Genomic DNA, 60,948 nt, shown 5'->3' with positions numbered 1-60,948 from the left:
TCCAATTTTGTTCTCTATTTTCCTTGTACAATAACCTTAGGCTGTCACAGTACATCTCTAAACCCCCTTAGCGTTATTTGTCGATCACTGATGTTTTCCAGATAGTTTACGTATTTTCCCCAGTCCCTGATGAACACTTGATCTTTTATATATCTAATCTTTCCCGTTAACTTGTCTAGCTCTGCATATTCTGTTAGTTTACATCTCCACTCCTCTACTGTTGGAGTTTCTTCCTGTTTCCATCTTTGAGCTATTAAGATCCTTGCTGCCGTAGCCGCATAGTATACCATTCTGCAATCCTCCTTTCTTATCTCTCGTTGTAATATTCCTAATAGGAAAGTTTCTGGTTTTTTTATAAACGTGTACTTTAATATCTTTTTCAGTTCTGTATATACCTTTTCCCAGAACTGTTTTACCTTTCCGCACTCCCACCACATATGGTAGTAGGTGCCCTCTGCGTCTTTACATCTCCAACACTTACTATTCACCTTATACATTTTTGAAAGTTTTACAGGTGTCAGATGCCACCTATAAAACATCTTCATAACATTTTCTTTTATCGCCGTACACGCTGTAAAATTCGATCCCTCTTTCCATAATCTTTCCCAGTCCTCATATTGTATACTATGGCCTACGTCTTTTGCCCAACGAATCATCACTGATTTCACCTCCTCGTCTCCCAGATTCCAGTCTAACAGCATCCTGTATGCTTTAGATATGTTTTTCACCTTGTTGTTTATTATTTCCGTCTGGAATTTTGAGTCTTTGTCTACATACCCTCTTTCTTTAATGTCTCTACTAAGCATCTGATTAATCTGTTGATGACTAAACCAATCATACACATATTCTCTGATCATCTCGTAGGGTTTGATTCTCCATTTCCCATCCACTTTAGTTACTAGTTGGTTGTATGTTGCCCAGTTACCTCCCATGTTGATAGTTTTTCTATTTATTATTTCAAGTGGTGCTAACCAGTGAGGTGTTTTCGGTTCCAGTATATTTTTGTATCTTTCCCACACTTCTATTATCGGTCCTCTAAAGATGTGATTGCTAAATCCCCTGTGTACTTTCGTTTTATTATTCCACAGGTAGGCATGCCAGCCGAAATGGTTATCGAAACCCTCCAAATCGAGTAGCTCCGTATTTTCTAAGTTGACCCAGTCTTTCAGCCAACTTAAGCATGTCGCCTCATAGTATAACATAAGGTCTGGCAGTGCAAACCCCCCCCTTTCTTTTACATCTGTGAGTAATTTGAATTGGATTCTGGGTTTTTTGCCCTGCCATAAGAACCTCGAAACTACCCTCTGCCATTCTTTTAGAGTCTTACTCCCTTTTATTATAGGTATAGACTGAAACAAAAACATCAATCTTGGTAAAACGTTCATCTTTATCATGTTTATTCTTCCCCATAATGATAGTTTTAATCGTCCCCATTTCTCTAAGTCTTTCTTTATTTCCCTCCATACTGGCTCATAATTATTTTTGTAAAGGTCCATATTTTTAGATGTAATCCAGATACCAAGGTACTTAACTTTCTTTGCCGTCCCTAACTGCCATTGCTGTTGAGTTAATTCTATTGTCTTTGGGTCCACATTCTTATGTATCATTTTTGTTTTCGTCTTGTTTAGTTTAAATCCGGCCACCTTGCCAAATGATTCTATTTCTCTCATTATCTCTCCTATTGATGTTAAAGGATCTTCCGTCATCACCACTAGATCGTCGGCGAAGGCCTTGGTTTTATATACGTTCTGACCTAATGTCACGCCTTTTATATTTCCATTTTTCCTTATAGAGTTTAGGAGGGTTTCTATCACTGTTATGAATAGTAACGGGGAGAGTGGGCATCCTTGCCTTGTACCCTTCCTTATCTTAATCTCTTCCGTTACTGTGCCATTTACAATCAGCTTAGCCTTCTGATCCGTATATATTGCTTTTACCCCGTTATAAAAATCACTGCCTACACCCATGTGCTCTAAATTTCTCAACATAAAATTCCATATTACATTATCAAACGCCTTTTCGGCGTCGATAAACATCATTGTAACTTGTTTATTAAACCTAATAGATAAGAATTCTAACATGTCCACAATATGTCTTATATTATCTCTCATCTGCCGACCTGGCAGAAATCCCGCCTGGTCCTTATGGATAACATCTGCCAGTGCATCTTTTAACCTTCTTGCCAGGATTCCTGCGTATATCTTATAATCTACATTCAACAATGAGATTGGTCTATAATTTCTGACTTGAGTTAGGTCCGAATCTTGTTTGGGTAGGAATGTGATAAACGCCTCTTTCCAGGTTTCCGGGATTTCCCCTTTCTTTAATATTATATTCATTGTTTTTTTCAGAGGTTCCACCAAGACTGATTTCATTTCCTTATAATAGCCAGCCGTGAACCCGTCAGGGCCTGGGGCTTTTCCCCTCTTCAAATTTTTGATTATCTCCTCTATTTCCTTATTTTCAATAGGTATGTTCAATCTTTGTTTTCCTTCCAGTGGGATTTTCCGTCCTCCTTTATCTTTCAAAAATCTTTCTATCTTCCTTTGTCCTATCTTTTCTTGATCATTATATAAGTTGCTGTAAAAACTTATAAACTCGCTCCTTATTCCTTTGGGGTCAGTTCTTTCTTCCCCCTCTACTGTTATTTTATTAACTATCCCTTGTTCTTTCCTTTTTTTAATTTGCCAGGCAAGCCATTTGCCTGGTTTGTTAGCATGTTCAAAGTTTCTTTGTTTGAGTCTTTTTATATTCCATTCCACCTCCCTATTTATTATTGTGGCAAACTGAGTTTGAAGGATTTTTATTCTTTCCTTTGTTTCTAAACAGTTGGGTTTCTGAACTAATTTTCGTTCGTTTATCATTATTTGTCCTAAGATTTCCTCTTTGTTTTTTTCTCTTTTCCTATTTTTAATTGCATTTTGTTGAATAAAAAATCCTCTTATGACCGCCTTGCTGGCATCCCAAACTATATTTTCTTTCGTTCCTTTGCCACAATTGTCCTTAAAGTATTCCGTCAATTTTTTCTTTGCCATTTCCACCACCTCTTGATCATCCAACAAGTAATCTTTTAATCGCCATCTGTAAGATCTTTTCTCATAACTGTCTAATTCCATCTCTAGTGGGTTATGATCTGAGATTACTTTTGGCTTTATTTCTATATGTTTAGTTCTTGGGCATAGTTCTTTTGAAATCCAGATCTGATCCAATCGAGAAAAGGATTGGTTGGGTTCTGAGTGAAAGGTAAATTGCTTTTCTAGCGGGTGTCTCAAGCGCCAAATATCTACTAGACCACAGTTTTCCACCATAGAAAAAAAAGATTTTGGCAACTTCCCTTCTTTATTTGCTCTATCTCTAAGTCTGTCCATCTCAAGTGAGACCACTGCGTTCATATCCCCCATTAATATTATTTTTTGATCGGCATATTCCATTAATTTCTCTTCTAGTTTTTTGAAGAATTCAGTTTTACTGCCATTCGGAGCATATATCCCCACTACCAATATTTTTTCCCCCTGCCAGTTAATGTTGACCGCTATCATCCTCCCCTCCTCATCTTTAAACATTGTTTTAGCTTCTATCTTATTACTGATGTACAATACCACACCCCTTTTTTTGACCCTATCCAAAGCTTCATACTCATTTCCCAACCGCTTATTAATTATCACTTTTCTATGCTTTCTGGCCACATGTGTCTCCTGGAGACAGATAACATCCAAGTTTTTCCTTTTTAAACATTGTTCAATTTTATTTCTCTTTCTTTTGTCATTCATCCCGTTAACATTCCAATTCCAGACTTTTAACCCCATAGCCCGTGTATTATCCTTCTGTTATTTTTGAAGTTTTCTTGTCTATTGTGTATTTTCTAAATCCTCTGTTTCCTCTTCTTTTTCCTCTTCCTCCTCCGACCCCCCCTCTCCCCCCTCCCCCTCCTCCAGCACTCTTAGTTCTCCTGGTGAGGCTCTCTCCTCTCTTCCTATCTCTTGGGTTTCCACTTTAAGTTCCTTGTATTTCCTAAGGAATTTCCCGGTTTCTTCAGAATTTATCAACTTATGTTTTTTACCTCTATATGTAAATGTTATCCCTTCCGGGAATTCCCACCTAAACTCAACCCTATTTTTCCTCAATGTTTGCACCAAAGGTTTATAAGCATCTCTCTTTTTAAGCAATCTTATTGGGACATCTTTAAAAATAATTATATAATTTCCGTCTATATTCAATCTTTTTTCTCTATTCCTTTGGAGGATCCTGTCCCTCATTGCTTTGTTTTCGAATGTAATCAGACAATCGCCCGGAAATTTCTTTGCTCTTGTTGCGTTAACACGCATTCTAAATGCGTTTAATATACTATTGGCCATTTCTTCAGCAGGCAAACCCATCCATTCTGCTAACTCCTTCGTCAACTTTTCTTTAATATTCTCATTCTCTATCTCTGGAATTGCTCTCAACCTCAGGTTTACCTCCCTCTGCCACAATTCGTTCATTGCTATAATGTCCTTTATCTCTTCCTGTGTCTTACATATTTCCATCACATCTGATTTGATCTTTTCCTTATCTCTTCTCACCTCTCTTATCTCTACCTTTGTCTTTTTCAAACCTTCTTCTGTGAGCTGCGTTCTCCTAGATATTTCTTTTATTTGACCCTTAATTTCATTCACAGTTTCCTCCATTTTTTTATCTAATTTCCCAATTCTATTGTCCACCGATTCTAACTTATGTTCGACATTTACTTGACTTTGTTTGATCTCTGCAAACATCTTCAGAATATCTGTCTTAAAATCTGACTCCTGTTTAGAGCCTCTCCTCTCTCCTGGTGTACCCCCATTCGTTCCCTTCTTTCCTGTATGAGACATCTTGTATTTTATGTAGTCCCTCTCCCCGCCGTCCCTTTCCGCCCCCGTTTATCCTTCTTAATCCCTCCCGCAATTTCCTTACATTCACTTTCTTTCCTTATTATAATTTATCTCACACCCCGTATTTGCTTTTTCTAAGACCGGACCTATAGCCTTTAGATCTGTAAACAGTAAATTATAAACAGACAACATTATGGCATTGTTTTGGGTGCCTCCTATTATTTTTTGTGCTCCAGAAGTTGTGTTATGTTGAAAAGTAAACACATTTTATACATGCTAGTTTACACACACACACGTCCACACACACAAACGCCTGAAATTAATGTTTATTTTGCATTTTATTGATATTCTGGAAGAATATAATAGACTTGTAAAATGCTTATAGGTCTTCTGTTCTATTGTATAACACATAAATGTTGTCTATATTATGCTGTATCTCATTTTCCAAAGAAATGACTGGAAATATGGCAAGGTTGTGGATTGGACTAAAAAATCACCTTGCAGTTGTATGCGTTCATTTTTAAAAGTTGCCTATTTATTTTTTTATTTTTTTAGTAAATGTTATTAAAATTGGGGGGGGGGTACAAATATGACTATCAGATATCTTTTTATCAAGACTAAAATGCTAATCTAAATAAAAACACAGGGCAGAAATAGGGAAAAGAAGGGAATAAATGAATGGGAAAGGGGGGGGATAAAAATAAAGAGAACTTCTGATTCTGCATCTGCCAGCTATATAGAAAATTATTCAACACACCCACTCCAAGATAACACCCAACAGCAAATCCACCTTCTATAAACCAACATTATTTTCAATTTTCAAAGCTAGATATTAAAAGTTCATTTTCTTTTTCATGCAAAAAGTCTATAAGAAGTTTCCAATCTTTAGTAAATATTAACAGTGATTATTCTGATTAAGCACATTAATTTCACTAACTCTGCTAAGTCCAGTAATTTTAATAACTATCCTCAACTGTAGGTATCTGTGCATATAAATGTATTGCTGCTATATTGAAACAAATGTATTTCTGTTATATTGAAACATATTGAAATAAAGTTTCAGTCTTTTTCTAATTTTATATCCATTAGTCCCAGTAGGAAGAGTTCTAGTTTCAAATGAAACTTGATCTCCAAAATCCTCTGTATCAACGTATGTATTTGAATCCAATACTATTTAAAAGCTTTTTTACATGTCCACCAAGCATGATAAAATGTCCCTTCATTTTTCTTGACACTTTCGGCCGGTATTTGGAACATTTTTATACATTCTAAATAACTTCTCAGAATTTAAATTTTTGACATCAGGTGTAGGGTGGAAGGACGTGGCTTGACTTGGCAAACATGACTTTACAGAACAAATTAAGATCTCTGCCGGACTTATTTAGTTCCAGAAACCAGAGGTGATTCAATGCTAGGTTATAGGAAGATTTCATCTGATAACTGGGCCTTTTGGTTTCCAAATTATTTGCTTTATCATAGGGTTGAGGAACCTGTGGACTTCTAAATATTGCAGGACTAAAGCTTCTGTCATCCCTGAGTACTTATTATGGTTGCTCAGGCTGCTGAGAGAAGGAGTCAAAGATCATTTGTAGGACCACCAATTCACCATTTCTGCTTTATCAGTAAAATAATAGCTTATCTTTCTAATATATTGAACAGATTAAATCATTCGGGTAGGATAGCCCATATCTGATTTACAGAACAACTAGATAGATAGATGATAGATAAAAAGGTCATACATTATGACAACAAAACCTATGCTTTAGTTTCTTATTATTATGTTTTATTTTTTATGTTTTTATTTCCTTTTATTGCACATTTCAGAAATATAAAGTTCTTTACAAGGAATTTTTTCTAAAAAGCTTATTAAAAACATGACAGTTATATGATAATTTAAAATGTCATTAAAACTCATAAGATTCATCCAATATTATGACTGCAGGTTCTTCCCCACCACCTTTTTAAGTGCTCCTAACACTTCCTGGTTTCTCAGTGTGTAGATTAAAGGGTTTAACATGGGTACCAGTGCTTGATTAAAGATATAAATAATTTTGTCACTAGCCTGTTTGTCTTTAGACTGAGGTTTTATGTATAGTGCTATAGCATTTCCAAAGAACACCAGCACCACAGCTAGGTGAGAACCACAAGTAGAGAAAGCTTTCAGTCTGCTTCCAGATGAATGGATTCTCAAAATGGCCACAAGGATACGTGCATATGAAAAAAGGATGAAACAGAAGGGGAAAAGGATTGTGCCGGAGCTGGTGAAGTACATTGACAGTTGTCCCACAGCCATGTTAGAACAAATTAATTTCATGATGGCTGTGAGCTCACATGCAAAATGATCCACCTCATTATGTCCACAGAAGTGGGCAGGGTTTGCAAGACAGGGAACAATAGCAAGTAAGAAGGCCATTGTCCATGATACAATAGCCAAAACAATGCAAACTTTCCAGTTCATGATAAGCATATAACGGAGTGGATTGGAGATGGCAACATACCGGTCATAAGCCATGACTGCCAACAAGAAACATTCTGTTGATCCAAGGTATATACCAGTGTACATCTGAATGTAACATTTAGCAAAAGACATGACGGGTCTGTCCACCAAACAGTTGGCAATAGATTGTGGAACTGAAGATGTACAAAGACAGATATCAATGATGGACAGATTACAAAGGAAGAAGTACATTGGATTATGGAGCCGAGGATCAGCTATGACTACAAACAGAATGAGTCCATTTCCGATTATGTTTCCCAAGTAGATGATGGTCATTAAAGCTGCCAATCCTATCTTTGTTTTGGGATGTCCAGAAAATCCAATGAGGATGAACTCAGTTATTTCAGACTCATTCATATCCTCTAAGTCCTGTATAAAGATTTGTTTTTGGTGATCAGGGGAGAAATAAAAGTTGCTTAATATTTGAGAAAGTAAAAGAATTTATATATAAACTAGACATTTACAGTATTGAAACTACAGTATCAACCTTGAAATTGATAATGCTATGATTAGATAAAAATGTGTAGGATCAAAATTATAGAAACTCCCTGGATAGACAGCTCAACAAATATGCATCACAGGTAATTTATTGAGAAAGCCTGAGATCTTTTTAGATGTTTCTCTTTTTTTCTTTCCTATGTTCCTGCGTTCTCACACCACATCTGGGGAAACATCACGAACACATTTTAAAAAGATTTCTAAGTGAATTCACTAAAAAATTGTTTAACATAAAAATAGCAGGTCAATAGAATGCAAAATAATTTTGTCTATTTCTTGTGCTATATTAGAGTGAGATTTCAGACATTTGAATATATGTCTCTCATATAATATAATTTTATTTCTTTTAAGTACTTTTTCATTCATGTCAGTGGTAGATATGTAAGTATGCACGTAACTCTTCTAATGAAGCTTTATACAACAGAGGCATAGTATTTAATGTACAAGCTAGCATATCCAAGAATAACTAAGTGGAATACATAAGGTTAATTAAAAATGATAGCTTACCTTTTAAATACAATCTTCAAATCTATTCAGTTTTGACAATAGGCTTTCTCTAAAAACATTCAGTGTATTCTGGTTATTTCCAAATATTTTCCCCATAGTTCTGGTAGGATAACACAACAACAATTTCAAGAGACTTTGGGAAAGAAAGCGGGGCTTTTTGCAGCTATGATGGAGTTCCTTGCAAATTAAAAAGTAATATTTTTAATTATCCCTTAAATTCAAAACTGTTCTGTATCTAGCACATTAATATCAATATGTTTGCAGAATCCTTTTCCTGATTCCTTTTGGCTTAGTAGCTTTATCAACTTAAAAATGAACTAATACAATTAAAATCTCAAAGCTGGCTATATGGCATTTACTTTCTGAGTTCTTTTTCATATGCTCTCTGGTCCTTCAATAGCTATCTGTGTATAGACAACACAGATTTGGTTCTTAATCAGGTGTATTTATGTTTCAATGAAAAAATATACTGAAGCATTGTCACATCTGGATAAAGATACATAACATTATATTACTTCTTGATTTCAGCTATATCCTTCTGCATTCCCATATGAAATAATCCCGACTGACTAATTTACTTGAAAGCATTCAAGGAACTCTTATAACTAGTCATATAAATATATAGTTATTATCACAAAACTATTTACAGTGGTACCTTGGTTGTTGAACTTGATCCATTCTGGGAGTATGTTTGACTCCTGGAACTGTTCGAAAACCAAGGCATGGCTTCTGATTGGCTGCAGGAGCTTCCTGCACTCAATTGGAAACTGCTGAAGCTGTGTCACACGTTCAGCTTCCGAAAAACATTTGCATACCAGAACACTCACTTCAGGGTTTGAAGTGTTCGGGAGCCAATTTGTTCGGGAGCCAAGCCCCTTCGACAACCAAGGTACCACTGTATGTTCAGCAAAGAGTGTTTAGGCCTCAACCATTTAATGAAAAGGAATCACACCAAGTTTACTAGAAAACAGTAGAGTCTTCTAAAGTGCTGGTGGCACTTTGCAATTTCCTGCCCAGAAATATTAGGCCAGTACTATCATCCTGGAGGAACTTTAGCCAAACCAATACATAAGCTTTGGAAGCTTTTGTGAGACTGACATGATGATGGGGAGCCAATATGCAGGAGGGCTAGAGTTGGGCTAGAGAAATGCAAAAGACTCTGCCTGGGGCTATAACCTGGCAAGTGAAGTTCAGGTGACTGAGACGGGATTGCACCTGCCTTGAAGTGGCCTTCTTTTGCTGTAGCAACTGAGCAATCAGACCTTACAGACTAACTTTTCAGTCTGGGCCACTGAATCTTATTATATCCCTAATAGTGGCTGGACCGCCGGTCTTATCTGCGGCCAGTGGAATGCACAGTTCCCCTGTCAAAGTGGTGAACTCCATGAGTTGCCAACAAGCCTGCAATGAAGCTGGCCCCATTAATACATAATCATCTAGATAGTGTCCACTTCCCTGAAGGCCAGACCTGTAACCCTAACCAGTAGAAATCATCTAGGCAGCAGGATTCAGTATTACATTTTGCCATTAATGTGTCCATGCTGCATTTTCTAACTAGCCTTACAGCCTGTAATGAAGGCTAACAGGGAAGTGCCAGGCCCCCGCAGGTCAATAAGAAAGAGGCCAGAGACTTGGAATGCACTTGACTTTTTATTCACAGAAAGTAACATAGTGAGTTCTCCCGGGCTTAACTCCTTCAGCTTGAGACGTTAAAGGAAACTTGAGCTCTGGCCCTGCCATTCCCCTCTAGCCTCTCACTCTGGAGCCGTCCCCAACAGACAAGAGACTGCGACGTGGGGATGAGCTCCTACTCTGGGTCTTTCTGGCTCATTGCTAGGCAACATGTAGGACTCTACTAAAGGGGTGTGTGAGAGGAGGAGAGCCAGCAGGACTGAGACTACCCTGCTATGGTATGGCAGGTGTACTCTCTGATTCCTCCCTGTTTGTGTCTGCATTCACACCAAGATGCTCAACCTCCAGCCCTGTCCTGGAAAGGCCTTCTAACCCCCCTTGATCACTCCACCCTCATGCTTCCACCACCACCCAGCTCAACCCTCCCCATTGTCCCACCACCAGGACCAGGGGTCTAAGTCTTCATCTTCCCTGGGGAGCTCCTGGATGGAAGGATCCTCAGACTCCTCATCCAGACAGTACTTGACACAGCCTGATTAAAGGATGCATACTAACTGAAGAGAACTCATGTTATATAGAGTAGTTAACCAACTCACCTCTTGGATTTATTTATTTATTTATAATAATGTTTATTATTTTATTTTCTGACTAGGTTCACACTCCTGTCTCAGTGACATCTATGCTGGCTTGCCCATGTCCACAGTATGGAATATGTCAGGGTCTCCAAGGATGTGCTCTATGTGGAGATGGCTTCTGGCACCAGGCCTGTTGGCAGACTAACTCTGTGTTACAAAGATGTCTGCATACATGACCTGAAGGCAGGGAACATCAACCCTTGTATACAACCACAGTGCCTAGAGACAGACAGGCAAGTTGTGTATCCATAGCAGTGACCAAAAGAGGAATCCCTACAGGGAGGAGCACAACGAGAAGAAGAGCTATGGTGCATCCTTTGCAGCACAACTTGATGCCTTCATCTGCCACAGCTAAGGTACTTATATACAGCAGATACATTATGTGAAGAAAAACTGCACATTTCCTTTATTTTCATTATTTGTTCCTTTCAGAAAAAAATAGACATCTCCATATTCTTAATTAACAAAACTAACAACCTATTAAAAGGGTTACATTAAAAGAGAGCACTGTATAAATATATATGTGGCCCCTTCACATCTCTTTGGCCTAAGGAAAATGCAAAGTTTAAAGCATCATTTCAGTTTAACATACAGTGGTAACTTGGGTTACATATGCTTCAGGTTACATATTCTTCAGGTTACAGACTCCGCTAACCCAGAAATAGTACCTCGGGTTAAGAACTTTGCTTCAGGATGAGAACAGAAATCGCGCGGCAGCAGCAGGAGGCCCCATTAGCTAAAGTGGTGCTTCAGGTTAAGTACAGTTTCAGATTAAGAATGGACCTCCGGAACGAATTAAGTATGTAAACAGAGGTACCACTGTACTCTCAAGTATTAAGAGAAACCCTAAAGTTCAGTCAACAATATGATTACAGTTTCTTCCGTATCAGTCTTTTAAGTGCCCCCAGCACATCTTGGTTTCTCAGTGTATAGATTAAAGGGTTTAACATGGGTATTATTGCTGCATTGAAGACAAAAATAAATTTATCACTATCCTGATTGTCCTTAGATTGAGGCTTGATGTATTGGACTATAGCATTTCCAAAGAAAACTACCACCACAGCTAGGTGAGATCCACAAGTAGAGAAAGCTTTCTTTCTGCCACCAGATGAATCTATTTTCAAAATGGTCACAATTATACATGAATAGGAAAAAAGGATCAAGCAGAAGGGGAAAAGTACTGTGAAGGTGCTGGTAAAGTACATGATCAGTTGGCTCACTGCCATGTCTGAACACATCAACTTCATGAGGGCTGTGAGCTCACAGGCAAAATGATCCACCTCATTGTGTCCACAGAAGTGGGCTGGTTTTGCAAGACAGGGAACAATAGCTAGCAAAAAGGCCATTGTCCATGATGCAATAGCCAAAACAACACAAACTCTCCAGTTCATGATAATCATATAACGCAGTGGACTGGAGATGGCAACATACCGGTCATAAGCCATGACTGCTAACAGGAAACATTCCGTTCCTCCTAGGTATATGCCAGCATACATTTGAATGTAACATGAAGCAAAAGGCATGACAGGTCTGTCCACCAAACAGTTGGCAATAGATTGTGGAACTGAAAAAGTACAAAGACCAATATCAATGATGGACAGATTGCAAAGAAAAAAATACATTGGATTGTGAAGCCGACGATCAGCTGTGACCACGAAGACAATGAGTCCATTTCCAACAACATTTCCTAAGTAGATGATGCTCATTAAAGCCGCTAATCCTGTTCTTATTTTGGGATGTCCGGAAAATGCAATGAGGACAAATTCAGTGATGTCAGTCTCATTCATGTCTCCTAGATTTTGCATGAGGAATTTGCTTTTGGTGATCAAGGGAAGAAACAGAAAATGCACAATATTTGAGAAAGTATTGGCTACATATAATATAGGCATTTATAAAAAGAATAGTAGAAACATGATATTGAAATTGATAATTTTATAACTAGAATAAAATGTTCGTAATCTGAATCATAGACACACACAAACAGGTTATATACGGTAGGTCAAATTAAATCAATTTTTAGTTTTACAGCCAATGATCGTACAGAATAAAAGGAAAACAAGTGGGGAAAATATGTACATTATTCAATGAGAACTAGGTCAAGACTTATTTCTATGCATTGCATATATTACAGGCAAAAAGCCTATATATTTTTTTTTTTTTTAAAAAAAGAAATGTTATACGAAATTCAACAAAATACAGTATTATCAAACAGGATTTGGCAACAATAAACATAGTCCATATACAATTATAGATCACTGTCAAATGAAATCAGAAATAAAATAAAACCAAATAAAATATGTTCTTCCTTGCTTACAAATGAAATAAAGTCAGACTAAACAGGTACGGAATCATCCTTTCTTTCTTTGGCCTCTAAGGATTCTAAGCTCATTAATTTGTGCGCCCCCCCCCCCGGCAATAACCCACATGTAATTTATGGTCAGTTTTGCTTTTATTTTTATTTTTTAACTTTCTAAAAGAGACTCATATTTGGGGAAAGATCTCAAACTTAAAAATAAATTAATAAATGGCAGTGTGTCGATTAAGTTGTTTAACATACAAATCACTGGTCAGTAAAATGCAATTTTGAGGCCTATCTTGTGTGATATTAGACTGGGTTTTTAGATATTTGAATGGGCAAGTTTCACAGAGATGCAAACTACAACTAAGTGGGGTTCAAGTGGGAGAGAGCTTCCCACCTGCCATGTGATGGAAAGTGTTGCAGAATGGCCACAATATTGCCTGTTAAGGGGAAAGAGCAGTAAATGTATTTCATAACCAAGTGACCCATAGCACCAGCTGAGCAGACCCATTTAATGCAAGCTTTGACATCACAAGCTGCATGATACATTCTATTGTTTTCAATTCCCTGCTGGCTTAGGCAAGGCTGGGAAAAGGGAACATAGGAAATCCATGAAACAACCAACAAACCATGGAACAAACACCAATGCAATGCAACTTTACCAGTTCATGATAATCAAATTACGTAGGTGCTGGAGATTTATTTTACTTAAAGCCCCTTTTAAATTTGTTACATTCTCACATTTCTAAGACATCTTTAACAGTAGATGAGCAATATTTTGAGGGGGTCCCCTTGCGATAGGAGTCTTTGTTTGAGTAGATCCAATCTATCTAGAATAGCCTGCTGTTCTTCTGAAGGGAGTTTTCGATAAGAGAAGATAAGATTTCTCTCTTCAGGGATATTCCAATCTCCGCTTGCAATTGAATCATTCCTCAACGTAGCTAGATGGGCACTTGAGAACGCAGATGGAACAGGGGGTACCCGGCTAGGTGTTTTTCCCTTTAATATAGGAACAGAAGGAGGAAACGAGGGTTCATTGCCGGTTAAGATGTTGGCAAAAAGAGGTTTAACACTCGTGTCCTTAAAGACTCTTGTTGTTACAATCTCCCAGGGTGCCAGCCGATCTTTCTGTCTTGCAAGAAGATGTGGGATCCTTGCAGACTGGAAGGAGAGCATAAATTTCCTTGGCCAGGGCGTGGCATTTAGGGGTACTACAGATATAAGATCTATCTGGAAAAAAGGAATATTTAACAAATCACGTAGGTACCCTTTAGCCATCCTCAGGTTATTCCACCTAAGTCTGGGGGCATCACGGGAAAAAATGGATAGACATATTTTATTAGGTTGAAAAATCAAGGATTGCTTATTCCTTTGGGGCAGTGGCGGCCAGCATCTTGAGCTCTTAAGATGAGATTTCTGATCAGGTTGTCTCTTTAAGGCACTTACAAGCTGCACAGGAGATTGATGCAAATTAGATAGCTCAGTTGAGGAAGGTAAATGGGCCAGAAGGGCCCGTGAAAGTTTATCCAATGACAAAGAAATCCCCTCCAATTCCTTGAAAATGAAGCTTAAAGTCCTGATTACCAGTTGTATTTGATCAGGTACTAATTCATGGGCAGTTTGCCCTAATGCGTCCCGTTTCAATGGCGGAGATGTAATTAGGGTGTCAGGGAGGAGGGCTTCCCTATGGCTTCCATCCCCCGCTGGATCAGCTGGCTTTTCCAACTCTCCTTGATCATACAGAGGCCAAAAGCGGTTGCATATTTCAACCGCAGAAACAATTACTTGCTCTGTTTTGCTGTTATTGTTAGTAGATGGTGGGGGAGATTCAAGCTTTGACTGCTTTACTCTTGGAGGTGAGCAACCTTTCTCAGCAGATCTTGGTCGCTTGCCATGACCCATTTGTCGCTGTCTCACTAACTACAGAGGTTCAAAGTAGAGATAAACAGAGATAAAAGAGAACTTATCTTTTATGGGCGCAACTTCTCTACTCCTCCTCCTCCACTGCTCAACATAACCTTGTCTTCAAGGCGGCGTTACTAATCAGCTGCGGGCTTTCTCAGCAGAAGGTTTGAATATCCTTGTTGATATGTATATTGGCCCCAACAAGCCAGCCATGGAAGTAAAACGATTAAAACTTCTAACAGAGGTAAAATAATTAAAAGTCTAATAAAAACAGCTATGAAGACGGCTGTAAAAGGCTATAAAAGGCTATAGAAGGTTTGTAATCCGGAGGGTTCACGAAGGAGAAGTTGTTACAGCCGCCATCTTAGGGAGTTCCACCAATATTTTGTTTTGAATTGACTGGTATTCTATTTTAGTATCCCTATTTATTTTTTTGTTGATTATCATCCTTTTCAGGTGCAGGTTGTTGATTCCTTATCCTCTTCTGCAAAATTACAAGCTAAATGACACTGCAGATTGCACAAGCACACATATACAGAAAAATGACACAATATTATGTTATTTCAAAATCATTTCACTGGGTAAGACTTTGTATAAGTTAAAAACTTAAAAGTCCACTTGATTTCAGCGAGAGAGATGTAATTAGGCATATTATTATTATTATTATTATTATTATTATTATTATTATTATTATTATCATTAACTTACCTTCATCCAAAATTAATGAGATTTGCAACATAAAAACACAAAATGTATAAAATAAATATGAAAAATAATAACAATAAAACACTTCTAATGAAGTTTTATTGAACTGAGGTTCAGCGCCTAATGTAAAATGCTGCACCAAGTTATAAGTAAGTGGAATACAAGTAATAAGCTCAATTAAAAGAGAAAGTTACCTCTTCCAAATAGTGAGAATAATCTGCTCAGTTGTGACAGTATGCTTAAAAAATATTGGTGCAATGTGGTAGTTCCCCTTTCTTCAGAGTTACAGCAGGATGATGCAAAAATAATTTCAAGAGACTTGGGAAAGGTGAGAGAAAGAGCTTTTGAAGCTAAATTGGAGTTCTTTACAGATTAAAAATAAATATTTTAAATTCTTCCTTAAAGTTATTCCAAATCTAGTGCACTCACACCAATACATTTTAAGAATCCATTTTATTGATCCTTTTTGATCCACTATTAGCAAATTAAAAAGAAAGTTATACAATGAAGGTATCAAACTAGCTACAACGTATTCACTTTACAAATTCTTTTTCTTATGTAATCTGGGCATCCAATAACCATAGCTATGTAGGAAACATATCTTCCATTCTTGAACAGCTGGATCTATCTATATCTGAGTGAAAATGCATCTTGAAGCATTGTTACTTTCAGGTAAACAGGAGTAACCTTATATTAGTTCTTGATTTCTGCTTTAACCTTCTGCATTCCCACATGACCTAATCTCTACTGATTAATTTGCTCGAGAGCACTCAAGAACCACTGATAACTATTCAACATATAAATCTGAAGTAATGATCACAAGACCATCTATGTTTCAAACAGAGAGAATAGCCCTCACCCATTTAATCAAAAGGAATTCCACTGAGTTCACTAGAAAGAAATCAAGATTTGCTTTGATTTCACCTCATGAATCCAGTTAAATAAAGTATAGGTGGCAGCATCTACACTTATTTTTAGTGTGAAAATGCTTTTGTTCTAAATAGCCTGTGCAGCCCTGTGATTTTAGTAGGTGTAAGAGTTTTAAAAATTCTTTTTTTATTTGAAATTATGTTTTGTTTAACAGAACCCGTTTTTCAATATTTGGCTTTTCATTGGCATTTTAACCTATTTTTAAAGATTTTCTTGAAAACTACTTTTTCTTTTCCCTAGTAAAGGGTTTACAGATGTTTGTCAAATAAATAAATAAATAAATAAATAAATAAATAAATAAATGCAAATCATTGTGATCTATTTAAATTTCCAAACATTCAGTTTGCACTCAACTTGCTTTTTTTCTTTTTTTAAGGATCCATTTGCATGCCCAGTCGCTGTCCCCCATCCCAGCGTGCCTAATAGCTGAGTGGTAAATGAATGGACACAACTGTCTGGGATTTAAACAGCCACAACTTTATTGATTTCAGATGTAGGAAGCTTTGGCATAGGCCAGGGTTCCACAAACTTTTTCAGGAGTCCCTCAGACCCTCTCCTGAAAGGACCCCCTGCCGCCACTCACACCGCCACCACTGCCGCCTTCTCTTTGGCAGTGTTGTCGTCCTCTGCCTTGGCCAGGGGTCCGCAGGGCGCAGAGCCCAGGCCACTGGCCTGGGTGGTGGAGGCAGCCTGCCCGCCACTGCTGCTTCCTTCCGCTTGGCTCTTGGCCATACATGGCTGCCTCAGCAGGAAGGGGCATCGTCCAGAGGCTCCCGCAGCTTCAGATTGGCTGCAGGAACTTCCTGCAGCCATTCCGAAGCCGTGCCAGCGTAGTGGAAATCTGTCCCCATGTGGCGAGGCCCCTATGCCGTGCTAGTTTAGTGTGGGGACTGACCGCGTAGGCAGCAGGGTCCACAGGGTCTGAGGGCCAGATTTACAATCCCGGTGGGCTGCATCCGGCCTCCGGGCCTTAGTTTGCTGACCCCTGGCATAGGCATTGGGTGTGTATCCCTCTCAGCCCCCCCCCCCTTCTGGGGCAACTGAGGCACGACAGAGTCTATTCAGGGGTGGATTCATCGCAAAACACAGGTTTTACCCAATGCTCATTTCCCAAGGGGGAGAAATGGACACCATCAGGATGAAACAATTTGGGCATATTGGGCTTAATGTCTGGGTATTGAATTATGCGACGCTGAAGATGCTGCATTACTTGTCGCAAGGCCCTATTGATTTTTACAAGGGCATAGTTTAGGTGGCTGATCTCATTGTGCCACGCCACTGACAATGTGGGAGGAGCTACGACCAAAAGATGCAGACTGCAGTTGTTCCAGGTCAGCGATTGCTGCCAAAATCAAGTCCGTACTTTTTCAAATGACAAGGTTGTTCTCGCCCAGTTGGAGGATCGGGGCATCAGGTGGGCCGTGACTGGTGATGGCTATCTGGAGTGTAGGCATAAACACATTCCAATGCAATGTGAGAGAGAGTGAGAGCGAGCACAAAGGCTTTGGAGAGTCACTCAGGGTGCAAGTTAATGCTTTTGTGCATGCAAGTGTGAGTCAGTAACTATATATTACAGTTATGGACTGCTTCATTATCTCTAACCACTGGTTAAGACACATTTCACTTTAATCAATTACTAGTTCTTAGATTGCTGTCCCCCAACCCAAAGTGTAAATATGACTATGATAAACTCATTTCAACAAAGTTACTTTTGATAACTTATAATTTTATTATTGGCTCATTACATACGCAGATATATACCTGCACCTGGAAAGTATATATATAATAATGGGGGGGTGTTAATGCTCCTTACAGTTTGTTTCTTCCTTACATTTTGGTGTATCAAGACAGAGAAAAATTATATTTCTATCGGCTTATTCTAGCTTGAAACCTTTGGGTAAGATAGCCCAAGACCCAATATACATATAGTAAAACACTTACAGTAGATATATACAGAAAAACATGTTTAAATGAGTTTTCCTAATTTTACACTAGTGATGCTGATGATGCTGATATATTTTGGGGAAAATAATAAGTATTATTTTGAGGACAAAATTATCATGTGAAATAGGGCAAATGCAGATAGAAGAAGAGTGAATTTGTACATGTCTGCCTCATTATCATATAAAGTGAAGGCAAGGTGAGGCTGTTTAAAACCTATTGAATGGAAGTATGGAACTGAGCCTTCTCATCTCACACACATCCTATTCTTCCACCAGTAAATTGCTGATGTACTGGAAGTGAGATGTGTAGGAAGCAACAGAATTGGGTGAGGAAGGTTCAGCTCTATAAAACCAAGCACAACTCTTGACATAAAAGAAACTTCACACACACACACCCCACCTTGTTTGGTAATATGACAGACACATGAACCATAAATATGACCAACCCCATCTGGTCTATATTGGCCCTAAGGAAATACAAAAGACAGGCATTTTCATGACCTTTAGGCTGAAATCCCAAATAGTCTTTCTAAAGTGGAAACCACATTGGACACAATATATACATACAGTGCTTTTTTCTGGGTGGATGCGGGGATATGCATATCCCTAAACATTTTGTGAATCTAGGTTTGGCCTCAGTGAGGGGCAGTATTTCAATATGAGTAGGAAAATGAGAGTACCCCCTTTTTTAAAGAAAAAAGCAATATATATATATATATATATATATGCTTTCGTAGATTTTCACATATATATATGAATTCATAAATAAATAAATACAGATTCAATGCTGAGATCTCTGTTTCTTCCCAGTCAGCCTTTTAAGTGCACCTTTCACTTCTTGGTTTCGCAGTGTGTAGATTAGCGGGTTTAACAGAGGAACAACGGTTCCATAAATCACAGTTATAACTTTGTCTTTTTCTTCCATCACCTTAGACTGAGGTTTTAGATAGGTGAATATGCATGTTCCATAGTAGATGCACACCACAGTCAAGTGGGAACCACAGGTGGAGAAAGCTTTCCACCTCCCACCTGACGAATGAATCCTTAGGATGGCCACAATAATACGTAAATAGGAAAAGAGGATGAAAGAGAAGGGGAAGAGGAGAGTGAAGCTGCTTGTAAAATACATAACAAGCTGGCCCACAGTGTTATCTGAGCAAATTAATTTCATGAGGGCTGTGAGCTCACATGTTATCTGATCCACTTCATTGTGTCCACAAAAACGTGCTGGGTTAGCAAGACAAGGAACTATAGAGAGCATGAAGGCACCTACCCAGGAGATAGCTGCCAAAGCAATGCAAACTTTCCAGTTCATGATGACCATATAACGTAAGGGATTGGAGATGGCAATATATCGGTCATAAGCCATGACAGCAAGCAGGAAGCATTCTGTTGATCCAAGGTATAAGCCAGTGTACATTTGAAGGTAGCACATGTTAAAGGACATGACCGGTCTGTCCACCAAGCAGTTGGCAATAGCTTGAGGGACTGACGTTGTGGTGTAACAGACATCAAGTATGGACAAATTGCAAAGAAAAAAATACATTGGATTATGAAGCCGGGGCTCAGCTACGTATACAAAAAGAATGAGTCCATTTCCGATTATTGTCACCAAGTAGGCTAAGATAAGAAAGCTCATTAAACCCATCCTTGTCTTGGGTTTCCCTGAGAATCCAATGAGGACAAATTCAGTTATCTCAGTATTATTCAGTTCTCCTAGTTGTGGCATCAGGATGTTACCTGAAGCAAAAGAAATCAAATGCCATTTGGATTTCTATAGCCATTATAAAATCATTAAAACCTGGTCAGGTCTAATATGCTAGTAGTACTTGGGTTTCATTGAATTCAGTGTGAAAAATTAGCCATCAGTCCCATGAATTTCAACAAAACCTAAATGTGACTAACTCTATGATTCTATGATCTTAGGTTTGATTTAGTCTAATTCTACTAATCTAATGCCATCATACTGATATTATAACAGAAGCTGCAAAGTTCCCTTACACTGCATGTGTAAATTCTTAAACTGAAAATTAGTAGAAATTGCAACAAATGTGTAGCTCTAGACAACCATACAGAATGAAACAAATTTTAAATAAATGTTCCCTTAATCCTATTAAAATAATTTCCAAGAGGAAAAGAAAGATGTCATTCACCAGAAGTACCATATGAAATTTCTAAGACATTTCTACACTACTCATTTTTCTAATATAAAGAGAGTTGAGGTAGTAGGTGACTTCCTTTACAAGCACTGAGTCTACAGAGAAATAGTCATAATGAAATTCATTTGTACAAGGCTGTCTCTACTATGCTTGTAATGGTCAAAGTGTGTAATGTTCAAACATCTTACTTCAAAGATGGAACAAAGAAGAATAGGTGGTGTATTCATGTTATGCTTGTGAAAAGCTCATGTAACACCAGCTTTGACAGTGAGAGGCGCTGACTAGAAGCACTGAACTGACAATGCATGACAAAGCATGACAAAACTTATGCTCCTATGAGAAATATGAGACCTCCATTTGGAAGAAATAGTACCTTTACAAGTGGACTTTTTTATCTGACTGCAATACTATATCAACTTTTCTACAAGTAAGCATTGATTTTAATGGGACCTCTGAGTAGCAAAATATAGAATTGCATTCATTTATTTCATTATTATATCTGGATGCTTCCACACAATTATTTAGTGGATTTATTCCCTTCCGCCAACAGATTTCCAAGGTATGTAGAATGAAATGTTTGCAATTGATTGAAAGTATTTCTGGTTGCTGTTTAATTGATTCCCCCTCATTTTGAATTTAGATCATTCAACTGGATTCCCTGAAATGGTGGTCTTAAGAGAAAATGTATAAATGTGTAAGATGTAATTTGGAATACTTCATGGCACAAATATGCTAGTCCATACAAGAACAGTGAGAAACCTATTAAGCCAAGCCTCATGAAGTGACCACAAATATTTAAAAAATGTGTAACGAATAAACAAAATAGCTTACCATTTATTGTTGGGGTTTTTTTACTCACTGAAGATTGGAGGGGGAATCGTGGAAAAAATCCTTCAGAGCATTGAGCATTTCTCGCCCTCCCCCTGCAAAAAAAAACCCCCACGTTAAGGATGCTGTTCCATTTAGCATAAATCTGCAAAATGACCCAAAGGTAATTCAAGAGGATTCGGAAGGCAGAACATAGATAGTAAAGTTCTTGTCATGTTAAAAGCTAGTACTTTACATATGTCCCTAAAATTCTGAGCAGTTCTTATCTTAGCTCATCTATCAATACATTTAAAAATCCTCTTCAAATAAAGGTCTCACAATGAATGCCTGAGATTAGCTACAGCATTTATGGTTCCTGACTTCCCTTGGTCTGATGTTTCTATAGTTTTACGTGACTCCTTTTATTTATAGAATATAGATTCAGGTTTACGTGTGAGTAAATAAATACAAGTAAATCACAGTCATTTCTACAAATAGGTAAAGGTGAAGATGACTTTATTATTTCTGACTTGTATTTCTTCTTTGTAGGTTCCCACATGAACGAATCTCCATTGACTAATTTGTTTTACATTTAAAAAAGAAAACTTTAAGCATTCAACATGTAAATCCCAAGGTTTTGATCACCACCACATGCTAAGTGTCATGAACAGGCTCCTACAGGGCCTCCTACTGTCACCTCATGGGACCCCACCAGCTCATCTTAGAACTTTGGGTCTTCCCTTGATAGCAGCCATAATTGATCTAGCCTAAATGATGTAGACCTTTGAAGACCATATTCTTACCATGCTCTGCTGGTTGGAGCAACTAAGGACAGGAAGTTCGGCACAGAAGTGTCAAGACAATGTTAGGCTTTATAATCTCCAAATGAATAAATATTTATCACTTAGTTTACGTGAACTTGGAACTTCAGTTATGGTGCTAACCAATTTTTAAAATCCATTTTTTTCTGCCTGTTACTCTATTTGATACCCTCAAATTAAAAACAACCATTCAAGGCCTTACTACCTTGAAAGGCTGACTTTTTCACAATTATATAGAGCCTTTGTTGAACTTAGGTTTCAGCAGATGCCTTCAGCATATTTAGAGGCGAAATACATTGAAATAGCTCATATGGAAAGGAAATGCATTTATGGATGTAAGCAGGTTGACAATATAATGTACTGTTAATTGTTTTTATAAATTTATAAATAGTGCTCAGAGATTTTTTTAGTCTCCTATTCTTTATTGATTTTCAGGTCAATCTAACCCCCCCCCCCCCAGTGATAGTTGAACTCTTAGCCAATAAATATCTACAAACTGGTAGCCAAATTTGGACTGGAAGATAAGAAGCTTTGCTCCAGTTATGTTAGTGCATTGTAGTTCTAATTTTTTATGCTGTAAATGTTTATGCTGTAGGCTTTTACACCATAGACTTTAAAGGTTATGGTGTGATTTTAGAGAAATACCTTGCTGTTGCCCCCTGTTGTTCATTGTGAAGGCCTTTGGCTATATACAATAAATTGACTGACTGAGCATGACACTGAAGAAAAATAAGGCAGTCAACATTACATTTCCAAAAGTATGTAATAGGGATAAAGAATAGAAACCATGTCAGAACAATTTTTGTCACTCTGAGAAAGTATCCATATAACTAGGCTTACAGAAAGATTTGAATTCATATCCTACATGGTCAATCTCATTTTTCCCAAGCAATTTATCTGTCTTATCAAGACATGGGATTACAATAATTATGAAAGTCCAAGTAACAGTGACCAACATGATGCAAACCACCTCTTAATGATCTGTGTAGTACTCATGGATTGGTGACAACAATGTTTCAGTCACGAGCCATGAATGATGCAAAATCTTTTTGTGACAATTGTAATTCCCCCTCCTTCTCCCTTGAAAATCATATTTCTCCTCCTCTTTTATTTCACTTGGTGGATTCAGGCAAAATGTCTGCTCCCCACCCAAACTGATAGAACACATCAACTAAAATGAAAGGAAGCCCGTCTTAGGAGCGAACCAAAAGCAGGTAACAGCCTGTCAGTCTGCTGCTGAGATGCAAACACTATTTTCACCAAAAGTATATTTTTGAGTTTCAGTTCTTGAACTAGCAAGTGTTTATACCATTATATCCAACTTGTGAAGCACCCAAGATGGAATATGTGTTCTTATTGAAGGACCATTAATTGAGATTCCTGGGCAAATTCTATATACAAGAAGGGGCCACCAATATTGAGACTCTGCTGAGCTAGAGATCAAGCTGTTGATAGGTTTATAAGACAGGGAGAATAAAAATAACACCACAGCTAAGTTCACATTTTGTAGGTAATTATATTTTTGGATAAGATATGCCATAACATGAACGTTAACTTTACATTCCTGTTACATTTGTAGTGTATTTCCATTTCATTGCCAAAAACAGTAAAAAGAAGTGACACTATGGGACAATCAAGGAAATGTTGCTTCACATTATGAAGGAACATTGCAACTAAAACAGCTGCATAAACAAGTTTAGTATGTGATGCCTGGCTTTTTGTTACCTAAAAGTCTCTTCAGTGCTCCTAAAACTTCCTGGTTTCTGAGTGTGTAAACTAAAGGGTTAAACACAGGTGTAAGCACTGCACTGAATGCTGCAAGTACTTTTTCCATCTCATGAGTCTTCTCATTCTGAGGGAAAAGGTAGACAAATATGGCTGTGCCATAGTACATAGTCACTACCGCCAGGTGAGACCCACATGTAGAGAAAGCCTTCATTCTGCCTCCTTCTGAGTGCATTCTTACAATGGCTGCTAGAATGCGCATATAGGAGAAAAGAATAAAACTAAGGGGAATAATTAGTGACAAAGTGCTGGTGAAGTATACACTTATTTGGCTCATAGAGGTATCTGTACAAATGAGCTTAAACATAGATTTGAATTCACATCCTATATGGTCCACCTCATTGTTTCCACAAAACCTAGCTGGCTTAGCAAGACAAGGTGCTACTGTTATAAGAAAGGCTGCTATCCATGTGGAAGTGGCCAACATGATGCATACTGTCCTGTTAATGATGAGTGTGTAGCGCAGTGGATTGGAGATGGCAATGTATCTGTCATAAGCCATAACAGCCAGGAAGAAACATTCAGTTGTACCAAATAAGAGAATAGAATACATTTGTGTATAGCATGCAGCAAGAGACATTACAGGCCTATCCACTAAGCAGTTGGCTATAGATTGTGGGAGTGACGTTGTTGTGAGGCAGAGGTCAATAATGGACAAATTGCAGAGGAAAAAATACATGGGGTTGTGGAGCCGTGGGTCACATATCACTACCACAACAATAAGTCCATTCCCAAGAACTGTTATGAAGTAGGAAATTATAAAAACTGTCATTAAAACCATCCTTGACTTGGGTCGACCTGACCAGCCGATGAGGATAAATTCAGTCACAGCTGTCTCATTTTCGCCTACTTCCTGCATAAAGGCTGGCCTGGAACATAGCAAAAGAAATACAATGTGAATAATTTGAAAATAGCTATACTTAAGCAAATTTAAAATAACAGCGCTCTATGCTGTGAACTGTTGTGAACTGCCTTCCACAACAACATACTATGCCACCCTTTATCTGTAGATAAAGGGTAAGATACTATGATGTTGTTGTTGTACTTTTGGTCTCCTTTGGTGTCTGGGTTCACATAAACAGCTGATGAGGTTGTAAAATGTTTCCACGACTATATCACTTCAGAGAACATGGCTGGATATAGAAAAAACACCTTGCATTTAGAAATTGTGGTGTCAGAGAGGAGAGTTCTACCTGAACCTCAAATTTTAAATACAATAAATTTCAGACAATACTACAGTCATACCTCGGGTTACAGATGCTTCGGGTTGTGTGATTTCGGGTTGCGCACTGCACCGAACCTGGAACTGGAACAGGTTTCGGTGCTTGCGCATGCGCAGAAGCACTAAATGGTGCTTTGGGCATGCACAGAAGCACCTAATCGCTACCCGCCCGGGCACAGATGCAGCGCTGCAGGTTGCGGATGTGCTTCCCGCATGGATCACGTTCGCAACCCGAGCATCCACTATATTAAGATTGTAATCTCACATGCCTTTATTAACACACAAACACACCCCAAATATAAATATAGGTGCATTGGGCTTTTAATAGATGATTATAGTAAAGAAGCAGGTAGGATCTAAATATTTTGCTTCCCTTTGGAAGGTATGGAAGTTTGCAAAACATTTGGGTAACAGACTCTTACACAACCAAAATGGAACATATGCTAAACTTTCTAAAATGGCACCAGAGTGCAAATGTGAAATATTTCTTGCATCAAGTAAGCATGAACTGCTCATTATTTACCGTGTGTGTCATATGAACATTAGAAGAGCCTGACTGAAGCAGTTCAAAGTTTCTCATCTTTCCCCCCCAGTCAGCTCTAGGAATTCGCAATGAAGGTCCTCACAAAAACTCATCAGCAATTTGGTATGCAATCTCCTATAATACACATTGAATGCACATTTGCCAAATGTGCAAATATGCTATTTCCCCCAATGAGTCCATTTTCAGGCATACTTTCCCCCAATATAAGCATTTTTTGTAGACAGTTTTTGGTTGTACACTGAGTTTTTCATTGCAAAATTCAGATAGGTGCAAATAGAATAATAGAATAACAAGTGATGGGGACAGAAGAAAATGAATCCTCTCTTTATGCTATGCCTCTGCTCCCCACAAACATTATGAGCTAGCACATAGCTAATCAGAAGTAAATCCTATTGTTTTCATTGTAGCTTGCTTACTCACTGGTAAAAATGCATAGGATTTCAGCACTGGAAAACAGTTTCTGCGAGTTCTTCGATTAAATATTTAAGCATTTCAATAAATAGCTTTTGTTGACTCAAACAACATTTATATGCCCCCCATCTGAATGCATTGCCCCACCCACTCTGGGCAGTTTCTAATAAAACATTAAAAACAAAAAAACCCAAGAAACACTCAAAACCTCCCAGTACAGGGTAGCCTTAATATGTCTCCTAAAAGTCAAATAGATGTTTATTTCCTTGACATCTGATGGGAGGGCATTCCACAGGGAAGGCATAACTAATAAGAAGGGTGTCAAGAGGAAATCTATGTAATATTTATCTTTGTGGACCAAAGTTAGATTGCACTTATTCTAGCATGAGAACAACATCAACCAAGCATTTTCTGCAAAATGCCCATTAAAAACAAATAAACTACTGTCGGATAAATTAAGAAAATTACTTTTGCTAGTGGAACAGGGAAGAAGGCTGGGTTTTGGGGAGCAACTGACACACCCCTAGCAGCCCCCTGCTCCACCTTCTGTTATATCTCAAAAGTTTCTCAACCCTCTGTATCAGATTTTAAAATGAAAACTGGTGCTGTACTGAACAGGCTAACCATATAGGGTTTTTAATGTAGAACTGGGAGGAGGGAAAATAGATGTTTGCATAAATCATACAAGGGGAATTAATGGAAATTTATGAATTCAAACATATCTTCATTAAAAAAAATAAAGATAATCACAATGAGGTCAGTAATGAATAAGAAAATTCACTACTTGCCTTTTTAAGCCCTTTGCATAGCAGAAATCACCATCCTTTAGGCTGACAATATCCAATTGTCTTTTGAATTCTTATCTTAATTGGTATAACTCTTATCTCTAAGCTGAATTGTAGCAAGTTGATTTAAAAAAACATGAAAAATGTCCTCTAAGCCAATATAAATGTGCTTCAAATGTCGGAAGCCTTGTTTTGAAATAGTTTACTACTTAATAAAAATGCACTTTAATCAGATGTTAATTTAAATACAGAATTGTGTACTAATGGCTAAGGATACAACACATGCATTTATAAGTTGAAAAAAGTGCAAGTAAGACGCTGCAGTGTAATTCCCTTACTAACATCAATACAAATGGTTGGAGAAAAACTTTGTCTCGTATGTGATTTTTAAAAAGAAAAAAAGAAAAACTATTTGCTTTCTTATTCCCTTTAGGCATGCTCCCAAATGTCTCATTACTTCACAAAGTTATTCTTACCTAAAACTTTCAAGTCATAGTGAATATCAGTAGTGTGGTTAACTTGAAAGTAAATTGAATTTGAGAAAGCTTTGAAATTCTGTGTGATGGCCTGGGACTTGGGCTCAGACTCGGAACCAGAGGAGTCTCAATCTGCACCGGATCGTTTGTCTCAGGCATCATCTGAACCAAGTCTGGGGCCTGACCCTGAAGAGTTCCAGTCTGCACAGGTTCCCCTGCAACAAACACCAGCTGGGCTGAAATTTGGGATGACTTCCTGTTTCTGGCGGTGGAAAATGGCTGATCCCACACAATCGGACCTCAGCCGTTCTGATAATTCAGGGCTGATATGGGGGTAATTAGCCCTGGCAGCCTCCCCAGGGCAGGGGAGGACTGTCTCGACGACCCGCGGCCTGCCCCAGATTGCTGATGTGGCAGATGGCAGGGGCACTGGGTCACGGAGCTAGGGACGGCTGACACTCCTGCGACGCCATCCCATAGCCGGACGCATCTGTTTGGGAAAATATAAAGATTTGGAAAACAAACAGACACGCTCTGAATTGAAGAAGCTGGAAAAAACCTGCAGTATGTACAGTCTCTGGTGCAAAAGATCGAACTTCAAAGAGATACTCATCATGACGTTTGGAATGTGGAGGGGCTTGGTATTGTAAAAAAACACATTCTTTTATCCTTAACATCAACAATCCGTAATGCATGCCAAGCCTCATTAAGAACTTAAATTGCTCTTCAAAAAGTGAGTTCAGATGGAATTTCATATATAATTGGGATCTACTCGCAGCCACTTCTCTTCTAAGACCGGAAATGTCTGTTAAAGACAAAAACAAAGGAGGACAAAATGGCTTCTACCCACTACGTCGTTACTGAATATCTGAAATACTTCCCTGATTAAGAGAAACAGGAGCCAACGGATGGTTGGTTATAAAGACTGGAAACAATATTACATATACAACTGTTTGCAAAAAGATGTTTTTTTTTTTATTACGAGCGAGAGAGAGGGCTAAATGGATGTCTGGCAGCCCCCCTCCAGGGCCCGGAGGGGGGACTGGGAGGATTCGAAAGGCCAATTGCTAACTGTCTGATATATGGCTACACTGCAAACAGTCTGTTTAAGATAAATCAACAAGGAGGTTACAGAAGGAAATTTCTCTCTGTTTCTTTGATAACACCTGGACGGGAAAGATTAATGATCTGGGAGCTGCCAAAATAACAACTCTCAAAGAGCTGGACTGAACTTTGAAACCGGATGCAATTAAATGAAGTGGTGCAATGAAAAAACAGCTGAAGGAATACAATATACGGACAAATCTGCACTCCATAGGAAAAAAAGTATCTGTTTTCTGACATGAATGAGGATCGTAGAACCAGAGTCAAAATGTGGAAGGGAAAAATCGGACATGGAATTATGAACAACATTGAGGATGATGAGAGGCAGGACTATGCGCTTCGAAATTCAGACCGTGGGAAGTCAAAACAAAATTATTACAATTTGGAAGACAATTGGACCTTTTTTTTAGTTTTTTAGTTTTATTTTATTTGATTTGATATGTTAATTGGATGTTTTTATTGGAAAATTAATAAACGCTTTAAATAATATTTTATTTTATTTTTTAAAATGATTATACTTTTCAAGTTTATACATTTCACTAATTTTACAATCATTTCAACATTTCAAAACTTGACTTCCTTCCCCCTCTTTCTGCAGTTCCTTAAATTTATTTTAAATATCTTCTGCATATCCAAATTAATGTGCTCATTTATTCATCTTCTTTAAATATATACTCTTGTGAAACCACAGGTTATTACAATAATCCTGCCAATGTTCTTATCTGTTTACAATTTATCTTTAAATATTCAATAAACCATTTCCATTTTTTAATAAAAAGTTTGTTATCTTGATTTCTTATTCTTCCAGTAAGTTTCGCCATTTCTGCATATTCCATAAGTTTTTGTATCCATTCTTCCTTTGCTGGGACTTTTGCTTCTTTCCATTTTGGGGCAAGTAACATTCTTGCTGCAGCATGAATAAATTTCTATACAGTTTAGGTCACTATAATTCCCAAAAGAAAAGCTTCTAGTTTTTGTTACAAAAGTTATTTTAAATATCCTTTTCATTTCATTATATATAATTCCTCAGAAATGAAAATATAGATGTTTCTAAAATGATGCATGGGATAGAGAAAATGGATGTGGAAGAGTTCTCTCTCTCTCTACACTAGAACTCTTGGACATCCATTTAAATAGAATGTTGGCAAATTCAGAACAGAAAAAGGAAAGTACTTCTATATACAGCACATAGTTAAACTCTGGAACTCGCTCCCACAGGAGGCAGCCAATAGCCACCAACATGGGTAGCTTTAAAAGAGGATTAGACAAATTCACAGAGGAAATTTCAGAAGACTTCTACAAACTCTTGCTTGTTTGCACTGTTTTGCACAGGGAGTTCTCCAAACTCAGCATGAAAACTAGTTGTAGACAACCCATTAAAACTTCTACTAATTAAAACTACTGTAATAATTTCAAACAGTAATGAGGCAATAGAGAATCTGCTCAGAGGGAATAAAAAACAGTAAGTAAATAAGTATGCAAATAAAATGCTATGCCATAGTTTCTTAAATAATATCTCCCACTGAAAGCCAGATAGCTGTTTCTCCATTCATTTGCACAGATGATATGGGGAGTCTTATTCAATCAGTTTGTCTGCATTTTTCTTTCTTTTTATGAATCTGTAATTGCTGACTTCTTAAACACACTAGGCAATCCAAAAACAGTGGATTATCTTCTTCTGAGTTCAATGAGATTTAAGAAGGCAAGTATAATTTTTGCCTACTTTTCGTTGTCCTCATTGTAAGAATTATCATTCAGTCTGTTTGGTAGTAGTGCCATTGCTTATGCAGAGACATTTATTTTTCATTGTTTATTTCTTTTTCTTTTTTCTTTAATCCTAAAATACTCCTATCCCACTTTTGGAATGAAGAAAGGGAAATTTATCAGAAGGCTTGTGGCGGGGGGTGAGAACCAAAGGTTTAGCATTTGTCCACCATTTTCTTTTTAGGACAAAGTTTTGCAGATGTACACGATTTTGTTTTGGATAAAAACCCCAAGTGGGTAACCCCTGAAGTAGCTCAATGGGGAATAAACTTCATGCTCAGTGGCCAGTGGAATGCTGACTCACTATTGGAGGAGGGTAGAGAGATATGCAAAACTCAGATGGAAAAGAAATGGAATAGATGTATCCTGGGTGATGGCTTAGCTGACTGACTATTGTTGGAATTGGAGTGGTTTTCTCTCAGTTATATGTCAGGCTCTATTATCAGACTCTTCATTGAATTATTAAACTCAACATAATTAAACAGTAGTTAATGTATGGGTGTATTTTAATATGCATGCAAATAAAGCTGCTGTCTTATGAATACCTCCCCGAAACTAAGCCTCACAGAACATAGCAGCAATGATGAGTAAATATGCATAACATTGTGTTTCAAAAAGTGCAATATAACTTACTATTTGGGTTAATTGAAAATATCGTGACCATAATATGCTTTTCAATCTATTGTTGTTTCTGATTCTCTTCATTTCATCTTCCTACAGTATGATATAGAAAATATACATATATGTGTTGTTCTAGTTACAGGTAGGTAGCCGTGTTAGTCTGCCGTAGTCGAAACAAAATTAAAAAAAATCCTTCCAGTAGCACCTTAGAGACCAACTAAGTTTGCTATTGGTATGAGCTTTCGTGTGCATGTGTTGTGTTATAAGACTGATCAGTTGTCAAAATCCTGGGATATCTTTCTTGAAAGGTTTTATAGGCTCAATGAAAAGAATGAGTGTTAGACACAGTTCCAACTTTCAGCCTTGCATATCAGTAGAAGGTTAGCCTAGAATCTTCTCCCAGTTTATTGTTTTTATGTGGGGATTTGAGAGGCAACCTATCATACAATCTCATATGATGCAGTGCAGGAAATCTTCTACAGCAGCATCTGCTGCTTGTGCATGAACTATGATTCCAAAATAGACCAACCATGGTACACAATAGTTTGTTCTAATTAAATGTAATTTAAATTAAATGTATTTAAATGTGCTAATATATAATATATAACATACTGTAAACTTTCAGATCCATCTTCATGCAGCAAGCGGGAGAAAATGAGACAGAAGTGACTGAATTTATTCTCACTGGGTGGTCAGATCGACCCAAATCAAGAATGGCTTTAATGACCTTTTTGATCATTTCCTATTCAATAATAGTTATTGGAAATGGACTTATTATCTTGGTAGTCATACATGATCCAAAGCTTCATAATCCCATGTATTTCTTCCTCTGCAATTTGGCCATCCTTGACCTCTGTCTCACAACAACAGCAATCCCGCAATCAATAGCTAATTGCTTAGTGGACAGACCTGTAATGCTTCTTCCTTTGTGCTATGCACAGATGTATTCTCTTCTTCTGTTTGGTACAACAGAATGTTTCCTTCTGGCTGTCATGGCTTATGATCGTTATGTTGCCATTTCCAATCCACTGCGCTACACCATGATTATGAACAGAACAGTGTGCATCCTCCTCGCCACTGCAACATGGACTGCTTCCTTTATGATTACTGTGATTCCATCTATTACTAATCCCATTCGATTCTGTGGAAACAATGAGGTTGACCATATAGGGTGTGAAGTTAAATCTATTATTAAGCTCATTTGTGCAGAGTCCTCTTCAAGCCAGATAAGCATGTACTTCACTAGCACTTTGACACTGGTTCTCCCTCTGGGCTTCATCCTTTTTTCCTACATGCGCATTCTTGTGACCATCCTTAGGATCCACTCAGAAGGAGGTAGGACAAAGGCTTTCTCCACCTGTGGTTCCCATCTGACTGTAGTGATCATGTACTATGGCACAGCTATATTCACTTACCTCCTTCCACAAAATGCAGGGACACATGAGATAGATAAAATAATATCGCCATTCAATTCAGTGCTGACTCCCATGTTTAATCCTTTAATTTATACACTCAGAAACCAAGAAGTCTTGGGAGCATTGAAAAAACTGATAGGTAAGAAAAAACCAGACATGACACATTAAATAGATACATAGCTTTTTTATTTGGATGTTTCCCCTGTAAATCACCTAATTTTGTATGTTTTATTTTCACAAGATTTCATTTAAGGTTCAGTAAACTTCAGATTAATATTGCAGGCCCTTTAAATGAATGTTCACCATCCAGAATTCTTCAAAAATGTATTTCCCTGCAATTATGTTCGTTGTAATGTTAGCAGTGATGCAATTTATTCTCGTCTGTTTTGTAAGTATACTATCAGTTGTGATTGCAGCTTGGCATTGTTAATATATTTGCAGTGTACACCACCACTTCTACTATAGTATTTGCTCTATAGTATTTGCCCTGCATTCCCTGTTATTGTTTCTGCATATGTTCTAATAGTCACTCCCTGTATAAAGCAACACTAGGTCAATAGTATACCTTTCTGGAAGAAAAAAAACAGGTTATCGTTCAGCAACTTATTTCATTTAAAGGGCCTATAAGATTGACGCTTGGTTTCTTGTAGATCTCTCTTTCCTGTGTGAAGGAGATGCAAGAGTTGTGGAGTTGAGGGTTGTGTTTTGCTTCATCTTAACTCCCTGCCTATTAATATCAAGCAGGGCCCTTTAGGAGCCTACTAAAAACATTCTTGATTAGACAAGCCCACCCAGGTGTTTGGAAATGCTGCTGTGAATTTTACTCTGTTTTTGCATTTTAACTTCTTGTAGAAGTCAAGTGTGTTTATATATAAATAAACCCAGTTCTATTCTTTCCTAAAACCGTTTACTAAAAGTCAGTCCCTTGGACCGTAACTCTTGTTTACACTGCCTGTTTTATTTTTCTACTTTGAGTGTTAGTTAGATAATGAGGTAACACTGTGCTTTATGCTGCCACCAACTCATTCTTGCATACCCTCCAACATTTATCTGATGAAAATAGGGACCTCCCATTCCATAATGATAATTTTAATATTTATACCCCACACATCTTACTGGGCTGCCCCAGCTACTCTCGGCAGCTTCCAACATTCATAAAAACATCATAAAACATTAAACATTAAAAAAGCTTCCTTATACAGTATTGCCTTCAGATGGCTTAGGGGTCGGATAACTCCATACCCTCCAACATTTCTCCAATGTAAATAGGGACATCCTAAGGAAAAGTAGGACATTTTGGGATAAAATCAGGAACCAGGATAGCTTTTCTAAATCAGGGATGCTACTGGAAAATAGGGACACTTAGAGGGTCTGTCCTTGTCCTCCTTCAATTTGATTTAAGCTTATTGTTAAATATTTTTAGGTCTCTGGGGGAAAAGTGTCATATCTGTCTGGCTCTGGATCAGCGATCTTTCTTGTGCATGTGTGCCATGTGTGTGAATGAGTTGCACACACACACATTGGCAAGCACTTTCAAATTTCAATCAAGTCTCATTCTGTCCATCAAGGATGAAACAGGTGTATGGAAAACCATGTGGTGCCCTCAGGAACTAAGCAGTCTGACCAGCTATAGGAGCTTAACATGAATCTTTGGTACTTTTGATCAGAATATAATATGCCTTGTATCTTTCATCATGCGTAATAAATTGTACTATAAACACACACACACACAATAGTCTATCAGAAACAGGTAGGTAGCCATGTTGGTCTGCAGTAGTCAAAACAAAATAAAAAAAATCCTTCCAGTAGCACCTTAGAGACCAACTAAGTTTGTTATTAGTTTGAGCTTTCATGTGCATGCACACTTCTTCAGATACACTGAAACAGAAGCCACCAGACCCTTATGTATAGTGAGAGAGAGGGGAGGGGTATTACTCATAAGGGTGGTGGGAATGGGTTATTGGCTGATAGGTGTGGTAAACCTGTTGACGACTGTTAATGACATAAATGGACATAAATTAGACATCAGGAATCACAAGACAGAGAAACCAGTAAGAGAACACTTCACTCTCCCAGGACATTCTAGACTGGAAAGAGAAGTTGCTGAATTGCAACTGATTAGTAAAGGTAAAGGGACCCCTGACCATTAGGTCCAGTCGTGGCCGACTCTGGGGTTGCGGCGCTCATCTCGGTTTATTGGCCGAGGGAGCCTGCGTACAGCTTCCAGCCAGCATGTGGCCAGCATGACTAAGCCGCTTCTGGCGAACCAGAGCAGCGCACAGAAACGCCGTTTACCTTCCTGCCGGAGCGGTACCTATTTATCTACTTGCACTTTGACGTGCTTTCAAACTGCTAGGTTGGCAGGAGCAGGGACTGAGCAACGGGAGCTCACCCCATAGTGGGGATTCGAACCGCCGACCTTCTGATTGGCAAGTCCTAGGCTTTGTGGTTTAACCCACAGTGCCACCCGCCTCCCTGCAACTTATTACCAAACCTAAAACCATGGAGAGACCTCATTATACATGATAAAGCTATCTTTAGCCATCTCACCCCTTGCTTTTTCCTGTAAGACCAATTGCAGTTGTTAACAGTTGTCAACAGGTTTACCACACCTATCAGCCAATCACCCATTCCCACCACCCTTCTGAGTAATACCCCTCACCTCCCTCTCACTATATATAAGGGTCTGGTGACTTCTGTTTCAGTGTATCTGAAGAAGTGTGCATGCACACAAAAGTTCACACTAATAACAAACTTAGTTGGTCTCTAAGTTGCTACTGGAAGGAATTTGTTTATTCTATCAGAAAATTAATGATTATGTTTAGGGCTGTAATCTTTAATTAATTTCATAGCTCAATTGTTGAATCATTCTGCCACATTGTCTTTAGGCCATGATCTCCCCTCATCGCAAAGAGAATATGGCATTTTGCCTGGAATCCCTGTGGGCAAATGACAATAATTTGTGCATGAAGGAAAGACCCTTAGCACAAGTGCTAGTAGTGTTCTTAATTATTGCCACACATAATCCTGGGCTAGACCTAATAATAATAATAATAATAGGGCTAACACATTTTTTTTGCCCATCATGTGATAGCAGAGCAATGAAAAGGCAGAAAAGTGAAAACAAGCAGTTAGCAATAGCTTGTGGGAATGAAGATGCAATAAAAATAGATATCAAGTATGGGCCAGTAGCAAAGGAAATGGTACATTAGGCAACAAGTCCATTTGCAGTCATAGTTATTAAGCAGAAAGAGTCAAATGGAAAATAAGAAAATACATTTACTATGCCTACTGGATTTGCAAAATTATGTATAAAATGTTTGCCAGGGAGATTGCTAAAACTTATTTGGTATTTCCATGTAGATCATCCAATCTAATAGTGGCTGTAGCATTATTTTATAGTAAAAATGAAAGATCCATGTGTGTCTTACAGCACAAACCAGACCCAAGATCCACCAGGGCAAAGGAATTTGGATTTGGCTGATCTTGTACTTTCTTGGGTAGGTCAGGGCTTAGCCACGGATAGCTCAGCGTAAGTTCCTTACCTCCCAGGTGAACCAGAGGGACATGAGAGTACATGTCTCACTTCAGGGCTCCCCTGGTATAACTCACACCAGTGTAAGTCCCTAAAGAGGGTATTTGGGAAAGGGGGACTGGATGGGTCAAGGAGACACTTACTCCTATTATTGTTTATTATTGTTTATTGTTGTTTGCATTGTATTTCCACCACCATTCATCTAAGAATAAAACTGATACATATCACAGAAATTATCAGTCTTCTCAGCCTGATGCAGAGCCCTATTACTGTGATACAGAAGGTCTTTAACAGGTGCAATCCCAGTCAGTTCTGGAGGACTATTTAGTCCCATATCTGATGATCATGATGATTGTGATGATGGTGAGGTAGAATGTATTTATGATTAGCTACATTAAAGCATTAAGGTTTGAGTGTAAATTTAGCTTCTCTTCAATTCTAATGCGTTAAAAAAATATAGAGATTTCTTCCCACTCTTTCTTTTTCTCAGTTCTGTCAGGCTGATGCTTTGGCTTTCCACATTACACTCTTATTCAGCCCAGTCCAGAGCTCTGCCATATACATAGATACAGGCTTTTACTTCTGTGACTCCTACCTATTTTAGAAATCTGCTCATCATTCAAAGAGCTGAGTCACCATAAAGATGAGGATGACAGAAAGTTTCTTAGTATACACATGGGGAAATGTATTTAAATCTGTAACTGTTCTGATTTCAATGAGAGTCTTCTTTGCTTAACTCTCCAACTAGTAATATATTCTTCTTAACAACATGAGACCATTGCAGAATTTCTATGTAGTGCTGTGCCAAAGCCTATTCTCCACTTTTCTCAGTTTTCTTCCCCTGTAAAAGGGACTTCCGTTTTCCTATCTCTTTCTTGGGACACTGGATTCCAGTGGATTCTGGTGTGGTTTTGAGCTTCCTTTATCACTGTGAAGTGGCTGGGGCGGGGGGGACGGGACGGGACTGTGTGTTTCATATTTCTTTCCATTAAACATTTCTTCAGAGTTCTACAGCCTTCCTTGCTACCTGGGTTTCCTGCTGTGAAAAAGCTGCATTGGGAGGAATTATCCAATCTTTTCACTGAAGTGTTGGAAACTGGGAAAGGTAGCTATGAATTGCTGATAGCCTGACCTCAGTGCATATGGTTCTTAACGGAAGTCCTCCTCCTCCTCCTTTCTCTGCATTTATTTATATCCACATTGACTTCTTTAAGATGAAACCATCTACTTTCAAAAAATAAAAATAATAACAATGGAGAGCAACCAGACACATACAAGAAAGCTTGGAAAATACAATCTTTTCTGAGGAAAAATTCAATTCTGAGGAAAATACAATCTTTAAATAATCTTCCCAACAATACTATACTAGCTACTATGGATGTGGAATCTCTATATACCAACATCCCACACAACGATGGTTTACAAGCTATAAGGAACACAATTTCAGATAAAACCACAGCGGACCTTGCCACCAAACTCTGCAAATTTGTCCTTACCCACAACAACTTCAAATTCGGTGATGACCTGTTCCTTCAGATCAGCGGCACAGCAATGGGCACCCGCATGGCCCCACAGTATGCCAACATCTTCATGGCAGATTTAGAACAACGTTTCCTGAACTCCTACCCACTCAAACCTCTCTTGTACCTGCGATACATTGACGATATTTTTATCATCTGGACACATGGTCAACAGACCCTGGACACCTTTCACCAGAAATTTAATGATTTTCACCCCACAATCAACCTTACAATGAATCAATCTATGCAAGAAATACATTTTTTGGACACTACTATAAAAATACAGGATGGGCGCATAGACACCACCTTATACCGCAAACCAACTGACCGACAAACATATCTACATGCCTCCAGCTACCATCCCAAACATACCAAACAGTCCATTGTATACAGCCAGGCACTACGTTACAGCCGCATCTGTTCCAACTCTACAGACAGAGACTCTCACCTAAGAGATCTACAGCAAACCTTCTCAGAACTAAAATACCCAGCAGATGAAGTTAAACAACAGATCAACAGAGCCAGACTGATACCCAGAGAGAACTTGCTGCAAGACAGACCCAAAAAAGAAAATAACAGAACACCTCTAGTCATCACATACAGCTCCCAAGTTAAAACAGTACAACGCATCATCAGAGATCTACAACCTCTCCTGGACAATGACAGTTCTCTTTCTCAAGCTCTGGGAGGAAGACCTTTCATTGCCTACAGACAGCCACCCAATCTTAAACAACTCCTAACCCACAATAATACTACAACCAGACTTAACACAGACACTGGCACCAGAGCCTGCAATAAACCCAGATGCCAACTTTGCTGCCACATACACCCGGACAACACCATTACTGGCCCCAACAACATCACACATACCATCTCGGGACTATTTAATTGCTCATCGTCTAACATTGTGTATGCCATCAAATGCCAACAGTGTCCTTCAGCTCTCTATATTGGACAAACAGGCCAAACCTTACGCCAAAGAATAAACGGACATAAATCTGACATCAAGAATCACAAAACAGAGAAACCAGTAGGAGAACACTTCAATCTCCCAGGACATTCTATACAAGATCTCAAAGTAGCTGTTTTACTACAAAGGAATTTCAGAAACAGACTGGAAAGAGAAGCTGCTGAATTACAACTCATTACCAAACTTAAAACAATGGAAAAACCTGGGCTGAACAAAGACATTGGATTCTTATCTCACTATACATGACTAAGCCATTCTTCACCTTCTCACCCCTTGCCTTTTCCTGTAAGACCTATTGCAGTCGTTAAGAGTCGTCAACAGGCTCTCCCAGCTATCTGCCTATCTCCCATTCCCACCACCCTTCTGAGTAACACCCCTCCCCACCTTCTCACTATATAGAAGGATCTGGCAACTTCTGTTTCAGTGTATCTGAAGAAGTGTGCATGCACACGAAAGCTCATACCAAGAACTAACTTAGTTGGTCTTTAAGGTGCTACTGGAAGGAATTTTTTTTTATTTTGACTATGGCAGACCAACACGGCTACCTATCTACTACAAGAAAGCTTGGCTAGTTTTTCAGGAGGCAGGAGCTCCTGGGAGGTTGCAGGTGTTGATGCTGATTAAATTGCCTTCCACATAAGTCTCAAGTATATTCTGGCTGGGACAGCTTGTTGAAATGCTCTCCACTTGTCTCCAGAACTACAAAAACATAAAAATTGGTCTCATATCCTAACAGTGATGCTTTTCTACAAAACAGAATCCAGACAACTGTGAAATTGATTTGTAGGAAGGACACTCACTACTCCCCTTGGGCCTCTTTGAAAATAATTGAACACAACCAACCCCCGTCCCCTGCACTGCCCATGATAATTTCACTGGAATTTGCTTTCGCCTTTGATAGTTTTTGAATACCCCCCCCCCATCAGTTGATGATGAATGGTTTTTAAATGGTTTTTAAGATACTGGAGAAAATTTTGGCACAGCACTAATTTTATATGTTCTTAGTCAATTCATCTTTATCATAATGAATAGCCAGAAAGGTGAAGCCAGAATAGCTAGAAAGTAAAAGGTAGGGCATTTTAGGCTATTGGGGTGTGTGTGTGTAATTTGAAAGAGGCTTATACAGATAGAAGACTATTTGCAAACACTGGGGGAGGAAAATTCTTAGGTTATTGATAGAAATATTGTCATGATCCTTTCCATTAGAATAAACCCACTAGTATACAAGGAGGAGAAGTCCTAAGTTAAAAGCCTCTCTCTGTTGCTACAATGCAACTTCGGTTTCAAGAGGTGCATTTCTGACAACCCCATTTTTGAAGCAAGGAAAGGCTATGAACTTCCTGTACTACTTCTGTAATGCTCTGAAACCATATATTTTATAATATTGTTATAATAGAATTTTGGGGAATGACATCTATTGTCAGGAGTGGTGCACCAGCTTGGTAAAATGAAAATATTGTTGCACACAGTTTCAGTCAGATGGCTGCATATAATATAATTATTATTTCTATACCAATTAATATATTCAACATCTCTAAGCGGAGCAGAGCAAATTAAAACACACCGAATCACATATTACAAATATATGTTATAAACCAATCAATGCAAATTATTGAAGTGACTGAATATTCAGGGGTTCTAATAACCAGTTCAGTTCTAATAACCAGTTTCAGCATCTTAAAAAGCAGAGACATCACCTTACCAACAAAGGTCTGCATAGTTAAAGCCATGGTTTTCCCAGTAGTGATGTATGGAAGTGAGAGCTGGACCATAAAGAAGGCTGATCGCCGAAGAATTGATGCTTTTGAATTATGGTGCTGGAGGAGACTCTTGAGAGTCCCATGGACTGCAAGAAGATCAAACGTATCCATTCTTAAGGAAATCGGCCCTGAGTGCTCACTGGAAGGACAGATTGTGAAGCTGAGGCTCCAATACTTTGGCCACCTCATGAGAAGAGAAGACTCCCTGGAAAAGACCCTGATGCTGGGAAAGATGGAAGGCACAAGGAGAAGGGGACGGCAGAGGACGAGATGGTTGGACAGTGTTCTCGAAGCTACAAACATGAGTCTGACCAAACTGTGGGAGGCAGTGGAAGACAGGAGTGCCTGGCGTGCTCTGGTCCATGGGGTCACGAAGAGTCGGACACGACTAAACGACTAAACAACAACAACAATAACCAGTTCACACATTTAACAGGTTTAACTGGCACTTCACCACTTCCAGCTGCAAATGTTGTGGAAGATTTGCATGTTTAAGAGTTGCCTCAGCCCCAAATGACAATGTGAGTAGAAATTAAGATGAACATTTCATTTCCTACCACAGTTAGTGTTCTACATAGAGATACTATTTAAAAGAACCATTTTAAATTTCTAGTTTGGAAATTGGGATGGGTATGTACAACAGACACAACAGTTTTCAGATAACAGATTTCAGTTACAGATAAGACATCTACACACAAAATAAGTTATTTTAAAAGTGTAATTAGTTACCTATAAGCTTTTTGTAAACAGAAGCTTCTTCAATGCTCCCAACACTTCCTGGTTTCTGAGTGTATAAATTAAAGGATTAAACATGGGCGTCAGCACTCCATAAAATGCAGAAATTATTTTGTCAACTAAACGCGTGTTCTTATTTTGAGGGAGGAGGTATGTAAATATGCATGTGCCATAGAACATGCAAACCACAGCCAGGTGGGACCCACAGGTGGAAAATGCCTTTATCCTGCCTCCTGATTTCATCCTCAGGATAGCTGCAAGGATACGCATGTAAGAAAAAAGGATGAAGCCAAGGGGCAGAACCAGTGTCACAGTGCTAGTGAAGAATATGCTTATTTGGCTCATAGAGGTATCTGTACAAATGAGTTTGAAAACAGCTTTAAATTCACATGATAAATGGTCCACCTCATTGTTTCCACAGAATCTAGCTGGCTTTGCAAGGCAGGGGACTACTGTTAGCATAAAGGCACTAAACCAAGTCACAGAAGCCAAGACGGTGCAAACTGTATTGTTCATTATGAGCATGTAGCGCAGTGGGTTGGAGATGGCAATGAATCGATCATAAGCCATGACAGCAAGAAGGAAGCATTCGGTTGAACCAAAGAAAAGGCCAGTGTAGAGTTGGGTGAGGCATAAAGGAAAAGATATGACAGGTCTGTCCACCATGCAGTTGGCTATAGACTGGGGGACTCCAGATGATGACATGCACAGATCAAGGATGGACAAATTGCACAGGAAAAAATACATGGGGTTGTGGAGCCGGGGATCAGCTATGACCACCACCACAATGAGTCCATTTCCAACAACTGTAATCAAATATGCAATTATCATGAATGCCATTAAACCCATCCTTGCCTTAGGGCGGCCCGACCATCCAATGAGAACAAATTCAGTCACTGCGGTCTCATTTTCTCCTACTTCCTGCATAAAGGCTGATAAGACGGGGACAGGGAGAGATAAATAATGATGTTTAAATAGTTTTGAAATAGATTAGAATACAGTTGAACAAATTTATTTGTTATTTACTGGGCATATCCATTTTTTCAGATGCCTAGTTTATGTAACAGAAGATGAAGCAATAAAGCATCAGACTGTGAGATTAAATGTGACCATATAGGAAAATTTGTGAGCATAAAAAACATCTAAATCTCAGATGAGTGTATTAATGTGGGCTGACACAAAATGCCTGAGATGTGGAGATCCCAGGGAATATTTACAATGTTATTTTGTGTCTAGAATTGTTATGGTTGAGTTAATTATTTTATTCATTTATTTACCATCATTTCTAAGCAACTTAATTTTGTTTAATCCCTAAGTGTTAAAAAGGATAACATAAAAACAGTAAAACAGAATGATAAAAACATATAAAAAGAGCAAAAATATAAAAGCACTGATGTATTTATATATTACTTTTTATTTTATTGAGGGAAAGGAAGGTAGTGCCTTCTCCAATGGAATTTTCCATTAATTTCTCCTATTTTGCATCTTTAGAAACAGAGTAATCCTTCTACATAATACTATAAATATGACTTTGGTCCATAACTTTCAAGGGCCAGAATTCTCTGTAATAGTGAATTCAGGTAGATGAGTGACTATCAGTTTGGAAACTAAACAATGTCATTCACAAATTAAGGAGTTGATTACTAGACTCTTGGCATGAAGAAACATAGAAGAGTATGGAAAGAAATATATTTCCTTCTTTGCACACCCCCTTCTATGGCAGGGTTGAGGACCCTCAGATCCAGGAGTTGAATGCAACCCTCTGGGTCTCTCCCCCCCCCCCGGCCTTTCTTTTCTTTCAAGGTTGCAACACTCAGCAACTCTGTTTTGAACCCTTAAGTACATTTGCATGGCTGAAATATGCATTTGAAGTCTGATCATGTCTCTTGCTTGCCTAGACAGATGATAGAGAGGAGTGTGAGTGTGAGTGCAGGAACTAGTCTATGGACGTACCCCTCCCCTGACACAGCAAGGGTCTGCACACTCAAAAGAGTTTGCCACCAAGCTCATCTAGCCCGACCTGTTGTGACAACTCGGTTGCTTCTTTTCAGTTCTGAACTCTTTGCCCTGATCTTGGACTCTGCAGGGCTGAACTATTCTTTCTAGGTTACCTACTCTCGCCTTTCCTGTCACCTGGCAAGAGTGCAAAGGCTTCTGTGACTCACTGCCTATTGCTGAGCCTATACCTCTACTTTGCCTCAGTAAACGTCTCTTATACTCAAGTAAGAGACTCCAACCACTGAACTTTCTTAAATTATCATACCCTCCATTTCTCTGATTAAAATAGGGCTGTCCTAGTCAAGAAGAAGAAGAAGAAGAAGAAGAAGAAGAAGAAGAAGAAGAAGAAGAAGAATTCTACTCTGCACACCTGATTGTGTTGACCAAGCCACTCTGGGCAACTTCCAGTATATATGTAAACTTAATAAAACTTTAAGCGTTAAAAAAACTTCCCTACACAAGGCTGCCTTCAGATTTCTCCTAAAGTCTGTACAGTTACTTATTGCATTGGCTCAGGGGTCCCATAACTCCATACCCTCCAACATTTCTCCAATGAAATAGGGATGCCCTAAGGAAAAGTGGGACATTCTGGGACCAAATTAAAAACTAGGATGCCTTCTGTAAATCCAGGACTGTCCTTGGAAAATATAGAGATTTGGAGGGTCTGATTATTATTATTAGATTATTATTATTATTATTATTATTATTATTATTATTATTATTATTATTTCCTGGGTGGCCATTTAGAGGGTAAAAGGACACATGTTTCCTTTCCACAATGTAAACTTTTAAGGAAAATTTATGATGCAAATATATGTCTTGCGAAACAGAACAAGAAAATAACATGGTGAACATTTTATCCACAACATTTTCATTTCTCCCTTCCCCATACAGTCAGAAAAACAGAAATGAGAAAACCTTGCATAGCCATTTCTATTAATTTTAACTGGTCTTTTAGTACTTAGACTGTGACTACCAGTGGTTGCAGCCTCCTAGTAAGAAAATTACACAGCCAATGGAAACATCAATAATTTTATTATAATACTAATGACTAGTTACTGTTGTTTCTAGGAGAGTGAGGGAGAGAATAGTATTTTGCACATTATATATGGAAAAAAATTGATATAAATGCATAAAACATGTATTATGATGTATAATTATTATAAAGAATAAAATGTGTAAGAAAATTCATTACCTTCTTAAAACTCCTTGAAATCAAAAGCCATTGAAGAAATTCTACTTCTTTATATTATCTATTTTAATAGTACTATCCATACTTTATGTATTAGCTAGTTGCATCAAATTGGTTAAAACTGTGGTGGTGGTGTTTTAAAAAAGAAAACATAGGTAGAATTTAACTGTAAGCAAAACTAGAAAAGAAATAACTTGGTAGAAATCCTGGTTTGAAATAGTCCTATTCATTAATACAAATACAATTTACATTACCTTTTAATGCACTAATAGTTCGAGCACTCTTAGAAGAATTAGCACTGGAGAATCAGGATTATTATTATTTTTTAAGTGCCAAGCAAACCACACAGATGGCGCCTGAGTAAATTAATAGAGATGTAACTACTTTTCAATGGGAGTTTTTATATAGGAAACAATGGGCTAGATTTTATTTTAGTACTCTGCTTTTTGTCTTCCCATTGGGTGCATTCCCAAATGTCTCATTACTTTCTGAAGTTACTCCATAACTAAAACTTATGACCGCAGTAAATAACATTGCAAAAACCAACTTGAAGGTAAAATAATTGTTAAATATCAGTCAATGTGAAATGCCATGTTGATTTCGGATCATTCCTCCAGCGGAATTTATGTAGCATCCTTGCCAGTATTATTATTTAGTATATTTATACATCAACATTATTTAGTACATTGGTTTAGCATTTTTGTGTCCCAGCTTTCTTCAACCATGGATCTTTATGGGTTTTCAAGGCTGTCTTCCATTTGGGCAGTGATCAGTCCTAAGCTTGCTTACCATTGGCAATTTGGCATTATCATTTATCCCCAAACCATTTATTTCCACATGAGAGATGTGGAGCTATCACAAAAGGTCCATGACCAAAAAAGTCACAACTCTGTTGCCATCTGCCCCCTTGTTTAAAGAGGGGAGAGGCTGCTTCAGATTTATCTGTAGTTTCAAGACATAGAGACTGTCTTGAAGTTCTTGGCAAAAGCACCTTTTGAAGGAGCCTCCCCCTCCCTTTCTGAAATATCCTTTTTGAGGCTCTTCCCCATATCTCCCTCACTCTCAGATGTGCACCAGGTGGGCACAGAACATACGCCTCCTTTGGTATCCAAAATCTGAAATAAGTCTCTTGACAAGTACATCAGACCCCATTGATGCTCTCAGTTAGATGGCTATAGTAATACAATAGATTGGCCCATTTAAATGTCACAGAGTTGTGATCAAGATTTCACAACTGAGAGAGTAAGCTGGGGTAGAGGAGAGAGAGGGAGTCAGGAATTACCTAAAAGGCCCAGAGTCTGTAGTCTGCAACAGTTTGCTTCAAGAGGAACTGCAGTAAGAATTATATAAACTTTGTCCATGTAACAATATGTCCCTGGAAAATAGGGACACTTGGAAAGTATGCAGAATTATGGTCTCCACATTTCTGCAGTACTGTACTTTGCATGGGGAAAAAACTTTCCTCATTAAAATTCATCACATTACTTCACATTTCTCCAAAGATACACATTTTGTGTGCAGTTTTGATTAATATTGCAAGCAATTTTCTGAGTTGCAATGCATTTTGTGTGTGTTGCTTTCATGAACATAGGCGTTTTTAGTTACGCTTTCACCTAATTCTACCAGTCCTAGATGGAGTAACGTTCCCTCTGAAGATAGAAGTTCGCAGCCTAAATGCCCAGGTCTCTTCAGCAGCCAGGAGTGCTTTCGGACAGCTTTTGGAAGTAATGAACCTGTTGCCAGCTTCACCCATTCCTTTATATATCTGATTTGGCAGCTGTGATATATTCCTTAGTTACATCCTGTTCGGATGTAATGCATGATGTGGGGCTGTCTTTGAAAACGACTTAGAAACTTCATCTGGGTCAAAGACCTGCAGCCAGATGGTTGACTGGGGCTGGTAATAGGTAGCATACAACTCTCTTGGTAAAACAATAGAGGCTGGCTTCCAGCCTGTTTCCTGCACAATTCAAAGTGCAAGTTTTATGATGTATAAATCCCTATGTGGTTTAGGTCCAAGCTATCTGAAAGGCCTTCTCACATACAAACCTGCTTGGGTTTTGAGATCTTCAGGGGACATAAGGAGCTTTTAATGGGGTATGCCAATAGTTTCTGTCCTATCTGCCACAGAGGCTAGACTAGGAATAGCCTGGCATCAGGAACTGGGCACTTGAGTGTCTGTCTAATTCCAGAGCCAGACTGTGCGGGCAGTATAGCTCCTGAACAACCAATTTATTTTATTTTGTGATGATCAATGCATATGGACAGAAGTAGTCTGAAATCTTACATTTTAATTTTTAAATAAACACCTTATGTACATGAGCACACATATACATATACACAATTTGTTGAGAATCAGAGATAAATTCAGACATATTCCTATTTATTTTAAATAAACTACCAAATCAAGTTTATTTTTTATTTTTAAAAAAAGATTGGATTGGGGTATGAATATAACAGTTTATATATAGGAAAACACCAATATATATCAGTGGACTAAAAGCATCTAATAACATACTGCTGTATTACTTTTTTCCACTCACCAATCTCTTCAATGACCCCATTACTTCCTGATTCCGGAGTGTATAAATCAGAGGATTAAACATGGGGGTGGCTATTGCGTAAAATACAAAAATTATTTTGTCACCTAAATGGCTTTCTTTACTCTGAGGGGTGAGGTAGGAGGCCATGCATGAGCCATAGTACATGACCACCACAGCCAAATGAGACCCACATGTAGAAAAAGCCTTCATCCTACCCCCTTCAGAATCTGAATGCATTCTCATGATGGCAATAAGAATGCGCATATAAGAAAAAACAATGAAAATCAGAGGGAAAACAAGCGTGAATGTGCTTGTAAAAAACATGCCCAATGTATCAGCAGAGGTATCAGTGCAGAGTAACTTAAAGACAGCTTTGAATTCACATACTAAATGGTCCACCTCATTGTTCCCACAGAATCGTGCTGGCTTCGCAAGACAGGGAACTATTGTAACCATGAAGGCAGTAGTCCATGTCATAGCAGCAAAGGTGATGCAAATGTTCCTGTTCATGATGAGCGTATATCGCAGTGGGTTGGAAATGGCCACATAGCGGTCATAAGCCATGACAGCCAGCAGCAAACATTCACACGTTCCAAAAAGGAGACCCAAAAGAATTTGAGAATAGCACAGTGGAAGGGACATAACAGGTCTATCCACTAAACAGTTGACTATGGATTGTGGGATGCCAGTCGATGAGAAACAAAGGTCAATGATGGACAAATTACAGAGGAAAAAGTACATAGGACTGTGCAATCGGGAGTCATTTATTACCACCACAATAATGAGTCCATTTCCAACAAGGATGACTGCATAGGATACAATGAAGAGGACCATCAATCCCATTCTTGCCTTGGGTCGATCTGACCACCCCACAAGGATAAATTCTGTTACTTCCGTCTCATTTTCCCCTACGTCTTGCATGGGTGTAGACCTGAAACAGAAGAAAGGGAAATGCATTATCTCCTGATCTCCTTTCTCTTTGTTACCATTTATTTATTGTCCTGTGAGTTTTCATTATCACACATAGTATTGTGCCTATATGTAAAGGTATACATTAAGAAGTGATTGTCAATGTTTGGTTTTATTGTTAGAGACCATGAGGGAGATACAAAATTAAAAAAAAAAAGTTTTTTTTAAAATGTAACCCAGTAATTGTTCCTCAATCTATTACGTACCATCCCAGAGCAGGGTAGCCTTCAATAATGTTAGAGGAAGCAAATAGATTAATAATTTTAGAAAATGGACAAAAATACAATGCTTCTGTCAGTTTTTAATCAAAGTGGAAACAATTCATTTAATTCCTTTCTTTTCACTTTAGGTATGTCCGTGGGCAACATTTTATCAAATGAATACATGTTGATTATATTGGAAATCATTCCAAATAAAACTTTTTAAAAATAGATCCATTTTTGAATAATTCAGGGAATATCAATGTAGTGACCTCCAGATGATATTTGACTACAGCTCCCATTATCTTTGAGCATTTGACATGCTGACTATGGATGATGGGGGCTGTAGTCCAACAGCACCAATCTTTCAGTAACCACTTTGATGTCTTCTATGATCAAGCAGTATATAAATTTTATGAAATAAGTAAAATGAATAGATATATGGAAGACACCATGTTAGCTATTGCTAGTATAGAAGATGGACTTCAATGAGGGAATGAAAAATTCCAATCCTTTCAGTCACAGTGCTTAAGGATAAACTAAACGTGGCATCATTCACACAACTGATAATTGTTTGATTTTTTTAAATGTGTTAATTCATGTGAAGGCTATACTTTGGAGGCAGTAGGAAAATCTTTTGTTAGTCTCCTGCTGCAATCTCAATCTGGATTCTACCTGCCACATGCATACCACACCTGCTCTTTACACTGGGTGTTGAGTACCATTCTCACCAGTGGAAGCTTTACTTCCAGTATAAATAACAGATGCAAGGGACTAGTCTGGACTGAAACCACAACAAAAGGCAAAGTATTTAAACACCCACCATCTCCCACTGATCTAGGTTCCCTCCCCTCCATATGTATCTTCTACTTGCAAACCACTGAAAAAATTGTTAAGCCCATAAAATGTATTATATTCAGCTCTCTGTAGGCCAATTTCTTGACTTAACATTATTTACAAGGTTGTTGGAAGGATAGTGTGTAGGTGGCTACCATATATTCCACCCTAAGCTCATTGGAAGAATGTGATGGATAAAAAATTTAAAATTAAAAAAGCTTTTAAATGATGTTTGTGACTCCATTTTGACTGTGATGATATAGAGGCTGAGAGATTCAATTAGACACAACAGGCACAATCCATTGAATGATACGTTGAAGTCCTTTTAAAATCATTCAAGAATTTAGCAACGGAATTGATTTCTACACATTGGGAATATGGCTCTCTTGACTGTACACATATATTTTGGATTTCAATTATTAAATGTAGGCATCAATATTATATAGTATTTAAACATAAAGATTGCCATAAATGTACAAATAAGTTAATTAGTATTATTTCCTTTTTTAAAAAATGTGAATAATATATCAATATAGCAATAAGAAAATTAAACAAAGGACTTGCCTCTTTGTATTCCTTGAAAAGAAGAAGTATAAGTTTTTCAAAGTGAATCGTCCCCCAGTTAGTGATTTATCTTCCAGATTGCACTGATATCACAAGTAGGTATGTGAGTAGGGTGATGAAGACAGAATAAAATCTAGCAACATGAATAGTAATAAATTCTAAATAGTTCCTCTCCGTCTTCTTCTCTCTCCCCTTTGATTCAAATTTCTGTACTGAAATGCAGCATCTAATCAAGTGGAAGGATTTATTAACTGTGCCGATTTATTAAAAGGGTGTGGGAAATCATTTTGGAAAGTTCCTAGGAAATAATTCAAATAGTGTTGGGTGTAGATCTCAAGTCTAGAAGAGAATTATTAATCTGAATTTTTTTTTAACACTTACAATTTCTTCATAATTCCCAACGGCCATAATCCCAAATGCCTCATTTGTTTTAGAATCAGGGACTGAATTTTGTTCTGTTAATTTGCCTATACTTTAATACATGACTATACACAGTGCTTTCCCCCCTAATATATATATATATATATAGGGGTGCTCTCATTTTGACTCAAGAGAACCACAATTTTGTAGTTCAAACTGGGAAAAATAAATACAGTAAATGGAAAAAATCCACAAAATGTTTAGGGGTATGCGTACCCCTGCATCCTGCCAGAAAAAAAGTACCGAGTATACATGAATCCAATGCACATATTGGAAGCTCCTTTATATTTAAAAATGACCTAATGAAAGATTGTCTGCATTTTTTATGTTTATTTATCCTAATATGCACATTTTTGCAAGTGATTTCCCCCAATATATTTTTGTGTGTTATTTTTGTGTGTATATACACTTCCCCAATATATATGCTTTCTTGTGGACATTTTTTTTTTTTTTTTTTTTTTTGCTGCAGAACTGCAGTTCAAAATTTGGAGAAGTGCAAATTTGGAAAGATCGCTATAAAACATGAGTGTGACTACCGTGTAACATATATAAACAATATAGCACCTAAATAGCTTCTTCAGTTTGAGGGATAAGGCATGCAGACTTTCTTGAGCCATAGTGCATGACCACCAAAGGCAAATGAGAACCACAGGTAGAAAAAGCCTTCATCCTACCCACTTCAGAAGGATAAAAGTGTTCCAGTTTGCATATTGTTTCAGAAAATATGAACTCGGTTCCCATTACAGTGAGAAAAGTATAGAATTTCACCCTATCTCTATACCACTTATTATGGTACTTTTGTTTTATGATTAATCTTAATGGATGTTGTGCCCTTTTTTGTAATCTTTATGTATACCACTTAGAAACATTGTTGGTTAAGCAGTGTATAAATAGCAGAATTGCATTCACCTGGTGTGTTATATATGTTAGGATACAGAGAAGCGTCGATTTGCTTCTTCTTTCAAATTGATATAAATGATTTTTTTCTGTAAGTGCAATGCCATAGTTGCAAACCAATGTTCTCTTTCTATTTGTGTGATTCTACAATTAAGCAATGCAATACAATTGCAAAACTGCAGCACAGCCATATATTCCCCCCAACTCCCCTTTCATCAGATGGCACCACACATCTCATAACATACTACATAATGTGCCATGCAGCTTCTCCCTGTCATTTCTACAAACCTTAAATAGTCCAGCTGATCTTGCCACCTCAGACAGGCACAAAATAGTGATTCAGCTCAAACAATGGGGTTTATATATTCAAAGAATATATAAGTGAGAAAAGATGCTATAAATCAGTGAGGGCGCAGAAACCAACAGGGCCTATTGTGGGATGAACAATGGAAGCTTTTGGGAAGGTAGACATCGAATTGGCCATGCTGGATGGGAGTTGTTTGTAATTCACCACATTGTGTATCACTGGGTTCTTGTACTGATTCTTGGGAACACTTTAAATGACCTTTTCCCACTCCTTCATCACCTCATGGCTAGGGGTTTGCTTTTCAACTCTTGGTGGCTTCATGTATCCCCTACATGCAAAACCCATGGTCATTTTATTTCCCAGCTCCCTCAGAGAATAGGCTAGGAACACGGTGCTCTGTAAGGACACAGTTCTCACTTGGCATCAGTTGTTGGACACACGAGTCCTTCTCTAGTGGCATGTTCAGAATGTTCAGGCAGTACAATTCCCAAATAACCAATATATTTTATTTTCTGATCATCAACTCTATTGAATACAACAGTTTCACAGATTAGTTTTCAAATATCCAAAACTTATATTTAGTTTTGGAAAAGGCACAATTATCCTAATCTGAATTATCCTAATCTGAAAATAAATACCTCCATTCTAATAAAAAAATTCCTTCCAGTAGCACCTTAAAGACCAACTAAGTTAGTTCTTGGTATGAGCTTTCGTGTGCATGCACACTTCTTCAGATACACAGATACACTTCTTCAGATACTGTGTATCTGAAGAAGTGTGCATGCACACGAAAGCTCATACCAAGAACTAACTTAGTTGGTCTTTAAGGTGCTATTGGAAGGAATTTTTTTATTTTGACTATGGCAGACCAACACGGCTACCTATCTGTAACTACCTCCATTCTATTTATTGGAAGATGTTGGTTGCATGTTGGAGTTCCCATTCTTTTAAAATTCTACTACAATGAGTGCCCCTTACTACTGCTTGAACATAATTGATATAAAAATACAAAAAAGCAGCGCAGTATATATGGAAGAGATTTAAAGTAATTAAGACCATTAAGGAAGCCCAATTTCACATTGTACCATGGAGAGGGAGTCCTATATGTTTGCATTTGTTGCTTATATAATAAAATCCCACCAAACAGTATACTTTTTCATGATACTCCAAGCACTTGGCAACACATAATTTATTAGCGCCCCCCCCCAGCTGATGCTAAATTTAATACATTTTAATTCCGAAATGAAAGTTGCAAGTCCTGTCTATTTGGGGGCAATTGAGATTCTGGCAGCTGCCAGCTGTGTTCCAATGAATTCAGGCTGAAAAAAAGCCCTGGCAAAAAATCTTTCAGTTGATTGTTCCATTGATTTGGTAAACAAAGCTACAGTGAAGTTGCAATGGGATATTCGGGTATTTTGGTCATTTCTTAACTAACCATTGTCCTGAATTTGAATACTTGTGAGCTGTACCACCATAAGTGAAAAAAGGTGCCTCTTTTTCAACATCCCTTCCAACACTTATGAGAAAATTGTGGTGCCATATGGGCAATTTGCACTTGTGCACATTTCTATCTACATAAGATTTTCATAGAACACTCCCTTACATAAGCTGAGACTGCAGTTGAAAAATCAACAGAATGTTAGATTTGAAACATCTAATAACATAATTTTGCATTATTTCTTCCCGCTCATTAGTCTCTTTAGTGCTCCCATCACTTCCTGATTCCTGAGTGCATAAATCATAGGGTTAAACATAGGTGTAACTACTGTGTAAAATATATAAACAATCTTGTCACCTAAATGAGTTTCTTTAGTTTGAGGGATAAGGTATGCAGACATACCTGAGCCATAGTACATGACCACCACAACCAGATGAGACCCACATGTGGAAAAAGCCTTCATCCTACCCCCTTCAGAATCTGAGTGCATTCTCATGATGGCAATAAGAATGCGCATATAAGAAAAAGAAATGAAAGCTAGGGGTAAAATCAGTGTGAAAATGCTTGTAAAATACATGCCCAGCGTGCTCGCAGACGTATCAGTGCAGAGTAACTTAAAGACAGCTTTGAATTCACATACTAAATGGTCCACCTCATTGTTCCCACAGAATCGTGCTGGCTTCGCAAGACAGGGAACTATTGTAACCATGAAGGCAGTCGTCCATGTCATAGCAGCAAAGGTGATGCAAATGTTCCTGTTCATGATGAGTGTATATCGCAGTGGGTTGGAAATGGCCACATAGCGATCATAAGCCATGACAGCCAGCAGCAAACATTCACACGTTCCAAAAAGGAGACCCAGAAGAATTTGAGAATAGCACAGTGGAAGCGACATAACAGGTCTATCCACTAAACAGTTTACTATGGATTGTGGGATGCCAGTCGATGAGAAACAAAGGTCAATGATGGACAAATTACAGAGGAAAAAGTACATAGGACTGTGCAACCGGGAGTCATTTATTACCACCACAATAATGAGTCCATTTCCAACAAGGATGACTGCATAGGATACAATGAAGAGGACCATCAATCCCATTCTTGCCTTGGGTCGACCTGACCATCCCACGAGAACAAATTCAGTTACTTCTGTCTCATTTCCCCCTATGTCCTGCATGAGGGCAGATCTGAAATTGAAAAAGGGAAATGCATTGTCTCTTGATCTCATTTTTCTTTATTACCTGTTATTTCTTGTCCTTTGGGCTCATTATTCCACAGATTATTTCATTTGTGGGTAGGCATGTTTGCATCTTTCACAGCCAGACATACAGAATAGCAAAACACAATAAATTTAAGCATGACCATCACATCTCAATGTTTTAGAAAGCATTAAGCCAATATTATGAAAAGTGACTTCAAAACACTGTTTTTGAGAATAATAGTTTTATGACATTGAAGTTCTTTTACGTGTCACATCACATTCATTTGTAAAAAATACAATACAGTTAACCTCTGTTCACCTATTACCAACTTTCCTAGAGTGGGGTAGCTTACAATGTTAGAAAAAGCAAATAGATGAATGATTTTATATGTAAAACTATACAGGTAAAAGTATAGGTCTCCTGTGAAGTGAACCTAGAAATCAGCAATTGAATTAATTTCTACATTAAATATCCTTTATCTAATTGGGTTCCATATATTGGACCGGAGCTATCAAAGAGAGAAATTGATATTAAAGTACAAATTGGTTAATATTATTTTCAACTGTTTTTAAAATAGCCTCCCCAGTAGGGAATTAAACAAAACAATGCCTCTTTGTATTCCTTGAAAAGTAGAAGAAAAGTTGATGATAGTGGATCATCTCCCAGTTATTGATTTATTATAATGATACCTAGGGTTGCCATATTTCAAAAAGTAAAAACCAGGACAACCTGAAAGTTGTTGAGCTTTTCTTTACAAAAATGCCAAAAAATATGCTTAAAATTGACTTGCTGAAGATCCAGAACAAAGCACCACCTTTTGGAAATTTCCAGTAATGTCTGGGAGATTCTGTACGTATATCAACCCTATGATACAACATAAATGTTTATAAAATCAAAATACTCCCCTCCCCCTCTTTCTCTCTACCCCTTGACTAAAATACCTGTTATATAGGCTGATGTTCAACAACTGATCAAGTAGAAGGATTTGCTAATGCTGTTGATCAAACACTGCTCATTAAAACAGGATGTAAGATCATTTTGGAAATTTCCTAGCAAACAATCCTAATAGACTGGGGTGGGGGTTTAAATCTGATTAACTGATGAGTTACGCCTAACTTTAGTCTAGAAGGGAGCTTTTAATCTGATATTTTCATTTTTTAATGCTCACTATTTCTTCAAAATCCCCACTGGCCATAATCCCAACATGCTTAATTTATTTTAGAACACCAAAGAAGGGATGCTATTCTGCTAATTAGGATATTTTTGCCCATGTGACTCATGAGCGCAGCAAAAGAACCAGATTGTACAATGGTGATGGGATAAAATCAGGCCAATTCATTTTTCACAGGCAGGGCAAAGGTTGGCATGGCATCGGGTCCCAGGATCAGTTCATCGTTTCACAAGCCTCAGGTTGCTGGAATGGATCCTCTGGGTTTGGATCGTTCCAAACCTGTATGACGGAGGTCAGCCAGTGTTGAACCTTGCCGTGGTGTAAGTCAAGCAAGCAAATTCTCACGGGGGGACCAGGGTGCAGATTTCAACCAGGCAAATATCGAACCCACGCTTTGGTTTGCCATGGTCAATCCTCCTCTTAGGCCCATTATGTCCCCATAGTATGTTGATCCTGACCAATGCCATTTCTACCACAAGGGAGGACCTACCACGGTCTGACTCCTGTCAATCCAAACCTGCCCCCACGGCCAATCCAAAGGCCCAAATAAAGATCTTCCAAACAAATGTTAATTGCTGCTTTCTGACAGGTGCACCCCACCTAGGCGAAAGAAGTCCGAAAACTCAAACCTGATCAAGGCGTGACAGATTTTCCAGGCCACCCTAGAGCATTACAGCACGCACCACGTGCCACTGCCATTGCACCCTATCCACCTGCAGAGGCTGATCTCCCCTCCAAGAGCATTGTTGCACCAAGATGACCGGGTGATGCACATTTTCAGATCTCCATCAGGCAACGAGGCAATGTCTTTTAAAATGGTCCACTCCAAGTAAACAGCCTTTTGTGTCCATAGGTTGCCTTCAGCCAGATAAACGACCAGCAATTCTAGTGAGCAGAAGTACTGAGTGCATTTGGAAAGCACTAGGGTAGCATAACTCGGCTCCTGAGCCCCACAGGGGTGCCACAGAAAGAATGCAGTTGGTCAACGGAGCTGTGGACTCAACAAAGCTGGAAACCTCTGTTATAATAATATAACATTGTGCTATGGAATTAGGCTGCAACATTTGGGACTTTATACAGTTATGTATGACATGGAGAAAGTAGATAGAGAAAAGTTTTTCTCCTTCTCTTAGGATTCTAGAACTTGTGGATATCCAATGAAGCTAGATATTAGAAAATTCACAATATACATAAGCAAGTCCTTCTTCACACAGCATGTAATTGAACAAGAGAGCTCTCTCCCACAGATGGCAGTGATGGCCACCAACTTGGGTTGTTTTAAGAGAGGATTGGATAAATTCATGGTGGGTACGTTTATCAGTGGTTACTTGTCATGATGGTTATGCTCCATCTCCACAGTCAGAGGCAGTATGCTTCCGAAAATCAGTTACAGAAAATTGTAGAAGGGGAGAGGGCCCTTGCGTTCAGGTCCTGTTTCTGGATTTCTTACAAGCATCTGGTTGGCTACTGTGAGAAAACATGCTGGACTATGTGGGTCATTGGTCCTATCCAGCAGGTTGTTTTTATGTTAGCAGAAGCAATAATAATAATAATAATAATAATAATAATAATAATAATAATAATAATAATAATAATTTATTTGTACCCCGCCCATCTGGCTGGGTTTCCCCAGCCACTCTGGGCAGCTTCCACAAAGACCAAAAATACACTAATATGTCATACATTAAAAAACTCATTGCAATCATTGTAGTAGCAGCAGTAGTACTCAAATGGAAGACTGCATGGTTACTTTTCAGTGGATCTAGACTTGGCTATGCTTAATGTAGTTCCCCTGAAATCAATGGGACCATATAGGCTTGGTTAACTTGTTCTGTTGGTTTAAACGGGTCAACTCTAAGTATGAATATATTGGGATCCATCCAATTAATTGTAAAAAAAATAATTATATTGCCCTTCTCAGGTATTGTTTTACATTATACAAATGCATACATCCCTGTCATTTAATAAAGCAGCAGCAATTTTTAAAATCATGACACTTTCCAATACAGCATTCCACAAGTGGGGAGGCACTGCAGAAAAGGCCCGTTCTTGTGTTGCCACCCTCCTGAACTCTTGTGGAGGGTGCACATAAAGAAGGGCCTCAGAAGGTGATTGCAGGGTTCAGGTCAGTTCATATGGGGAGTTGTATAAAGGAGAGCTCATTCACAAAAGCAATTGTCTATAACTTAGCCATACTGAGGTCGTTGAATTAAAGTAACTATATAAATATGTAATAAACATTCAACATGCAATTAATTAACATGACGGAATTTTTATGGGGGGAGGGGTATTCTGGAAGTAGCTTCTCAAGTCAAGGTAAGAACACTCCCCCCCCAAAAAAAAATTGATTCCCCCCCCATGATTGCTGGAGTAATTAGAAACCATAGATGGGATATTTGATGTTACAGCATTATTAGCAAAATAAACAAAAGGCAGCTAGGGTCTAATAAAACTTCTACCTGATTAACATATGTGGAAATGAGACAAATTACATAAGAAATTTATTTTATTGTTAAGAAATAAATAGACAATGGAACTATTTCCACTTCTGTATTTCCAAAAGGCATAATCCCCAAAGCCTTGTTTACTTAGGAACACTCACCAACTTTCTAAAGTTTTATATATATATATATATATGTTAAAGACCATTGTGAATAGCATTTCCCATATTAACTTAGGACTTCCCAAGTCAGTTAAGGCAGACCTAGAGGTTTGGTTGACATTTTTGGACCACTACAATGGAGTATCCCTATGGCAGGATGTTCTTAACTTGTCCTCAGATTTCCAGGTCCAATCAGATGCGGCAGGGTCCCTGGGCTTCGGCTTGTACTTCAGGGGACGATGGTGCACACAACAATGGCCAACAGGGTGGCAGGGTGAGGCCATCACGCGGGATCTCACTTTTCTTGAGTTTTTTCCAATAGTAGTGGCCGTACATAGCTGGATGGAGGAGTTTCCAGATCGCCGGGTGTGCTTCCGAACCGACAACCAGGCAGTGGTGAAAATATTGGCTAGGCAGTCATCTCGATCTGCGAGGGTCTCCTCCCTTCTGCAGTCGTTCGTTCTCCGGTGCCTTAAGCATAACATAATTTTTTCAGCCAAATTCATACCGGGGATCAATAATGATATAGCCGATGCCTTGTCTCGCTTTCAGATGTCTCGCTTTCGGTTGCTAGCACCTGGAGCGCAACTGTTGCCCGAACCCTTTCTGGAGCACCTGTGGAACATTGGAGATGCAAAGTGATTAAGGGAGTATTATCGTCTGTTGCACCCTCCACTCTCAGGTCTTACAAGAAGGCCTGGTGCGATTTCTTGGGCTTCAGGTCTGGGATATCTGGGCTTTCGCCTAGCGTGCCACCCACCACTGACGATGTTCTGCAATACCTTTCCCATCTCGATGATTTGGGACATGCCCCCAAAACCTTAAAGATACATGTAGCCGCCATCAGCTTCTTTGCTAAAGCCACGTTTTCCTCCGATCCGTGCAGTGACTTTCTGATCCACAGAGCTATTGAGGGTTGGGGCAGGCTACAACCCCCTAGGGCTGAAAGCCAATTTCTTATGGGTTGCTCTCTCAGATGCGCACAAAGCTGAGGTCAATCTGCTGGACCAAGTTTGAGGCCTGCCTCTTTTCCGCAGCATATGCTATCGCCTTTTTTGGCGCCCTGAGAGTTGGCGAAGTTGTAGTTGAGGTTAGCGCAAATGGCTCAACGCGCGGCCTCCTCATGGAGGATGTGCAGTTGTCCGAAACTAGCATGACGGTGCGGATACGTCAATCGAAAATTGATCAGGCTGGTAGGGGTGTTCTTGTTTAACTTACAGCGTCAGCACGGCAGGGCCCATGCCCGGTCAAGGACACTAGGCGGTACCTTTACCTCAGACCGCCCGGCCCGGGTCCACTTCTGGTTCACGAAGATGGGTCACCTTTATTGAGACACCAATTCACAAGGGTACTCCGCAAAGCTATTGATGCTTGTGGTTTATCTTCCCAGGATTATGCGGCACACTCATTCAGGATTGGCGCCGCCACAACAGCTGCGCGCTTGGGTCTGCCTGCGGATAAGATTAAGGAAATGGGCCGATGGAAATCCGATGCTTATAAAGGTTATATTCACTAGAATACGCTCTGCTACATTGCCCCTATTTCCCCATTTCCCCCCCTTTCCTTTCATTCTGGGGAGGCCCAGCCAGATGGGCGGGGTATAAATAATAAATTATTATTATTATTATTATTCTCAGCTGCTTTCAGGAGAAGTGTGTGGATTTGCGGTCACAGTATTGTCCATTGGGCCCGCATACGGGTGGTCAGCTGTGGCCTCACTCCTAATCTTGGTTTGCCACCTGGAGTTCGAGTTTCCTGGTTTTCGAGATGAGGCATGCGTTGGGAAGAGCTTATGCCATTGCTGAGGGAGAAAGTAGCCACGTTCGGCCTTCCCGACATCCTTATCATTCAATTAGGGGAGAATGACCTTTTTTAATAGAAGTAGTGTGGACTTGTCGTGGAACATAAAAAGAGATTTGGATGTGACTGCTGCCTTGTGCCCCAGAACAACGGTGTTCTGGTCCTCCTTCCTGAAGAGAATTGTTTGGTGCGGTGCGCAGAACTGTATGGCCATTGAAAAAACCAAGAAACTCTTAAATTGGGCAATAGCCCGTTTGGTGCGCTTTATGAATGGCCGAGTCATTTCTCATGACCGTATCCGGATTGGCGACCAGGCCTTGTATCGGAATGACAGGGTTCATCTCTCAGACCAGGGGAATGACATTTGGTTAGATAGCGTCATCAGCAGCATTAGGGATTGGTAACACCCGTGAGGGTATTGGCGGCAAGCCTTTTTGGGCTCGGGTGGCGGTTAGGCATTGGAATAATGTGTTGTGGTGTCGAAGGGCTAGGTGTGGCCATCGCCTATGCCTTCAATTTTTGGGTATTCCGTTAAAGGAATCTGGCGGCCGTGTATTCTGTCCGATGCCTGCTTGGTGGGAGGCCATGGCACGACCCTCGGTGACATCAGGGGAGAGCCTATAGTTGGATTAGCATCAACAGGCTCCACCTACTGGTGAATAACCCCCCCTTGTTTCAGACTCACCCCTCTCTGAGGGGGTGGAGTCAGCTGATGTAATCCAATGCCTAAGCCAATACCTTTTCACTTGCTGTAATCAATAAAGTTGTGGCCTTTTCTTGCCCATTAACCATATATCACGTGTCCTTGTGTATTCATTCCACTTTGGGGGGATCGGGTCCTCGAACCACAAAGACTCTCCTCCTGGAAGAGAGGGGGGTGTTGTGGGCGTGAGCCTGAGCTCCGCCTCTAGCAGGGGGCGTTAGCCCCCTGCCTCCCACTCACCTGGCTGGCGCCCACACCCATCGGCAGGCACCCAACCAGGTGCCTCTGAGGGGGTGTGTACAGCAGCCTAAATGCTGCGGCGCCAGCCCCTCCTTGGCCTCACTCTTCGTCGTCCCGTCGCGATTCACCCACCCTCCATTCCCTTTGAGCTCAGGGTCTTAGTTTTCCTTGGCCTTGCTATGGACCTTAGGTTGGTCTCCCTGGTTGTCTGGGGGGCCTGGTAGGAATTTTTTCCATTTGGCATTAGGCTTTTTGGTTTTTTCACCTACCTCGTAGCAATCGTCACAACTTTCATGGTATTGGTGGGTAGGTTAGGCATTGGAATAATGTGTTGTGGTGTCGAAGGGTTAGGTGTGGCCATCGCCTATGCCTTCAATTTTTGGGTATTACGTTAAAGGAATCTGGCGGCCGTGTATTCTGTCCGATGCCTGCTTGGTGGGAGGCCATGACACGACCCTCGGTGACATCAGGGGAGAGCCTATAGTTGGATTAGCATCAATAGGCTCCACCTACTGGTGAATAAACCCCCCTTGTTTCAGACTCACCCCTCTCTGAGGGGGTGGAGTCAGCTGACGTAATCCAATGCCTAAGCCAATACCTTTTCACTTGCTGTAATCAATAAAGTTGTGGCCTTTTCTTGCCCATTAACCTTATATCACATGTCCTTGTGTATTCATTCCACTTTGGGGGGGATCGGGTCCTCGAATCACAAACTAATTTTCTGAACAAAAGTAAAATCTGAGTGCCTTGCTTCGCCCACTTTTTCAGTTGCCCCTGTGCACTGCTGCCATGTGCCCCTCTGAAGGTTGCAAACAAGAAAGGAAAAACAAGTATTTCACATTTTGTGACATCAGGGAGATGTTTATCCACTATGTAATTATGAAAAACACTATTATTGTTTTTCCTTAATCTGTAACCAAAAAAGAGACGGAGAGATTAAAAACAAGTGCTTCAAATTTTGAGCTCACTTAAGTACTGGTTACAATGTGCTGCATAGGTTGGAGGGTGTGTGTTTGTTGTGACACATGCAGAA

The 60,948-nt window shown here is 38.9% G+C and overlaps 9 protein-coding genes across 9 annotated transcripts in view; 2 read left to right on the top strand and 7 right to left on the bottom strand.

Annotated features, from left to right (window-relative positions):
- Positions 1–6,780: 6,780 nt before the first annotated feature.
- On the bottom strand, positions 6,781–8,415 carry LOC310691087 (olfactory receptor 13H1-like; the record flags this gene model as incomplete). The annotated part of the gene is made up of 2 exons (XM_083470685.1): positions 8,353–8,415; positions 6,781–7,716 (listed from the first exon to the last, which is right to left on the bottom strand). Exon 2 carries the CDS (start codon positions 7,702–7,704, stop codon positions 6,781–6,783), a length of 924 nt encoding a protein of 307 aa, XP_083326811.1. The 5' UTR covers positions 7,705–7,716; positions 8,353–8,415.
- A 3,073-nt stretch (positions 8,416–11,488) lies between these two features.
- Positions 11,489–12,406, bottom strand: LOC310691095 (olfactory receptor 13H1-like; the record flags this gene model as incomplete). The annotated part of the gene is made up of 1 exon (XM_083470692.1): positions 11,489–12,406. The coding sequence occupies one exon, from the start codon at positions 12,404–12,406 to the stop codon at positions 11,489–11,491; it is 918 nt and encodes a 305-aa protein (XP_083326818.1).
- Positions 12,407–19,182: 6,776 nt separating this feature from the next.
- On the bottom strand, positions 19,183–21,425 carry LOC310691656 (olfactory receptor 13H1-like; the record flags this gene model as incomplete). Its single annotated transcript, XM_083471516.1, has 2 exons — positions 21,392–21,425; positions 19,183–20,141 (listed from the first exon to the last, which is right to left on the bottom strand). Exon 2 carries the CDS (start codon positions 20,128–20,130, stop codon positions 19,183–19,185), a length of 948 nt encoding a protein of 315 aa, XP_083327642.1. The 5' UTR covers positions 20,131–20,141; positions 21,392–21,425.
- Positions 21,426–23,884: 2,459 nt separating this feature from the next.
- On the bottom strand, positions 23,885–24,832 carry LOC310691655 (olfactory receptor 13H1-like; the record flags this gene model as incomplete). Its single annotated transcript, XM_083471515.1, has 1 exon — positions 23,885–24,832. One exon carries the CDS (start codon positions 24,830–24,832, stop codon positions 23,885–23,887), a length of 948 nt encoding a protein of 315 aa, XP_083327641.1.
- A 6,703-nt stretch (positions 24,833–31,535) lies between these two features.
- Positions 31,536–32,483, top strand: LOC310691654 (olfactory receptor 13H1-like; the record flags this gene model as incomplete). The annotated part of the gene is made up of 1 exon (XM_083471514.1): positions 31,536–32,483. The coding sequence occupies one exon, from the start codon at positions 31,536–31,538 to the stop codon at positions 32,481–32,483; it is 948 nt and encodes a 315-aa protein (XP_083327640.1).
- Positions 32,484–40,829: 8,346 nt separating this feature from the next.
- Positions 40,830–41,762, bottom strand: LOC310691653 (olfactory receptor 13H1-like; the record flags this gene model as incomplete). The annotated part of the gene is made up of 1 exon (XM_083471513.1): positions 40,830–41,762. One exon carries the CDS (start codon positions 41,760–41,762, stop codon positions 40,830–40,832), a length of 933 nt encoding a protein of 310 aa, XP_083327639.1.
- A 4,788-nt stretch (positions 41,763–46,550) lies between these two features.
- LOC310691103 (olfactory receptor 13H1-like) lies at positions 46,551–47,411 on the bottom strand (the record flags this gene model as incomplete). The annotated part of the gene is made up of 1 exon (XM_083470705.1): positions 46,551–47,411. The coding sequence occupies one exon, from the start codon at positions 47,409–47,411 to the stop codon at positions 46,551–46,553; it is 861 nt and encodes a 286-aa protein (XP_083326831.1).
- A 5,024-nt stretch (positions 47,412–52,435) lies between these two features.
- LOC310691104 (olfactory receptor 13H1-like) lies at positions 52,436–53,296 on the bottom strand (the record flags this gene model as incomplete). Its single annotated transcript, XM_083470706.1, has 1 exon — positions 52,436–53,296. One exon carries the CDS (start codon positions 53,294–53,296, stop codon positions 52,436–52,438), a length of 861 nt encoding a protein of 286 aa, XP_083326832.1.
- A 5,882-nt stretch (positions 53,297–59,178) lies between these two features.
- The window catches only part of LOC310691652 (vomeronasal type-2 receptor 26-like), a gene marked incomplete at its 5' end in the record, with an annotated part of 14,820 nt that continues 13,050 nt past the window's right edge, over positions 59,179–60,948 (top strand). The window contains one exon of the mRNA XM_083471512.1: positions 59,179–59,372. Within this exon, the coding sequence (XP_083327638.1) occupies positions 59,179–59,372 (194 nt within the window). The remainder of the gene's footprint in view (positions 59,373–60,948) is intronic.

Source organism: Podarcis liolepis (assembly GCF_965112155.1).
Source record: "Podarcis liolepis genome assembly, chromosome: 13".
NCBI classification, from domain to species: domain Eukaryota; kingdom Metazoa; phylum Chordata; class Lepidosauria; order Squamata; family Lacertidae; genus Podarcis; species Podarcis liolepis.
Note: the sequence above shows the minus strand (reverse complement) of the source record. Positions and strands in the feature narration are given on the sequence as shown.